The sequence below is a fragment of the Mangifera indica genome, chromosome 5 (assembly GCF_011075055.1).
Source record: "Mangifera indica cultivar Alphonso chromosome 5, CATAS_Mindica_2.1, whole genome shotgun sequence".
Lineage (NCBI taxonomy): Eukaryota > Viridiplantae > Streptophyta > Magnoliopsida > Sapindales > Anacardiaceae > Mangifera > Mangifera indica.
The window spans coordinates 5,401,482-5,473,570 of NC_058141.1; the positions used below are offsets into that span (position 1 = coordinate 5,401,482).

General features: G+C 33.0%; 3 protein-coding genes across 3 annotated transcripts in view; 2 read left to right on the forward strand and 1 right to left on the reverse strand.

The window, feature by feature from the left end:
• The window catches only part of LOC123217765 (protein BASIC PENTACYSTEINE2-like), a 2,088-nt gene extending 1,709 nt beyond the window's left edge, over window positions 1-379 (forward strand). The window contains exon 2 of the mRNA XM_044638891.1: window positions 1-379. This exon is cut by the window's left edge and continues 808 nt beyond it. Coding sequence (XP_044494826.1) covers window positions 1-73 — 73 coding nt within the window. The 3' untranslated portion in view covers window positions 74-379.
• Window positions 380-31,417: 31,038 nt separating this feature from the next.
• Window positions 31,418-33,139, forward strand: LOC123217371. The gene is made up of 3 exons (XM_044638372.1): window positions 31,418-31,686; window positions 31,842-32,009; window positions 32,713-33,139. The coding sequence occupies exons 1-3, from the start codon at window positions 31,660-31,662 to the stop codon at window positions 32,947-32,949; spliced, it is 432 nt and encodes a 143-aa protein (XP_044494307.1). The 5' UTR covers window positions 31,418-31,659; the 3' UTR covers window positions 32,950-33,139.
• Window positions 33,140-34,094: 955 nt separating this feature from the next.
• LOC123215534 (IAA-alanine resistance protein 1-like) lies at window positions 34,095-55,172 on the reverse strand. Its single transcript, XM_044635680.1, has 11 exons — window positions 54,519-55,172; window positions 54,242-54,292; window positions 54,055-54,161; window positions 53,083-53,173; window positions 50,705-50,874; window positions 49,676-49,828; window positions 49,390-49,527; window positions 49,142-49,249; window positions 34,817-34,918; window positions 34,682-34,726; window positions 34,095-34,590 (listed from the first exon to the last, which is right to left on the reverse strand). The coding sequence occupies exons 1-11, from the start codon at window positions 54,622-54,624 to the stop codon at window positions 34,435-34,437; spliced, it is 1,227 nt and encodes a 408-aa protein (XP_044491615.1). The 5' UTR covers window positions 54,625-55,172; the 3' UTR covers window positions 34,095-34,434.
• Window positions 55,173-72,089: the final 16,917 nt, after the last annotated feature.

Here is a 72,089-nt window from a genome sequence, read left to right on the forward strand (position 1 = left end):
TTTTGCTAACCCAATTGATTTGAGGACTCACTGGGCTAGACATGGTACAAACAAGTTTGTGACTATCAGATAGATGTACGCAGTTCGTATTGGTAATGGGACTCCCATGGCATTTGGTCTGCCTCACCTGTGTATATATCTTTGGCCTTTTGCAGAGACTTATCGGGTACTTTTATTTCATGAATTTTCCATCATGATACGTGTTTTGAAATTCGAGACATCTGAGATCTTTAGAATTGTTGTCTAGTTTTCTGTATGCTTTGTTATAAGGGCAACAAGTAATTTCTAGTCACCAGGAATTAAGATGTGGATGATCTATCATTTACTGGATTCTGGATAACATCTTTTACCTTTTTATTTAATCTTGTCAAAGCAGTAATCTTTGTTTTCCATCTTTCTATGTACTCACATGCAATGATACTCTATTTACTTATTTAGCAATAGCATTGGACTGATTTAAAGAGGCATAATGAATTGAATACCTTCCTATTCAAGTTGTTGCTTGACTTCCTGTATTGAAAATTAAAAAAGTTTATTATTTGAGTTAAATACTAATATATGCTGTCAACAGTGTACAATCTATTGTCTGTTCTTGATGTAATAAGGTTTGAGGCAGCCTCAACAGAAATGAATACAATTGAAAATGAAACAATAGTTTTGAATATCATAGTATCAGACAGGTAATTGAGGCCATTGGTTCCTCATGATTCCCTTTGTTTCTCCGCTATGTTCTGAGTACTAAATATTACACTGAACATATCTCTTTCGTTTACCAGTTTATATGCCTTCATCTTTGAATTTCTCATAATGCAAATACTATATTAATTTTCTTGATGGCTGCTGAATTTTAAATATCTATGTCTCTGATTACCTACATTCAAAATTTATTATACTTGAGGCTATGTGATTTATATGAAGTGAACTTTAATTAATTTTTCCTTGGATTTTATGAAGTTTAAAAATGAGAATCTAGGAAATTAACATTGTATCAACTTTTTTGTTCTATCTATTTGTACTGGTAATGAAAGTAAATGCTTGTTTCAAATTTCTGATTATGCCGCTGCATGAAGATACTATGAAAGGGAATGGAGTAAGAGTAGGAACCTGGTAATTCATGTAGATTGTTGGCTTACCTAAGTTAGAGTATTGCACTGGTTATGGTTTTGGGTTGGATGATTGAACTCATTGAGAATTTTACATTAGCAAAAGAGCCATTAAATTGTTATGGTAGTCCTCATTGTCATATTATCTTTGCTGTCAAATTTCTTATCGTCATATCATTTATCATTTGAACCTATCTATGTCTGCATCTGATTTTTGAAGCAGACGGTTGTGTTGATAGTGTCTGCATTCATTAAACGTTTGCTCCCATTGCATGTTCTGGAGCACTATTCTACATATTCTCTAGTGTAGCAAATATTTTCTGCATTGGGACCCTAGTTTCCAAAATTCTACTCATCGTTTGGAAGATTGTATTGCCTTTACTATTTGTAGCCAGGAAATTCAAGTACCTTAATGCCAGCCATTGTTTTGTGTTTATTTGTTCTTGGAAACTTGTTATTTATTATGTTGCTTAAAAAAAGATGCAAATGATTTTGATTTAGTATGCAGATTCCTAATTATAAACATAATCGTTATTCGAAACTAGAGTTAGATTTAGTTGAACTTGAAGTTATTGCTTAAGCCTTAGTAACAAAAAATGTTAGCTTATCTAATTTCCAAATTTTCCAATAAAATTTGCCAATTTGGCAATATCCCATTTATTTATATTGTTTCAGAAGCCACACGAAATCAGATAAGTAGATAGAGATTGGTTGGTAGGTAGGTACACACACGAACCAAATATTAAATAAATAAGGAGCAAAAAATAAAAATAATAAAAAAAACGAAAATATTTTATTTTCAAATTTATCATTAATTACACTGTTGAAAAAGCTACTTAGAGGAGTGAAAGCAAACGCCAATCTTCATCAAAAACCGCCCATTTATCTGTTGAAAAAGCTACTTGGAATGGAAGACCATGTGAGTAAGCAGGTACAAGAGGAAGAACATTTGGTGAATCTATATATGGATTTGACCAACATTGTCTTCTTCATTTACCTTCCAATCTTCATAAAAACCTCCCATTTATCTCTGTTATTATTGTCCTTAACTTTTGTTCTTGATTATCAAGACGGCTCTCATCTTCTTTCACAACCATGATATGACATGTCCATCGATAAAACTTGAAATATCAAATGGCAAACGTCCAATCTTTATACAGCCGGGATTTTACAACAGAAAACACCATCTATGAGAATCAAACCTTTAGGGCTACGACCCAACTCTTGGTTTTTTCCATACGTTTAGAGAGTCCATACAAAAGGCTTTAAACTGCGAGGCCACCAAGTATGCAACCATTCAAAAACTCCCTGCGCATTTCAATAATCAACGTGCCATTCGTCATGGGTCGTTGCCTTGATAATCGCCGCTTTCAGCTCTGGATTACGATACGATAATCTTCTGCAAAAACTCGCCGCCAAATGCTATTGCGATCTTTGAGAAGACCCTCCGCTTGAAACATTGACTTTGTGCTTTTAATGCAATTAGGGGTGCGTTCCCTCTCAGGCGTGTCTAATTTGAGTTTATTCCAACTAGTTTTCAGTATTATCAGAAAATTGTTAATAAGGTAAATGGTATCATTGAAAAAACAAACCAAATTCAAATTAAATTATCAAATTAAAACTCTAACTTAAGTTTAATCCATAATCAGAAATTTGCTAAGACCTAAGAGAAAATAAATAAATAAATTATAGTAAGAAATTAAATAAAAGTGTCCAAATTTGAACAAGTTCTGTGGCAAATGTACGGTGATCCAATATGGTTGATAATTTAGTATTGGTCTAACATTGGTTAATGCATGTCAAAACACTAGTTAACGCCAATGAAATAATGGTTAATACTTTTCTCACAGTTAACCAGTTACTACATATTTTATGGAGAAATTAATTAAAACATCCTAATTTTATTAGGACTAAACAAGATTAGTCAATACTCTAAAAATTATATAGATATACTCTATCCAAACGGTTCAGACATTGAAGAAATAACAAACTTCACATATAGCTAACAAAAAATGTGCGACTATATGATCAAGAATGTTGTTGCTTATAACTAATCTTTTACATATGTCGAAGATAAAATTTTAGAATAAATGATACAAAACAACATTCAACCATTATTTAAAAAGAATTTCTAGATTTACACTTAGGTTTGACATCCTTAGAAGTTATGAAGTGATGAAATTAGAAATTATGGCAGAACTATGTGATTTTAATGGTATTATTTCTATTACTTATGATTTTATGGACTACCTGGAATGAGGACATAGGATACCTCTACACAATTACTCATTATATTAAATCTAATTCATAGTTGTGTTTGTGTTATAATTTATTAAATATTAACAAATATTTTTAATGAATATGAAATTAATAACTCTATTTTTACAATTATATTAGATAGTACCAAAAACTAATAATAGAGTAATTGAGAACTTAAGTTTACTATTTGTTAAAAAATTATTTCATATTTGGTATGCATGTCATATTATAAACTTAATGTTTAAGATGGTTTGAGTTTAGTAAAAGATCAAATAGGAATAATTACACATGTCATCACTTAAATCTTATCATCTTTATCACACATACAAGCATACCATAAAATGTGTAAACAAATGGGATTAAGATGTAAAAAATTAAAAATTAATGTTAGAATTAGATGGAATTCAATATATTTCATGTTGAAAGCATGTAAAAGATATAAAATAACTATAGCACAATTTTCAATACACAACTGAGAGATTCCGAGAAGCCAATATTTTTGTATAAGTATGATTGGGACATGACCAATGTTTTAATAAACATGTTATAGTCCCTTAAAACAACCACTGATTAGCGTTCAAGTGTTTATGTTAGTAGAAATTAAATAATTCCATGATCATAAAAACATACACGGATTCGATATTCTTGTACTCTGATGATGATTGGTGATCCATGCATTCAAATTACATTCCACAACATAATTTGCTTAATTATCTTTCTGTATTATGTGATAATTTTGTAGAGAAAAAGTAGCAGAAGAGAGTGCATAATTTTGAGAGTTCTAAACAAAATTGTCCTTAGAAGTTACATAACTTCTTAATTAATATGAGAGGCGGTTGGGAATTCAAACTTTGAAATCCCAACTTTGAAATCCTAACTGCATTCAACCTCTATAACTGCTAAGCGCAGTAAAGTTGTTTTGTCATTAATAATATATTTTTTTCCTAATGGATCGGGTCAACCCACACGGGTGGATCGGATCTAATATCTCTCACTCATACATGATGGATGATCCGAATCAAAAGCTCTTTTACAGAAATCTTACAGAACAAAACAATTTATACTGCAAATGTGTTAGGAATAACATAATCACTTCAATTAGAATGAAATGATAAAGCATTAGTCTCACACATCTCAAACTTACTCGATAAAACTAGCTCTCTTTAATCTCTTATTTATTATTATTTTATATTCCTATGTATCTATGATTAAGTCTAATCTCTCATATGAGTGACATGATCGGCTGATCAATGGATACACATAATATATATAAGTTTCCTTTTCTACTCAAAATTCTCAATTTAAACTTAACTACTTTTTAGTCATGTTCTATAGACCAAATCATGTGTGGCCATAGGTGTCAAGCTAAGATAACAACACTAAGAGTAAATATCAAATAATAACAAAGAGTCAAAGGGTACCAACATGAGGTAATCCTCATAAAGTCTCACATAGTAAAAAAGCAAGGATTCATCCTTCTATTACTTCAAATGGTCATCTTACTTATACACATATGGTATGAATCATGTGCTACAATGTTTATCTATTCAAACTATCATTACCAACATTATACAAATCTTAGTTCAGTCGTTACACTCAACACCTAACCTAAGTTCTTAATCATCTCTCCAATCTTACAAGTGTCAGTATATATTCAAAACTCACTCTAGCATTCACAAGTTATTTGGATATAGGCAATCCAAACCGATCATTGCAAAAATTCATCTATTTATGACCTAATCTTGATTAATTATCAAGGCGACATATCTAATAATAATTTGTTTCTTGAGTAACTCTTATCTTCTAAGTGCGCTCTCTCAGCGTTATCAATCTTAAGAAATATGTTTCATCTTTGCACACTTTTCTTTGTGTCAAAGACAATTGCTCATGTGAGTAAGCCAATCTCAAACTTGTGTGACATTATTACCTTGTTGAGCTTTTAAAAACATTGTGTGTATCAGAAAACACCAAGAATTCAAGCACGTGAATGATAAAATAAAGTCAAATTCTTAGGTTTTCTAACATTGTGTTACAAGTACAATATATAGTCAATAATTCATCTATCATATTTTATACAAACCAAAAGATTTAACTTGTGCAAGATATACATCTCTTGGAATCGGTTTGGTTAAATGATCAACAACCATATTATGTGTAGAAATATATTGTACAACCACTTCCTTCTTCGAAATGAAGTTTTTGACAAAGTTATATTTAGTGTCAATATATTTCGTTCTATTATAGAATTTGGAATCTTTTGTGAAAGCTATTGTAGCTTGATTATCATAATGTATAACTATCTAACCAACTGCTTCGTCTTGTACACCTAAATTATCCAAAATCTTTTTAGGCCAAAGGACTATTTCCCACCCAAATTCTAAATTCCCCCTTGTTAACTTTGAAAATCCAATTTACCCACCCATGGGTTGTTAAAATTAACTGAGTCCATTAGTCATATTATTTCCCCCCAAACCCTAAAAACTATCAATTTCCCCTATCTCGAGTTTTCAAAAACTATATTTTCCCCTTAGGGTTTCCAAACCTTCAAATCCCATTTTCTTGACGACTACCAATGATCTCTAAGCACCTACTCTCCCTCTCCAATGGCCCCTCCTTTTGGTTGTACATCTCTCGACGTCGTGTGGCATCGTCTTCATCAAAGAAAAGTCTTCGTTATCGATGAAGACATCGTCTTCGTCTCTAAATGAAGACGATTCATCTTCGTCTCAATGAAGACTAGACGTCTTCGTCTCGATGAAGACTAGATGTCTTCGTCAACGATGATGCCATATAGTCAAAAAGAGAAGACGCCGGGGAGGAAGAGACATCGCCTGGAGATCGTTAATCGTTGCCGAAAAATTTAATCCGAAAGTTTGGAAACCCTTGAGGGAAATATTATTTTTGAAAACTTGGGTTGGAAAAAAATTGTTAGTTTTTAAGGTTTGAGGGGAAAATAAAATAAAATTTAAGTTTATTTTTAATATTCCAAATAAAATGACGATTTTGTCTTTAAAATCGTTTTTTTTAATAGCTTATGGGTAAGTAAATTGGATTTTCAAAGTTAACCGGGGGGGAGAATGTGGAAAAAAAGCATACCTTGGGTGGGAAATAGTCCTTTAGGCCATCTTTTTAACCAAACAACCTCTTGCACATCTGTAGAACAAACTACAAATTCTGCTTCCATTATGGATAAGGATATGCATGTTTGTTTCTTACTACTTCATGATATGGTACCTTCTTAGAGTAAGAAAGTATAACTAAAAGTTGATTTGTGTTAGTCTAAATCACCACCCTAGTTAGCATTCGAATAGCCAACGATACGCAAATCTTATCTTTAATAGCATAAACAACAATCCATAGTACCTTTCAGATATTTCAATATCATCTTGACAACCTGTCAATATTCCCTTCTTGGATTTGACTGATATTGACTAACCAACCTGACAGCAAAGTAAATATTGAGGCAAGTACATATTCTGTGTACACGAGACTTCTAACCATATTTGAATAAAGTACTAAGGACATTTCATTTATTTCGTTTTGAGTGCTTAGACATAAATCTTGGATCAACAAATCGCCTTTTGACATAGGGTTATCTACGGGTTTGTAGTTTGCTATGTTGAATCATTCTAGAATCTTTTAGATATAATGCTCTTGTGACAGAGCCAAAGTTTCTTAAAATGATCCTTTTTTATTTTAATAGCCAAAATATAATCTACTTCACCCATATTTTTTCTGTCAAAATTTGTGGATAACCAATTTTTAATGATCATCGCATATTCCAAATCACTCTCAACTATCAGTACATCATTCACATAAAAAGATAGAATTGTAAACTTATTATTAGATCTTTTCACATAGACATAGTGGTCTTATTCTAACATCTTAAAATTATAAGACAATATAGCCTTATGGAATTTTAAGTACCATTGCCTTGATGATTGTTTCAAGCCATATATTAATCTTTAGAGCTTGCATACTTTGCGCTCTTGGACTTTTACCACAAAACTTACAGGTTGATCCATGTAGATCTCTTCGTCAAGTTTTTCATTGAGAAAAGTTGTCTTGATGTCTATTTGATACAATTATAGATCTAGATATGCTACTATAGCTAGAATTACATGGATTGAAGTAAATCTCACAACAAGCAAACAAGTTTTTTCATATTCTATACCTTCTTATTGAGTATAGCCTTTCGCTATAAGACAAGCTTTGTATTTGTCTATTGAGCCATCTATCTTGCTTTTAATTTTGAGATTCCATTTATTCTCAATAGGTTTCAACTTGATGGTAAGTCCACCAAACTCCAGACTTGGTTAATTTCTATAAATTTCATTTCTTCCTGTAATGCTACTTGTCATCTTTCCTTATCAAAGGATGATAGAGCTTTTTTGATATTCTTAGGCTCTTTGTCTTTAGGAGAAGTGGTTATGAAAACTTCATTTTCAATTCCAAAATGCCACTTAGGGATTTTAGGACCTTCACTTTTACGCAATTGAGAATCTATGCTCCTACTATCTGAAATAGGTTGAAGCTCAATCTCATTGCTCCCATTATTTGGAACAGATAAAAACCTTGTCTTTTTTGACACAACCGATGGTCATTCAGAAGTACCTTTCTACATTCCTTTTCTGTTTTATACAGATAAAAACTTTTATCAATGTCACCTTTTTTAAGAAAGTCGTCTTCTATGAATATTGTATCTCTAGATTATATTTTAGTTATTCTTCCATCAGAGTCCTCCCCTATAAACATATACTCTTTGGAGTGTTCAGAGTATCTTGTAAAGATATATTTCTTTTCTCTTGGTCTTAAATTTCTAAATTTATGAATATGTCATAGATATATATAGTAGACCACCAGGGTCGCATCATATTCAAGTTAGGTTTTCTACCTATCCATAACTCATAAGGAGTGGATGTTACTAACTTAGTGGGTACTCGGTTAAGTATATAAGTCACAGCCAAAAGTGCATCTCCCCAAAACGAAATTGAAAGATTTGCTTATGTCATCATAGACCTAATATTTTTATCAAAGTTCGATTTTATCTCTCCTCTACACCATTTTGTTATGGAGTTCTTGGAATCGTTAATTGATGCATAATTCCTTTTCTATTACATAATTCCTTAAATTTGGTAAATAAATATTCATGACCTCGATCAGTTCTCAAAGTTTTTATTTTTTTTTTAATTGATTCTAAACTTCATTTATATAATGCCTAAAACAATTTATTATTTTTGACTTTTAGGAGATCAAATAGATATGACCAAAACATAAATAATTATCTATGAAAGTGATGAAATAAAATGCTCCTTTTATAGGTCTGACATTCATAGGATCACAAATATCTGAGTATACAAGTTACAGAGGAATCTCAGCTCTAATAGCTTTGCCAAAAGGTTTTCTAATAGTTTTTCCTGTTAAGCAATACTCACAAACAAACAAATCTAATTTTGTGATAGGTCCTAATAAACCTTTATAGGCCAAACTGTTCATTCCTTCTTAGCTAATATGTCCTAATCTATCATATCATTTATTTGCATCTACATCCAAACTACTAGGACTTGCAAATAGTGAAAAACTAATAGAATTATCATAGTTACATAATAAGATGTCTAGCACCATAAAACCTTCAGATAGAAATCTAGATCCATAAAATATAGTATCATAATAAATTTTAACCAAGTTCCGAGAGAATGTTAAATTGTATCCTAGTTTTAATAGAACAATTATAGAGACCAAATTTCATCAAATTTCTAGAGTATATAAGACATCATGTAAGTATAAAGATTGACCACCACGCAAAGCCAATTTGGATGTGCCCATTCTTTTAACTTTTACTTTAGTATTATTACCTACATAAATCTATTGTGTTTCCTTTGGTATTCAATGAAATTCCACGAAAGCTTCTCTATCACGAGCTATATGGTCTATGGCTTTTGAGTCTATAGTCCACATATGATAAGATTCAGTTAATAAAACGGTACTGAAAACATAAATCTCACAATTTGGGACAAGATAACATAATACGTTATTTGGCTCCATGCATTCACGAGCAAAGTGACCTTTAATCCTATAATTATAAATCTCTTTTTCTAGTACATTTGCCTCTTTTGTGCTTGAACCACTTGTTCTTATACACAGGTCTTTAGGCCATCTCTTTTCCTTTTTTGGATTTTTGCCATTTTTGCTTGTAGCGAGAAAACTTCTTAGAACTGGACTTAACAACATGTGCATGGGCATTTCGTCCAACCACCTCTAGGTACTCAGCTTCAAGTTCAAGATGACAAATAATGTCATCGAAAGTCCTGATGTTGTCATTATGAGTCATACTGACTTTCATATGCTCCCAACTATCAGGTAGAGATTGTATAACAACTTGAACTTGTTGTTTATCAATCAAGTCATGTCTAACCTTTTTTAGAGTAGTTATCATGTTCGACATTTCCCTTAGATGTTGCTTCATCATTTTATTGGGAACTTTCTTATACGTATCAAACTTCATAGTCAACTGCCTCAAATAGAGAAGGTCATTCCTCTGAACTTCTCCATCAGTGCCACCATATAGCATTTGTAGTTTTAAATTGCTCATACTGATAAACAATGTTATTATTCATTGAGCTGATAAATATTTCTTTAACAACCGAATCTTTCCTTTTGCAGGCATTATAAGTTTTCATGTCACGCTTATGTTAGGTAGTGTTAGGATTTTGCCCCTCAACCAGCTGGGGTTTTTCCAGAACTTGATTAATAGCCTTCAAGACATCCTGTTCATATCGGTTATAATGCATTCTCATTCTCTGGATCTTATAATTGTCCCTATTCAGTCTTTCTCTTTTATTCAAATCGGTAATAATGTTTTTCGAAGCCATTATTTATATAACTATAGAGATATGCCAACATAACACCAACAGTAAGATATCGACATTTGCATTAAAAAATTAAAATATTTCACATAAGACATAGAGTCGAAAGTTTACTATGTTCCCAATCATCATCTATGACATAAATGTTCAATATTTTAACAATTAATCTAATTGCGTCAATGTCCATTCTGGACGAGAATAGTTAAATTTTACTAATCTCAGAATTCTCACAAATAGTCATAATAATTATTGAATCAACATATGGTTCAGTAAATTCAAAATTCAAAAAAAAGTTATATGCAATAGTATAACTAAAAATAGAAAATAAGCATGAAATCCAAAAATATTTTAATGACTAAGACCATTCTTGACTAGAACTAGAATCTGAACCATCTTTGATTTGTGGCTTAGAATTGTTAAAACATGACATTTTAACAACCAATCGTTCTTCCACTTTATACCAATCCCAAGGACAAAAGACCTCTTTAGTTTTTTTTTATAACAATCCTCAGAGTGACTTTATCTAAGATAAAGTTCTTACATTGTTTGCGATAGCCAACATGCCTCGCACTTCACTGATTTGGGAAAATAGAAAGAGCTATGGATTTTCTTATGTTTCTAACAATGTTTCACTCTTTTGTTAATTTAACTCATACAAACAATCCTAAAAGATCAATACTTTCTTGTCGTCTTGGATAATATTGGCAATTATATGGGTCTAATGATCGGTCATCGACATCAAAAGTCCGTATATCCTTTCATTATGAGTTAAAGATATGTCCTCATTTCTTAATTTTAATATTCTCCTAGTCATGGTCCAAATGTGAGTGAAAAAGTTGTGTTTTAGATTCATCTTATAGTTAAGATAGTAGTCCTTATTTAACATGTTCACCCTATATATGACCAACAAATGGACAATAATAAATTACACATGCATAACTATGTAAACAACATATGTTCACATGTTTAGCAATGTATAATTCAAAGCCATGCTGCGAAAAACACCTATAAATGTTCAATTCATGCAAAAACAAGTCATACAAAATAGGATTGATAGAATTTGAGTCTATACAAGTTGCTAGACAAATCCAAAAGCATGTAAAATTGTGACCCATGACAAATGCAAAGCCTTAGCAATTTCATTGGCAAAATTGGTTAACTTTTGTCCTTCGAACAATGGCAATTTGATAGGGCTTTTGAAGCCCATAACTAGAAGATTCATATTCATCCAATTTCAGGTGGAAATGTTATTAGATTCTGAAGAATTTAATGCATGAACATCACAGTTTTTTGGGTGAAAAATAGCCCTTGAAATTCTAATGAATTGATTTAATTTGTTATGCAATATTTTATCATAAAACATGTATATCATACCCAGAAATCATCATAACAGATTCTAGACTACAATTATACATAATTACATCGAATTAATCAATAATTTGAAAATAGTCCATATGTATTTAAATAAAAATAGTCAGTGTTCAAAGAATTTAATGTCTAAAAACATGCTTCAAAATCATGCTTACATCACCAACATCACAATCAAACATATAACTAGGCTTTAATACCAATGTTAGCAAAAATTAAATAATTCCAAGATCATAAAAGCATACCTGGATTTAATATTCTTGTACTCTGATGATGATTGGTGATCCACGCATTCCAACTATCAGTCCACAACACAATTTGCTTAATTGTCTTCCTCTATTCTATGATATTTTTGCAGAGAAAGAGCAGTAGAAAAGAGAGTGCAATTTTGAGAGTTCTAAAAAAAATTACCCTTAGAAGTTACGTAACTTCTTAATTAATATGAGAGGTAGTTGGGAATTCAAACTTTGAAATTCCAACTGCAATTAACCTCTATAACTGTCAAGGGCAGTAAAGTTATTTTCTCTGCAAAGGTTAATTAATAATACATTTTAACCCTAATGGATCGGGCATCATGGGTGGATTGGATCTAATAGTTTATTATCCCACCATCTATTTAATTTAATATTCTATAGTAGTAACTAGTTTTATTTTTAAAGAATATAGATATCATAAGGCTTTTCAAGATATTGGAAGACAAATGGTAGAACGAATTGACAAATATTAAAAAGACACCTTAACTATTTACTGCACCACTGTTCTAGACCCTGACCAAAATTATTAGGAGTACAAAATTTATTATAAGCTATAAGTGAGAATTTGTTAGAACCTTTATCTTATAGAGTGGAAGATATTCAAGAATTTTTACTTGAAATGTATTATAATTATCAAAATAGATATGTAAAGACATCACTGACTCCCTATAACACTTATAAGTACACCCAAAGGTCATTCTATCTTTTCCTTATTTCTAAATTGGGATTGGGATTGAGATTATGATTATTTAGGTGTATGAAAGACCGTACACCATAGGAGTTTATACTTGTACATGCATAGTTAAGAGTACAATGATCATTTGTGCTTAATGCATGAATTGGTTAAGTGTTGAATAAGGTATGACTGTGCATCTAAGGGATGAATGCTCATACACCTATGAAACCACCAGTATGCTTGTGCACAGGGTTTGAACGGTTGTACATGGTGTTTTTGGTGCAAAATAAACAGAGGTGCTAGATTTTTTATGCCATATATTTTCCAGAGCAAATATAAATAGTTGAAAGAGTTTAAGAAAGTTTGGGAAACAACAAAAGAGAGTTTGAGACGTTGAAATCCATTTATAAGCCACGTGAAGATCATTACTTCGCGAACAACAAGTAATGTGAACCCCCTCTTTTGCTTCTTTATTTGTGTATAAATCATGTCAATGTTTGAATCTGTGACACATATATATAGTTGTTGATGGATGGTATGAGTAAAGAATGGATTTTTGGGAGTTTTGATATGATAATCATGGATTGAAAAGTATGAAATATGATTAAATATACATGTGGAATGTTGTGTTTAAAGTTTAGATTAATAGATGCCATGAAATATGATTACATATACATGATTTATGATCTATCAAATATATATGTGATGGTTAGGGTTTTTGTAACACCCCTCTCTAGATACATACCCCTACTTGAAATATGCATCCAAAGATATATGTTAACTTAAACTTTTTCCAAACACACACAATAATATAATGAATACATGGTTACTAAATAAATTTCCACAATTCCAAAAAGAGTATTTATTAAAACAACATCAATGTAATAATCCAAATCCAAGAATCTATCTATATGAATAAACAAAAACAAAATCCAATGTGCATACACATAAAAACAAACTCAAAAAACATAAGTAGTAGCCATAGTCCCAAAATGCCTCTCGCATCATGTAAAGTTCCAAGCTAGCTCCCTCGCCACCCTACTACTCTATAAATCTACTTGCAAAACCACAAAAGGAATGCATTAAGTGAAATACACTTAGTAAGTAGGCAGCTTATCGACACTAAACATGCAACATAAAAATACTCATAAAATATAACAATATTCCATTTTCGATCTCTTTGTGGTATTTTTTGATGTTTTTTCAACATCCAAAATGCCCATCCAAATATCTTCAACACCCAGTGCCCATATCTCTAATGGTCGCGTTATCTCAAATGATTAATACCGAGTGATGTATATCAATGTCCTAAACATCTAATGAAAGTATGTGACATCCTATATTTCAATCATATAGTGCATATAGTACTTTTGTCGATCGAGTTTTAGGCTAAGGATACTTTATCATACAAGCCTCTCTCAATATTACAAAAGTATCCAAAATGCTAAGACGTCTAGTATTAGTGTGTGCACGAGAAATGCTAAAGCGCCTAATACTAGTGGCTAATAATTGAATGGGTATCAAAGCCATTTAAACTAGCCCTAATGTTTTTATAATCACACTACACATAACACAGTGTCTAAAATAAGATAACATATTGTCTCTTAGTTTTTGACTCCAAAATCGCTCTAATCTGGATCTGTGTCATCATTTACATAGTCAAGCACTCGTAAAAATTACTGTTTTATCTCTTTATGCCTTCATTAGTCCATAATATTCACAACTGTTTTTGTTAGAGCATTGGTATTCCTTTTCCTCACATTAATCACTTATAGGGGTATAGTCAATTCCATAGTCATATATAATCACTACTAATCTCTTGTATCTTCATTCTCAAATTACCCAATTATACACGGTGGTGCATGCTTCATATATGAAGGTGCATTTTGTTCCACCTACATGGGCATGCAAAATATAACAGGACACATGACCGTGTGTCCCATACCACACAAATGTGTGCTTGATCCTAAATATACATAATCGTGGATTTCTTGTACACAATGACTATTGATGCCTAAAGATACATGAGCCTGTTTGTCATCTTACATGATCATGTACTACACTTTGCAAAATTGCAACTTCATTTGAATTTGCCACTATTTGACCAATTGATACAACTTTAGGCTAATAATTGTGCTCTATCACCAGTATTCCATCCCTAACAAGTTTCTAATCAAGAAAAGAAAACCTCACTTGTTCCTTTGATCCTGAATTTACACAAATAAATATACAATCACATCCTAATATCCCAAACACATGAATCACAATACAATTTCAAGTTAGTATTACTTGTACATGCACATGAAATTCATTCCATCCTCATTCTTAATTATTCAAGCAACAAAAGACTATCAGATTGCACTTAGTAGTAGATAATATAATTCATAATGAGTAGTACATCATAAGTAATCCATATTTGATGTGATACTAACAAAATGAGAATTTTTATATCCAAACTTGCAACTAACTTGAAATCAACAAGATTGTTTAGATGATTCATGTACTAGGTATACTCTTAATCATAATCACTTTGTAATCAAATATCTAATGATTCCAAAAATAGGCTTTCCCAAATAACATATATGACGAACTAGGAAAGAATTAGATATACCACCTACTTGTTTAAGTTAAATGCAAGAATGTGGTGGAACTTGACCAAAGAGACAATCAAGATCTTAGAAATGTCTTGGTCAAACTTTAGGAAGAGATTTAACGTTAGTGTATGCCCTAAGAACCATTCATGTTGTTAATTTCAAGGTATTATACATACAAACATACATACATATATATGTATATATGTAATAATGATTTTTTAATAAAAGAAAAAGTTCTTTTGTTCATATACATAAACTGCTTTCTGTATTTGTTTTAATATAAAATATATACGTGAACTATCTAGATAATTCACTTAATATGTAAAATTGAATTATCAAATTGTTTACTATAGATATGGTATAAGTTAGGCAATAATATCACATAATAGGTATACTGAATGTCTCCATTAAATGTCATGAGATGATATTAGTATAAATGATAATGATAGTCATGTCATTAGGGCATTAGTGTGGATTAGTAGTTAGTGAACCATTTTTCGATCATGACCAATAACAATAAGACACATGGTCATTGCAATGTAGTTAATTACTTATTGTATAATTGTACTAGTGTACAGAATAATCTTTTGACCTAAGATATCATGGTCAAATCCAATACGAATATGTATGGTTCATATGGTGTATAAATGTGGGGTTAGTCATGTTTTGTAAGAAAGGTCATGCTAGTCATACATTGTTTATATGTGAAGATGAATGATGATCAAAAGATGATTCGTTGACTCAAATTTATTAGATTTAGATTATCTGTTGACTTGAAAATAATCCAGCTCTAAGTTCCTAAGTGAATGTCGATAAATATTGGAAACTGAAATCTCTGGCTAGAATATTATGTAAGTCATGCAAAAGATGTTTGTGATGTTGTGTTTTGAGCATATCCATCAATGATTCGTAGAGTATCAAAATTAGGATTTTGGTGAGCCATGTACCTAAACTCGATCAAGATGGGATAATAGAAGGATTTTATCTATACGGAACATACAATAAAAAAAAGGTTCGAAAGAGTGTTTCTTCATTGTGGTTTAAGGACTATGACATATTGCTAGATGTTTAACATAGGTATTGAGTTTTCATACATGTTTTTTGAATCATCTTAAAAAAAGCTCATGACTATGCCACGATGAACCTAAGGGATCTCACCAATAAACTAAGTATTTCAAAGAGTAAGGATTAATTATCTAGGATTGGTTAGCACCTTCGGTCCCAAATCATTGATGGCATTAACTTATCTCACTTATTCATTAAGAGAACACCTTTGGTCTTTGAACTTTAATGATATATTCTCAATCATCTAGGATACACCTTTGGATCCTAATACGTGATGAAATTCTATATGCAATGCATGTGATAACTATTGGTGGAATTATTTTTATTTAAAAATATTTTTTGAAAGCCTTTTTTTATGTTGATCAATCTAGGCTAAGACATCGATAAGACACCTTGGCCATGTAAGTTGCACAAGTTTGTAGTCCTTTTTCTCCACATAATTTTATTGGACTCTTATGCCACATATTTGCTTTACTACAAGCTTATGTAGGAAGAATCCCATATATACCCCTTGTAATAACCTTTATAAAAATATAACAAAATAAAAAATGTCATGGCATAACATGTTTTTATAGGTGTTCTAAAAATGGAATCTATAAAACATATCTCACACATGTACTTCGAGTATCCTAGGTCCATATGTGTACTATAGGATTGAGCCTCACACATGTACTATAGATCTCTAGTCCATATGTGTACTACGAGATCAGTTCCAAAAACATGACTTCACACCCTAAGTTTAGAATACATGTATACAAATTGAGACATGCTTTCATAAAATCTAAGTGCATGTACTTGAGCATATAATCACATAACTTAGGCTCTGTAACTGGAGGGGAGAAATCTGATAACTAAGGATTTTTCTTCAATAGCCAAAGTTTTAAAGCAAATAAAAGGAAAACCAACCTATAGCTAACTTTGCTAGAGCAAGTTTCAAGGAGGGATACCTTCTTCTTTTCTTAGTTCGCTTGAATCTTCACTTTTCTTTTTTATTACTTGGGATGTTATTTTTGCATGTTGTGTTCCTTGAATCTGGCATAATTCTTACATGAACCTGATGCTGGATCTTGCATAAGTTCTTAGGCTACCATGAGTACTTCTTACATATAGTATTCTATGGAGGCTGAAACAACTTTTGCAAGAATTTAATTCTTGGATTCATTATTGCATCTTATGGTTTGCATGTGTTAAGGTTATGAGTATTATAATGTGTATGTTGTGATTGAAAGAAACCATTTGTTTGTGCTTAGTTCTAGTAGAGAAAAAAGAAAAAAGAAACTCAGGTTGGGCATGACTACTAAGTAGGGGGAAAAAAGAAGGAGAAAAAAATTCTATGTTGTTCTTGAGAATTTTAGGATAAAAGGTAGGCCATATTTTGTGTGAAAGGTAGGTTATGTTTTGGTAAAAAAATATACCTATTAGGGATGTTGACGAGCTTTTAAAAAGTACCATGTGGGATTATCACATGCACTCTTGAACGTGATATGTTTAGGGTACAAGTCTGGATTGGATTTTTGACTAAAACTAGGTTGCAAACTACCTGAGAATCAGTATGTAAAAGAGAAATCAGTAGACTATACGGTAATTTTGGTTGGATGATAAACCATGTTTTGGTTAGAAAATTTGTGTAGTGTGTATGTCAACAAACTTTTAAAATGTCCTTATAAGACTATTGCATGTGCTCTTGAACGTGATGTATTTGAGTTGCAAGTCTAGATTGGATTTTAAGTTAAAAATTAAGCCACAAGTTACTTAAGAATCAGCTTGTAAAAAAGAAATTAGTATATTAAGTGATGATGTTGGTTAGATGACCCATATTTTGGCTGAAAAATTTGCCTATTGGGGACACTGATGCATTCTCGAAAGGTACCCTATGGGACTACCATATATGCTCTTGAATGTGATGTGTTTGAATTGTGAGCTCGGACCAAATTTCTACTCATAAAAAATAGGCCATAAATTATTTGATAATTAGCCTATAAATTACTTATATGGTCACCAATTTTAATTTTTTAAGAAATTCTTTTTCCACTGCCACTAATATGTTTTGAAATAAAGTTTCATGTACAATAAAAGAAAACACGCCGTAATTTAATCGATTTTGGTGATGTACACCCAGATTCTTACTAAAGAGAATTATACGTTAACTTATCAATTTGTATATCTGAATATATCTAAAGATTTGTGTCTTTCGAAGGAAAATATGGACATAAATTGATTAAGCATAGACTAAATATAATTTAGAATTTAATAAAAATTGTGATTAATCTGATTTAGATTTAAGGTTGAGAGTTGCTAAGAGATACCCCAAAGGTTGATACTCAAGGGAAAGAATAAGATTAATGCGAGAAAAATACCCAAGGGGTTAGATACCCAAGGGAAGAGAGTAGATATAATCAAAAAGAGAGAAAATCCCAATAGAGAATAGATTGGACTCGAGATAAGTCTGAAAGTGTTTCAAGTGGTTGGGTATCAATTGAGACTTGATATTCCATTAAGATATGAGATTATTCGATACATACAAGACATAGAGATTGAGATTATTAAGTTGCTAAAAAAGTACTTATGACTTAGGCATACCTGTAGATAGGGTAAAGTATGACAATTAGTGTCATTAGATTGAGAGATACATTATTGCCAAGACATTGGTAGTTCGTTGATTAGGGATCCATCGATTAATTTAGCCAAGATCATGAATCTGTTGAATAACAATGAGTGATTAGACAACCCAAACTAAAGAGAGATTGCCTAAAGAATGGTCATTAGAATGAGAACATTGATTCCCTGAGATTCAGGTTAGATACCAACAACTTAAGATCAAGATCAAGATAACTTGGGTAGTTAAAGAATAAGATAGATTGAGACTTAAGATTGTAAGGTATATCATCTTTAGTTACCGAGTTTTATGCTCACTCTCTTCCTTTGCATTTTGTAAGTGATAAGATTAAAGGGTGATGATGGTGATGAGGTTGCAACTCAGTGATGGAGTAATATGCGAGAGATGAACTCATAAGTGTAGATAGTCTGATTCATGAATTTTGATAATATTATAATTATAAATTTTATTCTATTTCCTAGTACATGGATTATTTATTAGGTGGAGACATATTATGATGCTTGGATATTGTTCTGGATAATATATATATATATATATAAAATAAAGACTTTGATCCATTATTTAGATATAAGAATTTTGCATGTTGATATAAGGTTTATGGATTAATTTTGATTAACCTATTCATGCATAGTATATTATCATTGCATTTTACCCCAAGGGATAAGACTTTGGGGATAGGGTGTTACAGGCTCGTATTTCAATTTCACCTTTAACTCATGTCTTATTCATGCCTTAACTCATTTTCATGTTCTCAACGTGATTCGGTTGCACTACATACCTTATACATCCCGAAATACTACGAGGCTACTCTATGAATGAATGAACATCTTCCATAAAATGTATTCACTAATACTTTGTTGCATGATTGTGTGTCCTGTATGAATAGGCATGCGCTTATCCTTAACATGAATGACTCCTTGCCTTACGATTGCTTATGTCATGGTCAGCATGCTTGACCATAAGTGTCCCTGAACCGTTATTCATGCTTACATCATTAATGCCCATTAACCTTTTGGCCATGGGTAATTATTCAAAAACCTGATGCTTATATATATTCATGGCAGATTGCCTTAGCTATTCATAGTCAAAAATTATATATTCACAAACCAAGGTCAAACACACTCATGTGGCCAAAATGCAAGAATTCCCATCTGAACAATTTCTTATAGTGAACTTCAAGGCTATCATTAGGGTCTAAATCACATGATACCTTTACCCAATTCACCTCCCCACTAGTATTTACCCTATTTTTTATTCTGTTCGGTCTAATTTTTATTACAATTTGAACCTATTAAAATCATTTAGTTCTAAGTATATATTATTTAATAAAATTAACCGAAATATAGTTTTCTAGAACATAATATAAACATGTAAAATAAATATAAAGGAAACGACAAAATAAATATGAAGAAAACAAGTCGTACACCTAATTACTTATTGAAAAATTCTATGAAATATAGTTATACATATGTATTTTAAAAAAATACGGTTTATAGTTTGGTTCAGTTTGAAAATTCAGTCAAACCATAACCTAAAGTAAAAATTATATTTCAAAAATTTATTAGCCTAGACTAAATCATTTTACAAACCAAACTATAATTTTTAAGCCGTTTGATTCGGTTTTACAGTTTAAATAAAATTATATACACCTCTAGTTTCATATCTCTGTAGGCTCATGCTTGTATTTTACTTTCCTTATCTTTTAATTGATCTAAATGTATGTCATATTGTTGATAAATATTGGTAGACTGAAATTTTGATAATTTGATATTATTTTCTAACACTATTAATAACAAACATTGATTTTAAGTTAAATTTACAAATTTACACTCGCCTAAATTATAAGTTAGGGCTATTGTAAAAGATGGGTTCAAAGGACATTAAAAGTATCAATAATACTTTATGCATTAATAATGGATATAAATACAGACATAAACATTGACATATCATTATGTAATTAAATTATTTTAAATTAAAAATAAAGTTTACTCAATCACATAATAACAAATCAATATTTATTTATATTTGTAGTTATTGTTAACACATGTATTATTAATTATTTTTAAAAGCATTTATCTATATATATGCCCTTATTTATTCCTTTAGTATTACTAATTTTTAGTTAGTTTCATTTGAAGCACTAGAATGTTGGCAGAGCTCAATCAGGCCTGTTGCCTGCCAGTGTACGTATGTTTGATATTTATTTGTGGATAAGGCCTGAAACTTGTCTTTTACCATTTTTATTAGATGTAAGACTCTTTTCTTTTAGTCTTCAGCACCCTCTCTCAAATGTAACTACCATAGACTGTTACGCTTGAGTTTATTTAGACATGTGCATTATCACTTATATCCAAGAACACTTTAGGTTGTTAGACCTACCGTTTGGCTTGTGCTCTGATACCATGTTGAAAATATATTGAGCTTATAAGTGTGATGATTGAAACCCCGTATTACGTAAAACCAATTGGCTTGTGTTAAAGTTCAATTTATCACATTTATATACCACTCACTTATATTATTCTTATTAGATGTGGGGTTTTAATCTTCAATATCTAATAAAAAAGAGAGAGAAAAAAAAGAAAAAAACATTTAAAAAAAAGAAGAGTGAGAAAACATTGAAAAGGGGGAAGGAAAGAAAGGAAGAAACCTGTCAAGTGAATGAGCAAAATTGATCACTAGAAGAGTGTTCCAAAGATTAATTCAGAGCAACAAAGTCATGGAAGAAGTTTACAAGAGAGTTAAAGCATCCAGAGAGAAGAAATAGATCATTAAAGATTAATTTGGAGTAGCAAAGCCATTAAACCTTTACAAGAAAGTCTAATTATCAAAGACAAGAAGAATCAAAGAATTAAATAATAAAAAAACATGAACTCAAAGCAACAAAATTAGAGGAGGTTCAGTTTAAGGGAGCATGTTAGTGTAAGTGTCAAACAAAGTTTGGGACTAAACTAATTTTTTATAAAATGAACACGACTATGCTACATTTTGTAAAAACTAGAGGGTCTAATGTGTAATTGTGCCAAAGGGATATAAAAACTCACAAAACCTGTAATTGTTAAGGTTTTCCATTATTTTTCAAAAACAAAGGAACCTCTCATCGTTTTATATCCTTTTTTTCTCTATGAAATACATTCACTCAATCTTAGTTTTATTCTAATTTTTTCATGGTGCTTGATTTTTTCCGCTGTATCGAACTGAGCTCAAAGCTCGACTTACCTCAACATTATTGTTGAATTTGAGCTGAACTTGAACTCAACTCCCTTCAAATGAAGTAATTCAAACAATTTTGGAAGGAGCTTGACAACTTCAACCTTAAGCTGGACTCCTCTCAAATTGAACTAAACTCGAATTGTTTCAAACTCAAGCTTGACCTGACTCAAATCCAACCCTACTCTTAATTATTGATATTAGCTTTAACACTTAATAATGATCATTGATGCATCTCCAAAATGTTAAGAATATTGTTTCATGCAAATCGTAAAACTCTCTCCTTCTAATTCAAATATATATATAAATGAACATTTTTTCATGTTGAATATAATCATAACTATTAAAAGCATATTAAATTCAATTATTTAATGTATATGAAAAAAATAATACTAAGTTTGTACAAAGAGGCAAGTGTCTCTAATGGTTTTTCACCATTTTCTTTATAATCTTAAGCCTTAGCTATTGTAGCAACCTCAAGTATGTTTAGGGGTAATTTAGTTATTTGACATGATTTGGGTCTTTCAAAAGGTTTGGCTGCATTGAATTTTCACAGTCAACAAAAAAGTCAAACCTATAAGATACATGTCCCTATAAGCTAACAATTTTAAATCATGCTCACGTGATTTTCATTGTGCGAATCTTGGGAATGCTTATCCCACTCAAAGGGACAAACGTCCCAATAGTGTTTTCTAACAGTTATAAAAACTATTCTTAGTAGGGTTATGCATTCTAACCTTAAACTCATTTTTCACAGAGGGAGCAAAAAGGATTTAGAGCCTTGGAAAGTCGTCAGAGCATAGGAACGTTGTCGAATTATTGTCAAGCAAAGACTAAACATCGTCAGGGGAGAGGTAGGTGAATCTTCCTTACTTTCATTTATTTGATGTCATATTTTATTCATGCTATGCGTTAATCTATATTTAGGGGAGTTAGGTTTTGATGGTAGACAAGAATATAATTATGATTATGGCTATGATGATGTAGGTTGTCAAGAATGAATACATACATACATATATATATATATATATATATATATATATATATATGCATCATTTGCATTATCTTTTGCTATGGATTGTTGTGATTACGATGTTTATAAATGTCTTTGGAGTGTTCTTAGTGAAAATGAGTATTTAAAAGAGTTTTAGAATGATCCTAGGTAATTAGGTTGTTGAACTATTGTTGAAAATAACATGGTTTTATAGGTTATAGTGGTGGGGGATACCTATTCCAGAAAGAGTGGGATGGTTATCCTATTGCGATAAGGAAAACAATGTACACTAGTATGTGTAAGGTAGTTTAGTAATTGCACAAGGTGGTTGTATTAAGGCACATGTAGCTTAGGTTAAAAGAGGAATGGTCATTCCCCAATTTGGAGCGGTTGTTCCTCATAACAAGTGGAACGGTTATTCCACTATCTAGAATAATTGTCCCCACATCAAGAGGCATGCCAATTCCTATCAAAGAATGGTTGTGCCTTACCAAGGGTTGTCACAAGCATCAAGGCCTAGAAAATGATGTTTTAGCCCTTCATGCATGATTAAATGATGTAAAAGACATCCAAGATGTCTATTCCAATTAGGTTAAGAAAAAGAATCATCCAAGACATTCATTACAATGATATACATACTATAAGAGGTATTCAAGACATTTTTTCATTAGCATGTAGATTTTAAGAGGTGTCTAAGATGTCCTACTTGGAGCATTACGAGTAATGAGTTATTAATGGTAAGAGGCATCTAGGACGTCCACTTACAAGTGTTTGGGACACTAGATAATATAAATGGTAAAAGGCATTTAAGATGTTCACTTGACAAGCGTCTGGGATGCTAGATTATGTAAACACAAAGACAGTTGAGTTGTTAAGGGATATTCCAAAAACATTCGACTAATTGTGTGCTTACTAAGTGTTTTGTCACTCATACATTTCTTCTGTAGTTACAGGTAGATGTGAGGGCGAGGAGGGTAGGAAGGCTAGCGAATCAACTCATTAATGACTTAGCCACCATAATAGGCACTTTATTCATTTATTCAATTAATTTATTTTAGGATTGTTTTACATATTATATTATAGGTTTCAGTTAGGTATTTGGTATTTTGTGGCACATTTGGAGAATCATTATATTTTAATAAAGTTATCGAGGTATTGCATTAAATTGCTTTCTTTAAATGCATACTTAAGAATCTTTATGGCTTATGTGACATATCATCTTGATGAATTACTCTTAGAGGTATGATCTAGAGATGGGTTATTACATTTTTTATATCAAAGCATGATTTTGGGATCCTAAATGTGTAAATGGCTTTAAAAAAAAAAACTTTGGGTGTATGAGTATGGTGGCCTATGCAACACTGATCCCTTTTGTAACCTGACAATTATGAATATTATACATGTTTTTATGATTATTATTATTCTGTTGAGCCTTGGAATGATTTTACAAAAAGAAAAAAGGGAAAAAAATGAGGAGATCCACTTATTTGAATGTTGTTCTAGAGAAAAGCCACTTTGAGACTCTTGCACCTATTTCAGCATTAACACTTGCCCCAACCCTAGCTGCAACACTAGTACCAACTCTAGCACCAATTTTGGCACCTAGAATGGTTGATGTGTTAAAAATCAAGAACATCATATATGAGGTGTTAAAGGATCATTATAAGATGTCTGTTAGTGTGAGGAATGTAGTTGAGGCACTAGGAGCCTCAGTCTAACTAACACTTACCCAACCGTCTATTCTACCTCTAACATAGTGGGCACCAAAGTCAAAGGGTTAGATACATCCTATTTATGGACTAGCAGGCCAATATTAGCCATTAAAGTACATAAGTATCACCAATCCGATCGAGGCCCTCAAGTGGTTGAATATTGTAGAGGAGGCTATGTTTATATTCACCATAAATGTTGCAAAGGTTAAGTATGTTACATTTCTGCTTCAAGGGGATGTTAAATCATGGTAGAGAATGGTATATGCTTCCCACCTTGGGGAGGATCTAACATGGATAGATTTCATATGAGCTTTCAATGAAGAATATAGCTCAACAGACGCTATAAGATCCCACACTTAGGAGTTTTTCAGTCTGAAGCAAGAAATATGTCAATCTAAGAATTTTTGACCCGCTTCAATACCCTTATTGTGTATGCCTCTAAAGTGATTGGTATAGTTCAAGGAAGGATAGAGATGTTTGTGTAGGGACTCCGAGTTAACTTAACTAATAAGGTGATAGTGGGAGATTATGCTCTCGCTACTTATTTTGAGGCCCTACAAGCAAAGATCATGCTAGAGAAGATGGTGAAAGAACGAGGTTCAGGTTCATAGAGTGTATACCAAGGAGCTAACCATGGATCAATTTAAGAGATGTTATTGGTCAAAAACCTAATCAAGACTGGAGAGGTAAGAGGACCTTTAAGTTAAAGGCACCGAGGAGAGGAAATAAAGATAAGAGATCTTATTAGAAGAACTTTTTAGTGTGCCAAAGGTATGGTCATCGACATCCTAGAGAGTATTAAGTGAGATTTGAAAATTTGTTTTAAATGTAATCAACCAGGACACTTTGCTAGAGAACACCTTGATAATGTTAATCTAGCACTGACATTTTTACCTACACTAGATGAGTGGCAGAAAGATGGTTGATAGGCCTGAGTCTATACAGTGGCCTAAGTATAAGTGAAGGCTAATCTCACAGTAGTGACGAGTTAGTTGCTCTTTCATACTATTTCTATTTATGCTCTAATTGATTCAGGTTCTACTCATAGTTTCATACTCAGGGATTAGTGTAGAACTTGGGGTGGAGCTCATAGTAATTAATCATATTAGCACTGAAATGTCAGATGGTAATAAGATACTGAGTGACACTATGCTTCTAGGACAAATAGTGACATTGAGAGGCTGAAAGCGGCTAGTAAACTTGATCATAATTGAAATGCCTAAGTTTGATATGATCTTAGGAATGGACTTCCTCAGAAGTATGGAGCTGAAATTGATTGCAAGAAGAAAAAGGTCAAATTCAACTTGGACAATGGAGATGAGTTCACATTTAGTGAAAGTTAGGTACTTAGCTTGATGATCAGTAATGTTAAGGCCTTGAAGATGTTAAGTAAAGGTTATGTGGGATATTTGGTATATGTGAGCAATAAAGCTGAGGCAAAAATAACTTCGAGTATGGATAGTGTGCCAGTGATCTATGAGTTCCTAAATGTGTTCCTAAATAACTTATCGAGGTTAGCACTAGAGAGAGAAGTAGAATTCAGTATCAAGTTGGCTTTAGGGATAGCCTTGATATCCAAAATACCCTACCAAATGGCTTTAACAGAATTATATGAATTGAAGAAATAATTACAGGAACTATTCGATAGTGGGTTTATTTGGCCAAGCCATTCATTGTGGGGCACCTTGATCCTCTTTGTTGAAAAGAAAAATGAATCAATGTGCATGTGTATTAACTACATAAAGTTAAACAAGGTGACAGTAAAGAACAGATACCCACTATCAAGGATTAACGATCTGTTTGATTAGTTAAAAAGTGTTTCGATGTTCTCAAAAATAGATCTATGGTTAGGATATCATTAGGTACGAGTAGCCAAGAAAGATATACCAAAGACTACATTCAAAACTCGATATGGGCATTTTAAGTTTGTGATATTGCTTTTCCACTTGACTAATTCTCCAATAATGTTCATAGATCTTATGAATAGGATATTTCAAGAATAGTTGGTACGTGCTATCGTTGACACCCAAATTAAATCCTAAATTCCTATAACAAAAATGTAGTAAAGGAAAGTAGAGATCGTTCCCTCGAAGAGCTTTGATTAGTATGTCGTCACAATTAAATCGAAACACAGAAATAAAAGATGGGTTTTGAATTGAATGCAAAGTATAATTAAAAACAATAAATAAAAATTCAACGAAATAAATTAAAACGATTAATCAATTAAACAAACCTTGGTCGTCGGTCACATCCACCATTGGAACTACGATTGATCATCGAAACCAAAAATATCAAGTTAATTATTTAAATATTCGTTGTGGTATTAAATCAACCTGTCATTCCTTACGATTAGTTAACCAAAAACATGTATTCCAATTAACCCTTATTGATTAATAATTCGGATACAATCTCGAATTTAATTAAACAATAGCATTACGAATTAGAAAGACCAACGAAGCAAGACAACACAAACGTACGACGTTGCATGTAATCCAGTTGATTATTTTCCTAGGATTTACAGTTTCTGACGCAGCAAACGATAAACCTGGTTGCCACTTCGATTAGATGGATTGAACAATTACGGATTTAGCACCTAAACTAGCCGTAGATTATATTAATTGATAAACTAATTGCGCACCTTAGAAATCAATCAATACAATCATGAAAAATAATTCAGAAAGATAATCAATACTCAAATAATTAAAAAGATGCATTAAGAACAAAAATAAATCTCACAATCATTGTAGTTCCATGGTTTCAGATCCCTTCAACCAAGAGAAACTATTCAGCCACTGTAGACCATGTTTTTCTCTCTAATTCTCTAATTACAATGGTTAATCTTAGCAAAATAAAAATAAAAATATATATATTATCTCCTTACTAAAAATCTGGAAATTGAAATCTTAATCTCCTAATCCAATCAAGCAAAGTGATGCATATCTTCCCAAAAAGAAAGGAAAAGATATGTATCTTTAATGTATATCCTTCCTCCAAAAATATCCTTCCTTATCTAGCTCAATTAATCCTCTTTTCCAACCGGTAATTATCCATTTCCTAGGAAGAAAATCTTAATATTTTGTGGACTTTTGTAGCTGATCTGGGCATTCAGATTTGTTTTCTGAATTATGCTCTCATCTTTCACATGCCTACGCCTAGTCTGCATTACGAAAATTCCAGATTAATAGATCTGCTCTAGTTTTTTCATCTTTTTGGCCCAACTTATTCCAAAATTGCTCAAAGCTTCCTAAATGCAAAAAGATAAGTAATTCCATTAGATTGAATTAAATTTTCACACAACATAAGGGAATTATAAATCAAAATAATAACAATTAATGGCGTTATCAATAATCATCGATACAGGCATTATGAGTTTTCCAAGTGTGAACTCTGATTGGATCGAGTAACCTTGTTGAGACATGTAGTGTCAACTGAAGGCGTATTAGTATATCCAAGTAAGATTGAGGTTGTGATGGCATGATAGAGAACAAGGTCGACAAAGGAGATTTGGAGTTTTATTGGATTGGCTAGTTACTACTGACTGTTCATGGAAGGTTTTCCTAAATTGGCCTAGCCATTGACGAGTTGACCCATTAAGATGTGTTATTTTAGTGGTCCCAAGAGTGTGAGAATAACTTTTAGATGCTAAAACAAAGTTGACCACAACTCCAATTTTGACTTTACATAGTGATGGCAAGGAGTATGATTTGTATACAGATACATTACATTAAGGACTTAGGGCTATTTTGATGTAACAAGGTAAAATAATTGCATATGCCTTCCATCAGTTAAAGGAATATGAGATCAGGTATTCAACCCATGATTTGGAATTAGTTGTAGTGGTTTTTGCTTTTAAGATCTAACACCACTACTTGTATGAGATGTAAACCAATGTGTACACCGACCATAAAAGTTTAAAGTATTTCTTTATTTAACAAGAATTAAATATAAGACAGCGTCGGTAGTGGAATTGGTTAAGGATTATGATGTGGACATCATGTATTATTCGAGAAGAGCTAATGTTATGGCCAATGCATGGAGTCAAAAAGCAGTATTGTCCTAGGTGACTACATCCCCTGAGTTACAGCAAGACATCTTACATGAGTATATCAAGGTGGTTACAAGATCGTTAGCTAGGTATCAGGTCGACCCTACTTGAGAAGATTCGAGCTAAACATGCTACCAATGAGTGGTGTACACAGATGATACAATGAGTTGTTGATTGATTGGAGCTAGATTTTAGAGTGTTAAATAGGGTTTTAAAATTTTGAGACAAGGTATATGTTCCTATGGATGATGATTTGAGGACTTGGCTTTTGATCGAGGTATACAATGCACTTTACCTAGCCCACCTTAAGAGTGTAAAAATGTATTAAGACTTGAGGAAATCTTTTTGGTAGTCCAACATGAAAAAAGTAGTAGTGGATTTCATATCAAGATGTATGGTCTATCAACAAGTCAAGGCAGAGCATCAATGACCGTATGAGTTATTACAACCTTTGACTAATCTCGAATATAAATAAGAGGAGATCTTGATGGATCTTGTAATAGGACTACTGATGGTTAGAAATGGATACAATGTCTTATGGGTCATAGTAGATCGATTAACTAAGCTAGCACACTTCACTTTAGTAAAAGACAATATGGATCCTTATCGATTAAGGCAGGTTTATGTATGAAAAGTGGTGACACTTCATGGGGTACTGAGGAAGATTGTGTCAGACAAAGTCAAACTTATGGGACATCCGTCCCTGTCTATGGGACACTTGTCCTTATAAGCTGACAATTTCAAATCATGCTTATGCGACTTTTGCAGTGCAAATCTTAGGAACAACAAGCCTATCCTACTCGAAGGGGCAGTCGTCCTAGGCGTGTTTTCCAAAGATTATAAAACTCATCTTAGTGTTATGTTTAGGATTATGCATTCTAACCCTAAACTCACTTTTCATAGAAGGAGCAGTGAGGATTGAGAGCCTTAGAGAGCAAACGGTGCTAGATTCTTGCCATGCAAAGACTAAGCTTCATTGAAAGAGGGGTAGGCAAATCTTCGTTATTTTCACGTATTTGATGCCCTGTTTTATTCCTGTTATGCGTTAATTTGTATTTAAACTAGTTAGATTTGGATGGTTTCCAATAATATAATTATGATGATGATTATGGTAATGTATGTATGTATGACATATATATACATACATACATACATATATATATATATATATATATATGTATGTGTGTATGTATATATATATATATATATATATATGCATTATTTGCCTTATGTTTTGCTACAAGATATGGTGATCAAGGTGTTTATGGGCGTCTTTGGAGTGGTCTTGGTGAAAATGAGTATTTAGGGGAGTCTTAGAATGATTCTAGGTATTTAGGTTATTGAACTATCATCGAAAATAGCGTGATTTTATAGGTTGTAGTGGCGGGGGATGCCTGTTCCTGTAAAAGTGGGAGAACCATCCTTTTGCAATAAGGAAGACGACGTACACCAACGTGTGCAAGGTAGTTTAGTAATTGCACAGGGTGGTTGTATTAAGGCACATGTAGATTAGGTCAGAGGAGGAATGGTCGTTCCCTAATCTGGATAGTCGTCCTTCACAAGTGAAATAGTCATTCCACTATCTGGAATGACCATCCCCACCAAAGGTTGTCATGGGTACCAAAACCTTGGGAAATGATGTTTTTGCCCTCCATGCATGATTAAAAGATGTAAGAGATGTTTGGGACATCCATTTCGATTGGGTTAAGAAAAAGAGGCATCTAGGACATCTGTTACAAAGATATACAGACTATAAGAGGCGTTTGAATTAATTGGTACATTCATTTCATTGGTATGCGAGTCATAAGAGGAATCTGGAACATCCTACCTAGGAGCATTATGAGTAACGAGTTATTAATAGTAAGAGGTGTCAAAGAAGTGCAATTAACAAGTGTCCAAGACACTAGATGATATAAATGGTAAGAGGCATCTAAGACGCCCACTTGACAAGCATCTGAGACACTAGATTATGTAAATATAGACACAGTCAGGTTGTCAATGGATATTCCAAGTACGCTCGATTAATTGTGTGCTTACTAGGTGTATTGTCACTCATGCGTTTTTTTGTGTGGTTGCAGATAGGCGTGAGGGCGAGGTAGGTGTAGAGGCTAGCAGATCAACTCATTGATGGCTCGCCTACCATAACAAGCACTTCATTCATTTATTTAGTTAATTTAGTTTGGAATTGTTTTGCACATTATATTATGGGTTTCATATGGGTATTTAGTATTTTATGGCATATTTGAAGAATCATTTATTTTAATAACGTTGTCAATGTATTTCATGAAATCCTTTTCTTTAAATGCATGTTTGAGAATCTTTATAGCGTACATGACATGTCATCCCAATAAATTACTCTTAGGGGTATTTTCTAGAGATGGGGTGTTACGACCACCTCTCAATTTCTATTCTCTCTTTTATTCTAAAGAACCAAACAAACACCTCATGCATTTCTCATCTGCAATTTCTATACTTTGCGAAATCACATAAGCAAGAAAAGAGGAGGATTGTTTAGATTTTAAACGAAATAAACAAAGTTGAGCCATAGCTACTGTTTTAAAAAGCAAGAAAATGAACGAAAGGCAAAGCTCTCGCTATCTCACGGATATTCATTCACTGAGATAGCATAGAGAGACAGACAAAAACCACACCTAATAAAGAAAGGAAAAGGATAAAATTAAAGTTGTAAGAAAAAAATGAAAATGGTGGGAATCTTTATTCGTCTTTCACTGTGCAAGTGATCCCATATTGCCACCTCTCTATCCCTCCTACTCCCCCTTTTCATGCTTTCTTTCTCTCCTTTTCCCATCTTCTTTTCCCTCTCTCTCATGCTTTTTCTCAGACTCACAATCAAAGAAAGATTTTCTGTTCTTCTGGCATGACCTAACGTTTCTCTATTATGGGTTTTTCATGTGGAGATGATTTTGTAAGTATTTTTTTTTTTCCGCAATTTGGGTAATTGAGTAACTGCAATATAGTTTCGTATCCCAACTATTTATATAATTATTATATTATCTTGCCTTTGAGCCTGTTAATTAATATTTTCCATCATTCTTGTTTCTTTTTCGTTCTTTCTGATAGGGAACTAAACAAAAACGAGTTTTATTAGTGGATGATCAAAGAGGCAGGAGTTTTATGGATGATAGGGTGGAATTTGAACTCGAATTTGGGCCAGTTGAACACCCAATGGAGCCTCGGGATGAAGATCGCCCCGTAAAGTGTCCGATGCCAACTTCTTCTGTTATCAATGTAAGTTTTCCATTTTATTTATTTGCATCCATTACTGAAGCAATGGTGTTATCAAACTTAAAATCTTTCGAAAAAAATTGTAATGTGGACTTTGATTGTTTGATAATTTTTGGATCTTTTCAGCAACTTTCATTAAAATAGCTTTTCAAGTGAAATGTGAAAGAACTCCCTTCAATATGTTTCATTCAGAAAAAACATCTTCTTTGTTAATATTATAATGTCATTCAACTATCCATCCAATCTTCCCTGTACTATATATCCGATTTTAAAAAAGATTTCATGCAGGAGTTGGAAAAGTATCAGTTAGTATTTCAAGATCAGTAATACTTTGTGTACAAGCCGTTGGGTATTATCGGATAAAAAAGGATTGATTTGTCATCTTATTTTATGATTTATTGATTTTGAATTAGAAATAAATTATCAAATCGCATGATTACACTTTAGTTTGTACTTGATAATATTCATCATTTGTAACTAGAGTTTTTATGGTTTATATGTTCATCTAACAAATTGGTAATTCATAAATTAAACTAAATACAAGGTTTTTATGATCTCCTATACCATCATAACGATAAGATTCCAGGTGCAGAAACTAGGCTTCTTTTTAAGTCAAGAAGTTATTTTATAGGGGAATGAGATGGCAAAGTGGAAAACAGTTGCAGATAACATATGCATGTATTCTGACATATTATCTTTATAAAAGGAATCAAGAATGCAAGCGGAGAGACTAGGTGAAGGGTTGGGAAAGAGGGGTGAAGTAGCAGCAGAAATGAACAAAGAAAGAAATGAAGGTGGTGCTGTTAGAGCAGTACGAAAGAGGCATCACACTTTGACACACGAGGAACAAGTGATAAAGCCCCTCATGAGAATGCCTCCTCTTCCTCCCCAGAAAATCACCATCTTCGAAATGCTTCATGAGTTTCACAAGTTTGAGTCTTAGTCTTGAAACGGGTGATACTTGCAATCAACAGAGTGCCAATGCAATACATGGGTGGACGTTCAAAAACGTTCATATTTGGGAAATTTTACACAACCAAAATGTAGCCAGGACATATTTATAGTTGTAATATCGCTTTGAAACACTTGTTGTGTATAATATTTGTCCAATTCAATCGTAGCTTACCCATAAATATTACTTGACCATCATAAGGAAGTTAAGAGATCCTGAATCCGCAGTGTTTGACTGTCATGGCTCGAAATTCTGTTTGGTTAAAATGCGAAATTGAGACAAACTCGTGTTGTCTCTTAAAGTCATTACATCTGAGGGCAGAAATAAATGAGCTTGAGCTGGCTGGATAGCTGAGAAGGTTATTGGTAACACTGAAAAGAAAGAGTTGTTAAAAAAAAAAACAATCACCTCAAGAAAATTAATTGTCATATGAGACAAGCTTTGATGTAATGATACTAACAAGGTGTCAATCTCGAGAGTTTCAGCTCAATGAGTTAATTCTTCTTTAATTTGAACTCAACAAATTTATCCTTCTTCAACTCAAATTGGATGAGTTGATCCTTCTTCAAAGCTTGACTCATTTGCAACTAGCTTAGACTTAAATCCACCCCTAACAACATTTTTAGCCAAATGAAATGCAAAATGCTTAAGGTTGGTTTTTCTATCTTACAAAGGATTATGACAAAACGTAGTTCTCATGAAGCTATTCATGGTGACTTGACTTTGTGAAATTATACGACTTTAATTTCATTCCCATATGGATAACAAAATTTACTCAATATAAAATAAACTTTTTTCTACCATAAGTGATGAGTTTCGAATGTCGAGAAGGATGCCAACCACTTATAATATTCTGACTGATCCCCTCTCCAATTTAGACAATCTTGAAGCCACTTGTAATGTTTAATTGAGGGTTGGAGGCTTGTCTTTACCATCAAAACATACGCAAAATTCTTAGTAGAGTCATATCTCCCATGCTCACCTTTTCAATCAAAGCAAATCTTCACTTTCATTTATATTTTGATGTTAGGAGGAGACTGCTAACTTACCTAGCTAACCATCCATGCCTTTGCCTGACACATGTAAAATATTCTCATCCAATGGCTCTTATGATAAAAAAGACCATATAAAAATGATAAGTCATCAATTTTTCAAGTGCTAAATTGAGATTTTTGTGAGATTCCTGTGTTACTTATCTACAAGAAACTGGGAGAAGCTAACAATCACCACAAATTTAGAGAGAACAAGTCTCCCTTATAATGCGCAATGGTAACCAAGGACCCAAACCTCAACATATTTTGTACAACTCTCACTACAGCTATGATTACCTGCCATAAAACCATTTTCCTTCCTGTCACAATTTGTAAACGCAGAACTTAATAATGGCTTATAAATTGACAGAATGAAAACCATTAAAATAAATTATATACCTACATGGTTAATTTGGGACATGTTACAGATTGTCAAATGCTAAATTCATTCAACAAGCGAAATACAAAGGGCAACACTCATGCCAAATATGAGTGAAGTTAATTGGACTGCAGTACTTCTCAATGCTGAGTTTCCATTGTTATCCATTTCTGCAAGCACTCCAGCAACAGCAATGTAGATAAATCCATCTGCTGCAAATCCCTTTAAGAAATAAAAAAGCAAACAAAATGAATTTTAGATGGTGGCATCTAGAATGAAATTAATCCATGCATTGTTTATGCAATTCTTTTACCTCAATCAATGATGACTGCCCAGGATCTTGTCCCCAGAGCAAAGCCTACAGAGGAAGAAATGGCTATTATATCACTTTCATCATTCAAGCTAATTATTAAAACAATTGTCCCAGCAACAGAGATACAACACTCACCATTGCAGTTACTGCTAAAGCCACAAGTGCAGAGAGAAAGAAGAAGAAGAGGGCTTTGGATACACTGAAACCTGATCTCACCAGAATGCCAAAATTGCCAACCTACGAGGACCCAAGCGGTTAGTCTATCATTCAACAAAAAGTCAAAAAAAAATGAAAGGGAAAAAGAAACAAGTATCATTTTTAGAGAATTGAAAATTCAGTAGCTTAGAGTGAGAGTATGGTTGTATCTTACATTATGAACCAAATATTATATATTTGTTTTCTTCCTCGTCTTTTCTTTCTTCATGAAGATATACCATTGAGTACTCTAAAAAGGGGAGTAACCTTCCAACAGCGAGTATAGTGAGGCCAGGGAAAAAAGACAAATACAAATTGTTTAAATTATTAGAAAAAATAAATAAGAGAACTGGAAAAATTAAATTAGTAGAAATCATCATATATCAATACAATTTACTGCTATAAGTTTGTACTGGGATACCCAAAAACTTCTTGTTTTGAGAACAGAGACGTCATTTGTGACTAGAGAGCTAGTAGTTTTTTTGCAGTAAACGATGTCAAAATTTCCAACACCACCACCATTGCAATGTTGAAAAGTTTGACAAAGAAATGTAATAAATTTCAGATGTTCCACCCACAAATTCTTTTAAAGTGAGCAAAACTGAAAAGGTATGGACTTGGGAAAAAAAAAGAAGAAGAAGAAGAAAGAAATCTGAAATGACTAAAATCCTAAATTCTGGATTTTATCACATGAAAAAATGAAACGATGGTTCAGCTGGTCAATTTCAATAATTGAAGGACTGCAAAATGATTCCTGTAACTTCATCCTTCATGTTCATTATATGACTATAACAGAAAAACCTAGATGCACTTCCTAGCAGCCACCCACTAAGCAATTAAAGTGGTAATCACCCGAGAAATAATATCAAGAACAAAGCAAGCTTGCACCAGTAAGCTGGTACCTAGAATGAAGTCTTTCATATGCAGGCAAACCTAGTGTAAACTAAACTCGCCAGCCCACAAAAGGTCATGGCAATTCACTACCTACCAATATCGGTTCAATTGAATTTTATTAAATGTCTTAAGTGGCTAATAAGTCACTTTCGCTTGAACTAGAATCACCTGTAGCCTAAAATTTTGTTAATGAAACAGACTGCAAAGTGATTCCAATAATTTCTGCATCCTCCATGTGTAAATGCCTATATCGTTGAACTCTAGATGCAGTATCTAAAAATAACACAAAAAATTATGGATTTAACAAAATGTGGAAAAACTTGAGGCCTTTGCTAAATGCATTATATAATACCCCTAGGTAATGTAAAGGGCAATTCGGTCACTTCCCTATTATTAGGTACTAAATTTTTATTGCTCAAATTTTTTGGTTTTAAATTATGTGTATGCTCCCGTATCTAGAGATTATGTATGTTGTGCATTTATTGGGATATTTATATATTTATAAATATCTTTCTGCATTTATATGCATATATATTTAGATAATACTAGATTCGGAAAATTATCTATATACTACCTATTTGATTTGAGAATTAAAGATTATGACCCCATAACAATCATGATTGCCAAAACATGCATGAAAGATGAGCGTGGATAGGGGAGAGTTGCCATGAAGGGTACCATCTCCAGCCTATATGCAAAAGTCATAGCATTGGGGAAAAAAAAAAGAAAGGAGATTAACAAATTTCTTTGGATTTACTCAACACCCATACAGAGAGAAAAAGAGAGAGGAGAACTTGCTCTGCGTCGATCAAGGAAGGAAATCGCTAGGGAAACCTTTGCCACAGAAAGACCATCGTGATCACCAGAGGAAAGGTAGGCCTTCAATTTTTATTCCTTCTTAAGCCAAACTCTGTAGCTTGGAGTCCCGTATGCATGTGTATAATTGTCGTCATATGATGTTTATATATATATATATATATATTGTGTGTATACTTTTTACATGAAAACCTCTTGTGTATGGCTTCTATATACGAGAATATTTGATATCAACTGATTATGTATGCGGTGATGATTTCTAATTCACATGCTTGGATGGATTTTTAGTTTCCATGAGGACTGAAGATAATAGTTGTGTTAAAAATATGTATAAAGAAATGGCTAATTCTGTAAACATGGCTTTCCCAAATCTAAAAATGGCATGAGGTCATGGTGGTTACTGCCAAGTATATTCAAGCACCGAAGTCACGCGATGGAGCCATTGCTGGGGCATCATCCAATGCCGCCAAGAACCAAACCTGTAGCAAGGAGCATGATCGACATTCATTTGAGCATCGTCAGGCTAGATTTGAGTCGAGTCGAGCCAAGTTCGAGCTCGTGAAAGTTAAGCTCAAACTCGGCTCATTTTAAACTTGAGCTTTTAACTAGCTCGTTATTAAAATGATGTCATTTTAATACATATTGGTTAAAACGACATCGTTTTGTATCAAAATTTTAAATTCACAAATTTGACGAGTAGTTCGGGTTCGAGCGAGCTTGCACAGGGGTGGCTCGTTTTGAGCTCGTTCGAACCGAGCTCTAGCTGGCTCAGTTTGAATTCAACCCTAAGCATCGTTGTGCATCTCTCTCATCTGTTAGATCTCTAACAATTTTCCTTTTTTGTTTAACGGTGAACAACTGCATATTAAATTGTATAATTTTGAGTTGCAGTGGCATATGTGCATCCATACACATTATGGTGCATCTGCTCTTATAAAATAACAATAATACCCCCCATGCCTAGTATGTCGTGAGATGTGGAAAAATTATAATAGCTCTTCACTGGGCTTTGCTTGCAATAAAATGCCTTCTATTATCTCTTTCAATGAATCACCAACATGAGTTTGGTTGCATGATTATGATGAACATAGTTAGCATGTGCTACGATTTGGATTTTTGAATTAATTAAGTAAATAATATGGCTTAATATGTGATGATGCTTTCGTGGGTTGTTCCTTGAATTTAATTGATAAACTTACAAAGATTAAGATAGTCATAATTATGTGTGTAAGCGGTTACGAGTCATAGTAAAAGGCGACTGATGAGACGTCTTGGTCTAAGAATGCTTGAACCAATTAATGAGATGTTTCAATTCTAAACAAGGGGAAAGTGGAATTATCAGTTCAAAGGATTTGAATTTTGCTATTAAATTAGATATTGACTATGTTGTTGGAATTTTGAAAAATTTGTCCCACTTCGGATTTCTCTCTCATAAGAAATAGTCATATGATTCGAGTATGATCTTCAATAAACAGAACAAACCACCTAGAACCCGTGATGTGTTTTATTTTAGATGGACCCCACACATCGTTAAGAATAAGAGCAAAAGGATGAGATGATTTGTATGGAACATTTTGATATGAATTTCAAACATGTTTTGACAATTGACAAATCTCACAATGGAAAAAAATGAGATTTTTATTCAAAAATAAAGATGAGAACAATTTTGCAAGATATTGAAAACTTAGATGACCTAATTAATAGTGTCATAACATAATTACACTATCATTATTTTGAGAAGACATTGAAGATGATACGAGACTTTGAGGTACACACTTGGTAGATTGATGTTACCCCTTTAAATGCCATTCACCTTTCAAGAGGTAAAGACTTGCAGACACCTTAGCACTGTTAACTGTCTTCCCCGAATCTCGGTCCTGAAACACACAATTTTGAGAAGTAAATTTAGTGATGTAATTCAAGTCATTGATAAATTTGCTAATAAACAACAAATTACAATATAGATTTGGGAACAATAACATTGATTTCAGTGTCATGTCCTTTGAGAGAGAGACTGAATCAGCTCTTGTCACTTTTGAAAGGGAACCATCAGCAATTTGTACGAACTAATAAAGTGTATGGAATAAAATCTTTCAACAATCTTGCATTTCTAGTCATATGATCTAATGCACCTGAGTCAACAATCCAAGATTATGATCTAGTTTTATAAACTTTTACGGCAGTTGTAACGTTACCTTTCTGAGCAATTGAACTTGTTCCAATAATAGTGTCTGACAGTTTTTAGGAATGAGATTGGATGGTTTGAGTTAGCAACTTTTGAAGAACATCAAGTTATTCCTTACTAAAAGGGCTAGGCTCAGCAAAGGAAGAATGTTCATCAGTAGGGACAAAGGCAGTGCTTCCACTGCTTTGATAATCCCTCTGTCCACGTGGCTTATGATATGGCAGCTTCCCATGCAATCCCTAACATTTGTCTTTTGTGTGCTTGAACTTTCGACAGTGTTCACACCTGAGTCTCCTTTTCTTAGACTGGTTTTCATTGGAATTTGTTGCATTTACTTTGGTTGCCATGGTTGAATACTCACTTGTTTGCCCTCCAAGCATTAGCTTCCTCCTACTCTCTTCATGACGAACATCAGAAAAGGCTTCTCAGAGTGATGGCAAAAGCTTTGTCCCCAATATAGGACTGCGAACTTCATCAAGGCTTGGATTTAACCCTATCAGAAACTTAAATACACATTTCTTCTTGATGATACTCTTGTACTTTAGGTCGTCACTAGGACTTTCCTAATCATAAACATCAAATCGATCTGGTTGTTGCCATTGACAATAAAGCATGTTGAAGTATTTGGGTGACATTGAGGTCTCCTTGACGAAGATCAATGATGTTGCTTTCTATTCCAAATAATTTCGATGTGTTTTCTTTGTCAATTAAAGTTTCCTTGACTGCATCCCAAATCTTTTTAGTAATGTCGTAGAACATAAAAATTTTTCCAATTTCCATGGTCAAAGAATTGATTAATCATGATATCACCATATTTTTCTTAGCAATTCAGGCTTTGAATTTGGGGTCCTCATTTGGCGGTGCGACTATAACTCTAATGATATAGTCTTATTTCCTTTTACCTCAAATGTACATCAAAACTGATTGAGACCACTGTACATAGTTTGGGCCCAAGAGTTTGTGAACAGTGATGGGGGAAATAGAGACATCAGAACTGTCAAAGTTTGAGAGAGTGGCAATTTCGAGAACAAGAGTGATATCAGAGGAAGAAGGCTAGGTGATGGTAGCCATAGGATCAGTTTTTCAGAGATTTGTCCCTGATAACGAGAAAATGAATAAAATTGTATTTCTCACTAATTTTCAATTATCTCAATGGTACACAATTTATACATGTTCTAAATCTTAAATAAAGTAACAAAAATTAAAATAATTAATATACAATATTACACAATAAGAAAACAAATATTAAGAATATATTCTAACGTAAAAAATAATATATTTGAAATATATTCTAACATATTTAGAATATATGCTAACTAAAATAAATCACCTAAAGAAAAGGAAACAAAATAAGCGAGATCACAAAATTTTAGAATTCTTCCACAGTCATCTAATCCCCTCATCACAGTTCTACTATTCTAAGCGTATGTTATTCTCACAATTATATAAATAGACAATATATAAATTGAATAATAATAAATTCTTTATTAATTATTAATATAAAATTACATCCATAAATGTTAAATTCAATTGGTTCTAAGGCACTTACCCTAACAGAAAGAAAATTAAACAGGCTCAAGATCAACAAAAGAATTATGTCAATCAAAGAAGGCGTGACTTAGAGTTTGAAGTCAGTGATCATGTGTTTGTAAAGATTGCTCCATATCGACATATAATGAGATTTGACAAAAAAAGGAAATTAACACTGCGATATATAGGGTTGTACAAAATCACTAAGAGAATTGGTAAGGTGGCATATCAGTTTGCATTGCCAGCAAGCATGGAACGTATTCATAATGTGTTCCATGTGTCGCTATTACACAAGTGTCTTGACGATCCGTCCCAAACAGTTAAACTCAAGGATGTTGAGTTGAAAGACAATTTGATATATGAGGAGCATCTTGCATAGATAGTGGATCGATAGATTAAGATACTTAGGCGTCGATGAATTCCCCTAGTCAAAATTCAATGGCAAAATCATCGAATTGAGAAAGCTACTTAGGAGATAAAGAAGGATATAAGACAGATTTTCCCAATTATTCGAGTAAATTTCAAGGCCGAAATTCTTTTAAAGAGGGAGAAATGTAATACCCCTAGGTAATGTAAAGGGCAATTCAATTACTTCTCTATTATTCAGTATTGCATCTTTATTACTCGAATTTTTTGGTCTTAAATTATGTATGCTCTCATATCCAGAGATTGTGTATGTCATGCATTTATTGGGTTTTATATATATGTCTTTCTGCATTTATATGTATATATATATTTAGATAATATTGGATTTGGAAAATTATCCATATATTACCTATTTGACTTGAGAATTAAAGATCAGGATCCCATGCCGATCATGATTGCCAAAACATGCATGAAAATGAATGTGGATAAGGGAGAGTTGCCACGAAGGGTACCATCTCTAGCTTATATGCAAAAGCCACAACATTAGAAAAAAAAAAAGAGAGAGAGATTAACGAATTTCTTTGGATTTACTTAGTGCCCATAAACAGAGAGAGGGAGAGAGGAGAACCTGTTGTGCGCCAATCAAGGAAGGAAATCGCTAGGGAATCCTTTGCCACAGGAAGACCATCATGATCACTAGAGGAGAGGTAGGCATTCAATTCTTATTCCTTCTTGTGCCAAACTCCATAATTTGGAGTCCCGTATGCATGTGTGTATGATTGTCGCCGTATGACGTGTACGTGTGTGTGTGTGTGTGTGTGTTTATATATTATGTGTATGTTTTTTATATGAAAACCTCTTGCATATGGCTTATGTATATGAGAATATTTGATATTAAATGATTATGTATACAGTGATGATTTCTAATTCACATGCTTCGATGGATTCTTGGGTTCCACAACGATTGAAGATAATAATTTTGTGTTAAAGGTTTGTAGAAAGAAATGGTTAATTCTGTAAACACAACTTTCCCAAATTTGAAAGTGGTGTGAGTTCGTGGCGGTGGCCACCAAGCATATTCACACATCGAAGTTGCGCGGCCAAGCCATCTCTGGGTTGTCATCCAACGCCACCAGGAACTAGACTTGTTGGAAATAACAAACCAAAACTGTTATGACTTGGTCTTCCGTCGAAAATCGATTTGACTTCTTATCCTCTGTTTCTATTTCGTTTTGCTAGCTGATTTTTTGGATTAGTTTGTTGATAATCTTATCCAATAAAGTTGCTTGTAACTCCCTTATAAAAGGGTGATGTAGTGAAATAAAAACTTAGAGAGTATTCAGCTTGTTTCAGATTTAGAGTTCTTTTCTGTCTAAACCAAAAGGAACCAACAGTGGTATCAGAGCTTCACTACGATCTAGAAAAATCATGGCTTCCAACTTGGTGCAACTCCATGTACCTATGTTGACCAAAGACAATTATGAAAAATGGTGCATTCAATTCAAGGCATTACTCGGCTCACAAGACTTGTGGGATATTGTTAGCACCTACTCCAGAAGAAGAAAAGGCGTACACTCCAAAATAGAAGAATACTCTCAAAGACCAATGCAAAAAAGACAAGAAAGCTCTTTTCTTCCTTTATCAAGGACTGGATGATGACACTTTTGAGAAAATCTCAGAGGCCACCACTAGCAAGGCAGTGTGGGACAAACTGGCCATTATTCACAAAGGAGTGGAACGAGTTAAGAAGGTACATCTGCAGACATTACGAGGAGAATTTGAGGCAGCCCATATGAAGGAAGGAGAAACCGTATCTGACTATCATTCAAGATTAATCGTATTGTCAATCAAATGCGCAGGAATGATGAACAGCTTGAGGATGTACGTGTGATTGAAAAGATGTTACGCTCCCTTACTCCAAGTTTTGAGCATGTACTCACGGCTATTAAAGAGTCGAAAAATTTAGAGATCGTGACAATTGAAGAGTTACTAGGGTCACTTCGAGTCCATGAATTTCGCATTCGAAAGCATGCTAATAATGCAGATTGTGAACAAGCTTTGGAATTGAAAATGACTTATGAAAATAATGGTGGCAGACGGGGAAAAGGTCGTGGAAGCCCCGCTCATCGAGGTGGTGGACGCGGACGCGGACGCGGACGTGGAAATCCAATTAAGACAAGAAGCTTACAATTTGGTGAAGGAAAATCAACTGTGCAGTGTTGGAATTGCAAACAGCTCGGCCATTATGCCTCTGAATGTCCAAGTAATGATGACAACCTTGCAAATATTGTCGAAGGATCTAAAAATAACGAAGAGGAACCGACGCTTTTGTTTGTTCATGATGCAACACTTGAAGGCAGCAATATGTGGTACCTAGACTCAGGTGCGAGCAACCACGTGTGGAAGAAAGGAAGTTTTTGCTGAGCTACAAGAACATACATGCGGACCTGTTAGTTTAGGAGATAATTCAAAGTTAACGGTTGTTGGAAAAGGAAAGGTGGCCATTTATCAAAAAAATGGAACCATGACATTCATATCTGATGTTTACTACGTCCCAAATATGAAAAGCAACATCTTAAGTCTCGAACAATTGCTATAGAAGGGTCATGTGATTCACTTGGAAAATAATTTCTTAGAATTAAGAGATCCACAAGGAAGAATTATCGATCGAGTAAGAATGACAAAAAATCGAATGTTTCCGTTGTATTTGAATAGCAAGTCAGAATGTTGTCTCGTCGGTCCGATTAATAGTGAAACTGAGAAGTGGCATCTACGTTTTGGACATCTCCATTTCCATGGTCTAAAGTTATTATCCATGAAAGGCATGGTACAAGGTCTACCAAATTTAAAAATGACAGAATATGTGTGTGCCACCTGTGTGCTTAGCAAACAAGCACGGTTAGCCTTTCCTGTTGGAGTCTCGCGGAGAGCACAACACCTCGACAACTCGTACACACTGACATTTGTGGGCCACTTGAACCTGTATCTTTAGGAGGTAACAAATACTTCATAACATTTATCGACGATTTTAGCATAAAAGTGTGGGTCTACTTTCTTAAGGAGAAATCTGCTGCATTGGAACTGTTCAAAAAATTCAAAGCTTACACTGAAACAGAATGTGGAAGCAAGCTTGTAACGCTCCGTTCAGACCGAGGTGGAGAATACACCTCCATTGCATTCCAAAATTTTTGCAAAGAGCAGAGGATACGACATCAACTTACAACAGCTTACACTCCACAACAGAACGGAATTGCAAAAACAAAAAAACCGAACAATTTTAGATATGACCAAGACACTTCTCAAAGAAAAAGCATTGCCAAAAGTTTTTTAGGCTGAAGTAGTGGCATGTTCGGTATACTTGTTGAATAGGTGTCTAACAAAGAGTCTTGTCAATAAGACTCCACACGAAGCATGGAGTGGATTTCAACCAAGTATAACACACCTAAGAATCTTTGGTTGCATTGCCTATGTACAAATCCCTACTGCAAGAAGACTGAAGCTTGATGACCATGGAGAAAAATGCATATTCGTGGGATATAGTGAGGAATCCAAAGCCTACAAATTGTATAATCCTCAAACAGGAAAATTGGTGGTGAGTCGAGATGTTATTTTCGACGAAGCAATAATGTGGAAATGGGACAGCACTGAAACACAAACACATGCAAGAAACACAAAGGCAACGTCTAAAGCCATTACTCCTGCATCAACAACTCTTTCACCTTTTGAATCACCTTTTCCAAATGGTGAGCACATTCTGGAAGTTGTCACATCTGCATCACCAACTCCTTCACCTCACATTTTGAGTAGTCCCTCCTTAAGTGAACCACCACCTCTCAAAACAAGGAGATTACGTGAAATATATGATACTACCAATGAGGTAAGAGATGATGATGATGATGAGACAAATTTATTTTGTCTTTATGCAGACCATAAGCCTTAAGTTTCCAGGAGGCAAGCGAACAAGAATGCTAGAATATTGCTATGGAAGAAGAAATGCAAGCCTTTAGAAAAAATGATACTTGGCAGCTGACTGAACTCCCACCACATCAAAAGGCAATTGACGTCAAGTGGGTATATAAAATTAAAAAAAATTTTGATGGTAGCATTAATCGTTACAAAGCAAGGCTCGTGGCGAAAGGGTATAAACAAAAATATGGAATTGATTATGAAGAGGTATTTGCTCTTGTTGTCCGACTTGATATAGTGAGACTAATAATCTCATTGGCTGCAGCCCACAAGTGAAAAATTTATCAACTTGACGTCAAGTCAACCTTCCTTAATGGGATACTTGAGGAAGAAGTATACGTTCGACAACCCGAAGGGTTCATCGTTTCTGGTGAAGAGCACAAAGTGTATCGCTTGAAGAAAGCATTGTATGGGCTCAAGCAAGCTCCTAGAGCCTGGAACGCACGGATTGATGGGTATTTACTAACACATGGATTTGTGAAATGTCCATATGAGCAGTCGTTATACACTAGAAAAGGTGAGGATGGAGAATTTATGGTGTTATCCATTTATGTTGATGACTTGCTTTTTATAGGAAACAGTGAAAATCTATTTGCTCAGTTTAAGCAAGACATGTTCAGAGAGTTTGAAATGACTGATAATGGACTCATGTCCTATTGTCTTGGCCTACAAGTGCATCAAATGGTTGTAGGAATTTTTATATCAAAGAAAAGGTATATGGGTGAGATACTTGATAAATTTGGAATGAGCAATTGCAGTGTTGTCAATACTCCTGTTATAGTGAATCACAGAATATCAAAAGATGATGAAGGAAATGTTGTGGACTCAACTAAATACAAGAGTCTTATTGGGAGTTTAAGGTACCTCACAGTTACAAAGCCTGATTTAGTATACGGAGTAAGCTTATTAAGTCGATATATGGAAACTCCAAAAGAATCACATTGGCAGGCAGCAAAACGAATTTTACGGTATGTCAAAGGAACAATGAATTTTGGGTTGTTATATGCATATGGGGAAAAGCTGGAATTGATTGGTTATTCTGATAGTGACTGGGGTCGAGATCCTGAAGAAAATAAAAACACTATAGGTTATGTATTTTTTTGTTCTTCAACTGCATTCTCTTGGTCTTCGAAAAAACAAAGCATTGTTGCACTATCCTCATGTGAAGTAGAGTACGTTGCAGCTGCCTCCACAGTTTGTGAAGCAATTTGGTTGAGAAATTTACTCTCTGCTTTTGACCATCCACAGCAAGATGCAATCTTAATTTATGTAGACAACAAATCTGCAATTAAGCTAGCAAAGAATCCAGTACAACATGGGAGGAGCAAACACATTGACACCAGATTCCATTTCCTTAGAGATCATGTTAAACAGAAAACTGTGGAGCTAGCTTACTGTCACACACTTGAACAAGTAGCTGACATCTTTACCAAACCACTACCTTTTAAGAGTTTTTCATTGTTAAGGAGCATGCTTGGGATGAAAGAAGTTCAATGTGAAGGAGAGTGCAAACAGTTCTAGTTTGAAGGAGAGTGTTGGAAATAACAAACCAGAACTGTTATGACCTAGTCTTCCGTCGAAAATCAATTTGACTTCTTATCTTCTGTTTTTATTTCGTTTTGCTAGCTGATTTTTTGCTGATTTTTTGGATTAGTTTGTTGATAATCTTATCCAATAAAGTTGCTTGTAACTCCCTTATAAAAGGGTGATGTAGTGAAATAAAAACTTAGAGAGTATTCAGCTTGTTTCAAATTTAGAGTTCTTTTCTGTCTAAACCAAAAGGAACCAACAAGACTTGTAGCGAGGAGCACAATCGACGTTCACTTGAGTGTCATCGTGCATCTCTCTATCTATTTAGTTCTCCGCCCAGCAATACAAGATGCACACCAGACTTGCAACACACTTATAAAACTGGCAGCATGTATGCCAGACATGAGACGTACACACCCGACAAAGTTAGATCTATAGCAGTTTTCCTTTTTTGTTTAGCTATGAACAGTTGCATATTAAGTTGTATAATTTTGAGTTACGGTGGCATGTGTGCATCCATACACGTTATGGTACGTTTGCACCATATAAAATTATAGTAATACCCCCCATAGCAAGGAGCACAATCGGTGTTCATTTGAGTGTTATCATGAATCTCTCTCGTTTAGTTGGTTCTCTGCCCAGCCATACAGTGTGCACGTCGGACTTGCAGTGCACTTATCAAACTCGCGACATATATGCCGAACGTGAGATGTACACACCTGACAGAGTCAGATCTCCAACAGTTTTCCTTTTTTGTTTAGCAGTGAACAACTGCATATTAAGTTGTATAATTTTGAGTTGCGGTGGCATGTGTGCATCCATACGTTATGGTGCGTCTACGCCATATAAAATTATAGTAATACCCCCATGCCTAGTATGTCGTGAAAATGTGGAAAAATTAGAGTAGCCTTTCGCTGGACTTTGCTTGCAATAAAATGCCTTGTGTTATCTCTTTCAATGAATCATCAACATGAGTTTGGTTGCATGATTATGATGAACACAATTAGCATGTGCTAAGATTTGGATTTTTGAATTTATTAACTAAATAATATGGCTTAATATGTGTGCTTTTTGATGGTTGCATGCATGAGTTGAAATTCATTACCTTGAATTATGCTTCCATGGGCTGTTTCTCAAATTTAATTGATAAACTTAGAAAGATTAAGATAGTCATCATTATATGAATTGTGATAAAGGTCAGTTGATAAGACATCTTGGTCTTGAGAATACCCAAACCGATTGATGAGATGTCCCGATTCCAAAAAAGGGGAAAGTAGAATTAATTCGATATGTGTTGATAATGTGAGCGATACTTGAGATAGGTGTTCAAATTTGATGAATATGGACGTAAGAGGTATTTGAGATGGATGCCCTAACCAATACGAAGGTATAGAAGGCACCTGAGATAGGTGTCCAGTCGAATGCATCAAGGACACATGAGATGGTGAGACTCTGTCAAGGATATTCGTAAGAGGATTGTAAGGGGTCAAGTCCGGAAATGTGGGTATAATTGTATATAATTATGGGTGAGTCACATCGAAGGCCAATTAATGAGATGTCATGGTATTGAGAATGAGATGTCTCGGTCCTTTGAGATGAAATAAGAATAATTCATTATTTAAGAGGCAAGCGACGCTTGAGGTAGGTGTCCATCCTAGTTATGGTTATAAGAGATACTTGAAATGGGTGTTCAATTTGATGTGCTTTTGAGACAGATATCCATAAGAGACACTTGAAACGAGTGTCCAGCTAAGGCTAGATTCGAACCGAATTCATTTAAGCTCGAGCTCAGTTCGAACAAGCCCGAAACAAGCTAACCCCAAACGAGCTCGAGCCTACAACTTTGAGCTCAAGCTGCGAATCAAACTCGCAACTAAAACTTTTGATACAAAACGACGTCGTTTTGATCAATATGTATTAAAATGATGTCGTTTAATAACGAATTAGTTAAAGCTCGAACTCAATTACTGTAAATCGAACTGAGCTCAAGCTTGATTCGGCTTGAATCCAGCCTATGTCCAACCATTGAGCCCAGGGCGTATTCGACAGTGAGACGTTGTTGGGGAAAGGTTGATAGGGAATACTATTGAAATCATGAGTACCTACTAAGTATCTATACTTACTGTGTTCTTTGTCCTATATCTATAGGTAAGACAGACGACGAGGCACGCGGGAAGGCAAGTGGATCGGCACGCTAAGTTGCATAATTGGCTACCCTTATTCTATTGACTTAGTTAATATTTTTATGAAATTATGCACGTTAGGATTAATAATACTATTTGTAGTTACTAAACTTATTTTTGGGACACCTTTTGGCACGCTTATTTAATATTAATAACTATATGGTGTTATTTATTCTTATATTTTAAACGGGTGTTTTAATTTAAACACTTATTCACACCTCACTTCGGGATAATTACCATTAAGGATATGATTCCGAAGAAGGGTGTTACACATTATTAGCAAACGAATAATAACTCATAAGTCTTTAGTGTAAAAAGCAAACAAAAATATGCTATATCATACATATTTAACCTCAAAATTGTGACTCTGTCAATGTCTAATACATCCCATTCATGTTACAATAATTTAAACCACCTATTCCCTCTGTCCTTTTTCGTGTTTCCTTTCTTTCATTTTGGCTTACTACAAATCTAAGGGATTAATACTTGAAAGATGGTAAATTGTACACTCATCATAAAGAGAATCAAAGTCATTACAACTTAAAAAAATGAAATCATATTTCTGCATTCCTGGAGCAAAATTTAAAATCAGGATTCATTCTAAAAGCATGGGGAAAAAGTACATAATATGACTGAAGAAATATAACATTTGGTACATAGAAATGTAGAGGTTTATGAAATTCAATTAAAAATTATGGTACCAATTTCAATATCATAATTCTAAGTTATAAGATAAAGGTTTTTAAAAAGCAAAATATCTTTCGCTATCAAGTAAAAAAGAGAGGGAACTCAAACCTCTTGAGGAAGCTCATGGGCAAACAAAAATAGAGTTCTAGACCACCCACCAACAGATCCATAAAGCAGGAAAGCACTTACTAATGCCATCCCATCAGTAAAATTGTGCTGCAACACAATAAATTTGAACCACTTCAGTGCACTCATTATATTAAGAAAAATGAATCATTCAAATCAAGCAGGAAATATCTTCATACATATGTTTATGAAAGCTCAGGTGCAGAAAGTCAGGAACACATACTTAAAACACCATCAGAAAAGAGATTGAGATAACCAAACACAAGATTTGATGATCGATTCTGTTCCAAAGATTTAACATCATCAGACAAGCCATCAATGGCATCTACATCTGCTTTATCATCCCCAGCATTAGAGGAAGTCTTTCTCTGCACATTACATGCACCTTATAATGATCAATGTTTATTCAAACAATTTGACTTAAATTAAAATTCCCCACAAATGCCATCCTCCAATTTCAAGCATCCACATTAAAACAAACAAGGCACACATCCAAAAACATGCACCCCTGAATACATTTTGTCCAAAATGTTTGTGCTGATGGCTAGGCCAGATAATTTCCCTTTTTTTTTGTCTCTTTGCCAACACACTCTTACATGGTATGTGCTCCTTGTGAAGCCAAATTCTTTTCCTGACATAAATCATCCCAAGCATTAGAGGAATCTTTCTCTGCACAACACAAGCACCTTATAATGTTCAACGTTTATTCCAACAATTCCACTTGTAAAATTTCCTACATATGCCGTCCTCCAATTTCTGGCATCTACATATTACAAACAAAGCACACACCCAAAAACATGCACCCCTATATATTTTTTTGCAAGATGTTTGTGCTGATAGCTAGTCCGGATCCTTTTCCATAAAATTTCCTTTACCCAACACACTCAAACATGGTATGTGATCCTTGTCAAGCCAAATATTTTTCCTGACAGAAATCTACCTCTAACGCTGCTACCTAGCTCTAGACTTAAAACATAGCACTTCTAATTGAGCATCCCTATGGTACTCATTCTTTTTCAGAAGCATATCTGCTCCTAATCTAGCCTAAACCTTATGCTGGGTTCAAATACTAATGCTGAAATGTCCAGCAGCCAGAGAATCTGAATTTATTTACTAAATTTATTTAAAGTAGGGTTTTTAGTATAAAGGCATTTACAAGTTGAGCTGTCATCAAAAAAACCGCTAGTTGCCTGGCTGTAGGTAAGAAAAGTCTTGTCAAAGGGAGTTTTTGACATTTGAAAATCATTACAAGAAACTGAGATACTCTTCATAAAAGTAAATGAGTCTTTCAAGTCAAAAACAAACTAATAAATTCAAAAGAATGAAATTGGGGGAACAAAAAAAAAGGGAAGCTTTTTGCTCTAAGAAAAGCTCTTTTAACCAACTCCAGAACCATACCAAATAGAGGTGGGAAATTGGCCGTGGGGCCTGGGGCCCATATACAGCCCAGAGGCCCAAGCCTGCTTAGCATCCTGATCAGCCCGTTGACGTTGCACTTCAGTCTGGCCCTGATTTTAAGGGCCCAGTCCTAAGTTCAGTTCAATGATGGTGGAAAGCTTGTGATTGCTTCTTTTCACGAACATCATCATCATCCCTTAATTTCTTACTATTATGATAGCGGTGGTGGTGACCATCACCCCATGAATCAGCATCTCCAGAGTTCTCATCAACATATCTAACCAATTCCCCCACAAGAAGAAAAAGTACAATTCCCGCTGCAACAATCAATATACGAGAATACAAATTCAGGGTGCTACAACACAATCTGCAAAGCTAATATTAAGTAGATGGTTAATGAAATCTATATTAAAAAATATGGATGCTATTGAAGAGAATAATGGGCAAATTAATATAACAAAAGCAATACAAATTTATAATAAGCTAGAAAGCCACAGGTAAAAGTGGCGATAGGCCCAGTTGTCTCCAACTCAACCTATCGGGCTCATGAGTTAGGCCAGACCTTCAAACTGGGTCAACCCATTAACTTTAATTGAAAAAAAATTTATCGAATAATTTTTTTTAATTATGTTTTCTTTAATTAGAAAACATGTTAAAAAATTAAAAAAAACATGAGTTTAATTGAACCTTCTACTTTGTTTAATCTGTATTTATAGTGCATGAAGAGAATAAGTGATTGTATTTTTTTATATGTAAAACTTTTACATTTACACTTTCGCATTTTGCAAGGGGTCCAACATCTAAAAGAATAAAATTTTTCACTTCCTTCACCCACTATAAATTAAGGTTAAACAACATGTTCCAACTAAACTAAAATTTTGGTTATCTCATACATTTGAGATAAATCCAAAGAACTCAAACTCATTATTTTAAGTCTAAAATTTTTATTTTTTAAAATATTTATAATTTTTATATTATAATTATTAATTAATTAATTATAATTTTTAAAAAATTGTGAATAGTAACGGGCCAGCCCATGGGCAAAACCTAGGCCCATAGCCTGGCCTGGCCTGGCCTGACATGCTATACAATTTCGGTCCGAGCCTCATTCCGGTGTTTTGGGTCAGATCTCCATTCAACCTAACCCAATTGATACCTCTAGTCACAGTCATGGTAGTCAAATCATATATTATATCATGTATAAAAAATCTAATTTTTCGTATCATATCATAGAATACACATTTTCAAAAAGAGCAATACTATGTATACCCATTTTGGGTACACAAATGTATACACACTCATATGTGTCATCATATGATTAGTTATTATTTTATTCTTAATTTAAAATCATTCAATCATATGATGACACATATAAATGTGTACACATTTGTGTACCCAAAGTGGGTACACAGTTTTATTGTTTAAAAAAATATTAATAAAATAATAAAAATTTCTAATCGTCACATCATTATCTTAAAAAAATCACAAACAACCTTAAAATTTTAAAATTTCTTATATACTCGCCTACTATATCATTTTTCAAGGAAAGTGAATCGATCTTTATCGATAATATGTATCATATCGTAAGTTATATATTACGCATCGCATCGTACAATACGCTCACCATATCATATTAATTCGATACACATTAAGATATGTATCATTTTTTACATATATCGTATCGTATCGTGTAGCGTTTGATACTAATAACCATGGCCATGGCTACAAAATAAAGTATTTCCACAATAGCTCACTACTAGCACAAGGCATCGAAATCATGTTTTAGCAGCAAAGCAATAAGAGATAGAGGGCAGAAGACAAGACAGAAATAGCAATGAAATCAGAAAAAAAAAATTAATTTTTAAATGCAAGTTAGACTAAGGAGTTTAATTAGCTACTCCTGTCAAAAAATCAAGCCCTTCCTCAAAGCAGCTTCTCATTAGAAAGAAAATCATTGAGCATAACAGTAATCAGCAAGGTCAGCAAAACTCTTTTAATACTGAAAAATAAGCTTGATTGAGGAGTTGAACTAGCTAGCCCTATTGAGTATTGCATATATCTATCTCTATATGACTTCAAGGTGCAGTATCCGCTTACAACTATGACGTCAAGCATATATAAAACTTGTTACCACATGCAGTTCAAGCACACGTTATTGTTCAATGGCAATTAATTCACTGATCAAGGTTGAATAAGGCGCATATATGCAGAGGCATGTGCACAGATTAGCATCCTCAAAACCCATATACAACATGACTACAACATCCTCAATCACATTCAGCAAACTGATTTTGGGGACTTATTTGATGATAAAACATTGTACAGTCTTATATAGGTACCTTAACATTGGATTCAAACCAATGCCCACTCCCAAAGACATAATGTTTTCATATATACATATTTATTGATAAGTGTTCATGAGAGTATGAATGACACATGTGATAATGTTTGTGTGATTCTGCAAACAATAAGGCATATAGTAGATACAGGTTAATGAGAAATGCATTAAGTGCTTTACAACTCACCTAGAACAGATATTCCAACAAAAAGATCTTTCAAAGAATGCGAAGATGAATGATGATGTGCATGATCCTCATGGTCAGGGGTGGATTCAGGCTAGGCCGAGCCCGAACACCCCTTGACTAAAGTTTGGCTCGAATAGAAAATGGTCCGGCTCGAATTCATGAAGCCAAAATTAAGTCCAGCTCGAGTTTGGCTTATATGAAAAATGGTTTAGCTCAGCCCGGTCCGAATTTGGCTCGATTTCGTAGCTAAAATCAATAGTTCAAATTTGTAACTCGATTCAGTTTGAATCAACGGTTCGAATGGATAGTTCAAATGTATGACTTAAATTCATGGCTCGGATTCATGGCTCAAATTCTTAGTTTATTGACAAAACGATATCGTTTTACCCAAATAATATTCAAAAATTTTTGTTCGAGCCACAGATTCGAGCCGAACAGAATCACGAATTCGAAATACCAATTTGAACTACTGAAGTTGAGCTAATTTGAACTATGAATTCGAGCCGAATCAAGCCACAAATTCTAATTACTGAATCAAACCTTGAGTTCAAGTCGAACCGAGCCGAACACCCCTTAGCTCAAGTTCAGTCCGAATTTAAATCAAACGAATTTGAGTCAAGCTAAATTGACTTTCAAGACCAAGTTAGTTTGAATCATATCCAGGCCTACTTATGGTGATCATGTGAATGGGAATGCTCACCACCTACAAAACATAATCTCTTTTTATGGCACAACTGATAGCATGAATTGACCACAAACGTCTGAATAAGTGATACAAAAATGCAAATGGTGGCTCCCCTACAAGGTTCAGAACATAAGGGGTTCTAAACACAAAGTAACCTTCCCTAATCGCAGTAAGGATTTGCAGGAAATAATTGGACATATATTAATATATACCAAAATAACAGAAAAAACAGAACAGAAACCTGTATAAAATAAGGACACACATGAAATCTTCAAATCACCTCGTTACCACAACTGACATATAAACAAGTACTGGAAAAAACAGCTTCCGTGTGGCGCTGGACAAGATGCCTCCTTAATGTGGCAATGATAGCTTATTTTAACGAATGGAAATTCTATAAATTGTCTCACAAGTTAAAACCATGACCAAGGAATGCTATAAGAGTAGTTAAAGATACTCTGTTCAATACCATACCAAAAGCGTGAGGCAATTGGTGACAAAAAGCATCCCCTACATAGCTCCAGCCTGTAAACATGCAAGTAAATCAAACTGAATAAAACCATTTGGAACAGAAAAACAAGAAATAGTGCAGATCCATGAACAACGACGCCAAGCTCACCAAAAGTGAACAACCCAACTCATTAAACCACAGCCCTATTAATAAAAAACATATTAACAAGGCCATAAAAAAAATAAATCTACAATTTTAACTCGACAAATTTACACTCAAGATGAATTTAACTCAGTTCACCTAAATTCCCTTGCGGCGAATCACCAACATGATGATCATGATAGTGAGGCCCAAATTCGTACAATCTCAAATCTTCCTCCTCAGCGAGCTCCTCCGGCAGCAACATTTTCTTCTCCGTATGCCGATGCCCATTATTATCGTGGTGGTGGTGGTCATGCGACGGCGTTGTTTCGATGGCGAAACCCAGAGAGTAAGATTACAGCTGAAATAGAGAGAATGAAGATCTGGGTCCCGAAAGACGACATTGTTAGTTTAATTTTAAGTGTAAAAGAAACTGAAATAACGGAGAATGTAAAAATGGGTTTATAGGGAGATATTCGGAATGAAATTACTAAGAAGGGCGTTTACAAGTGCCTTCAATCGTGATGAAACAAACAATGCATAAGCAGAGAACGATTATGCCGATTATGATACCAAATGTTATGACATTGACATCCATCTTTTAGAACAAAGTAAGAAATTCTATTTATTTTTTCTTGTATCGGAATCTTTGAATTGAGAATCTGATAAGCTGATTACAATTTAATAAATTGGGCAAATGATAGGAAAGTGAAGCAAGATCTTTTCCATATTACTATGACTAGTAAATATATGAATAATTAATGTGGACCACCGTTGTCTAGTTTTGAGAAATTGTGTGGAAGATTTTCAGGGAGAAGATGAAATTCACATGGAATGGAATTACATTAAAAAAACCTTTTTATTCTATGATAATAATATCGACCAGAGTTAATTTCTTCTATCCGAAAATTAGAGCTAAATGATAAATCATAGTTTATCATTGCTTCCAATATTATAATTTCAGGAAATTAAATTAATTGTTTAAAACAAAAAGAGTTTTAAGCGAAATTATCTAAAAATCTAAAGATGAAGTAAAAATATTTTTTAGCAATGACCAAAATGTCCTACTATATAAAATAAGAATTTTACATATTCATTTCCACATTTCCCCCTGTATACTATTGAAAATAAAAAAAAATCACAAGTCTCCCATAGGTCTTCTACAGGCACAATAAACTTTTCGTATTTTTTGATAACCAAAAATAAAAAAGAAAGTTAATACATCATCCTTAATTTTGTTTGAATCAATTTATTGTTAGAATTATTATAATTTGATAGAGATTTTGAAAAATAGATTGTTTAGTGTTCCTATTTTGAACAATGCATAAAATGTCTTGATCCTTAATTGTTTTAGTTAAAATTTTTTAAGGCTATTGTGTTATAGGATGTATAGATTTGACTTGTATTGAAATTGGAGATTGAAATGACGATTTTTTATCGGAAAATGCATTAGATTGGCTAGAGATTTGTCTTGGGGGACCCCTAAATCTCCCGGGTTGAATTAAATCTCCCACGGGCTGAAACGATAGCCCATGAGATGGGGGAAATTTTTCACTTTTTCAAAATATTAGGGCCTTGAAGAGAAGGGAGAAATCCACAGGGGCAAGTGGAAAATTTTACATTATCTTAGGGGTTGATCCATGAAACTCGGGGAATCCAAAGGGTTAGGGGAAATTGACTTTTTTGAAACTATATGGTTGCAGGAGATTAGATAATTGATAAGGGAGCAAGGAAAAACTATTGGACTTGTGTAAGCGTAGAAAATTTATATAAGGGGTAAATTGATATCTTTCACACCTAGGGTTTTTTGACATGTAGTTTTCAAATGTCATATCCGTTTTTCCTGTTTTAGGGTTTTTCGATATGTAGTTTTCGAATTTGATGTCCATTTCTTTATTTTTGTGTTTTTTAAGCCTGTTTTACGATATAATTATTAAATTTCAGATCGATTTTTCGGTTTTTGTCATACTAAGATAATTCAACGTTTAGTTTTCAAATTTCATATCCATTTTTCTGATTTAGGGTTCTTGGATATATCATTTTCGAATTTTATGTCTGTTTCATTATTTTGTGTTTTCTAGGGTCGTTTTCTTATGTAATTTCCTAAATTTAGCTTGATATTTCGGTTTTTTTGTTTCTAAACTATTTCAACATTTAGTTTTCAAAATTTAAATTCGTTTTTTTTATTTTTAGTCATTTTAGGATATTTTGACTCGCACTTTTCAGATTTCTGAGTGATTTTTTAATTTTTGATATTTTAGGTTATTTCAATATGCAAAATTCGAATTTCAGTTCTGATTTTTTCCATATCTGTCATTTTAAGTTTTCTGGACGTGTAGTTTTCAAAATTTTGTCCAATTTTTTTATTGTTGTTATTCGAGTGTATTTTCATATGTACTTTTTGAATTTCAGATGGATTTTTCAATTTTTGTCATTCTTGGGTATTTCAATGTTTAGTTTTCAAAATTCATGACTTTTTTTTTTTGTCAATCCAGGGTATTTTTACTTGTAAATTTTAAATTTTCGAGTGATTTTTCGGTTTTCTATATTTTAGGGTATTTTAATAAATAGTTTTCAAATTTATGTTCTGTTTTTTTATATTTGTCGTTTTTAGGTTTTTGGACGGTAGTTTTGAAATTTTAGTTCAATTTTTCGATTGTTGTATTTTAGAATATTTTGACTCATATTTTTCAAATTTCTAAGTGATTTTTTAGATTTTCACATTCTATGGTATTTCAAAGTATAGACTTCAAATTTTAGTTTTGTTTTTTCAATATTTGTCATTTCTAGGTTTTTGTACATGTAGTTTTCAAATTTTATTTGAGTTTTTCAATTGTTGTTATTTTTTGATATTTCGATATGTACTTTTCGAATTTCAGTTTGATTTTTCAATTTTTATCATTTTAGGATATTTCAATGGTTACTTTTAGCAATTCAGGGTCATTTTTTTATTTTCATCATTTTAGGCTATTTCGACTCCTACATTTCAGATTTTCAAGCTATTTTTTAGTTTTTGACATTTGAAGGTATTTTAACATGCAGATTTCAAATTTTAGTTCCGTTCTTTTCATTTTTTCAATTTTCATCTTTCTAGGGTATTCTAACATGTAGTTTTCATATTTTAAGTTTGTTTTTTTTCTATATTTGTCATTTTCAGATCTGTTTTTTCATGAAATTCTTATAAACTTTTAATTTTTTTTTTATAGGATACTTCTCATAAAAGAAAATGTGACAATGGCAAGTTACGAATCTAAAATGAGTCACGACACTTCCAAGCAAAGGTTATATGTCGTGTCTAGCATACCGCCATGTTGAAGATTAGGTCAACACTGACACCAAAGCAACTGCAATTGTTCAAAAGGATGTGTTTCTGGCATCTTCTTTGATTACCAAATATCAAGTTCTCTAGACTATTGATACACTCATTTCTACTACAACAACTATATCGAGGCTTAGGCAGAGATGAGTTTTGGTTTAGGGTTAATAAGGTTGACGTGAGATTGAGCCTATTCAAGTTTGAAGTGATGACGATGCTTCCATTCAGCTAGATCATTGCACTTTCATCATACATTCCATGCACATCTGGATATAAGATTAGAAATACATACTTTCAGGGATGTTAGAAGGTATAGTATCACGATATTGAGCGTGTTTTCTTAGTTAGGCCATAAGGGGATGGCGATATCGATGCTATCAAAATGGCCTTGTTGTATTGTTTGCATATGGTGTTGCTAGGGAATGATCAATGAAATAAGGTATCTACAAAGTACCTCCAGTTGGTTGATTGTTTAGATGGGTTTAATTCTTATCCCAAGGATGTTCCAATGTGGTAGATGACGTACAAGTCGATGTCCCTGGTGAGTGACAAAGTCTGCTCTAGCCAGATGTCTGACATGCGTAAATATGATATATACAGATTTCTCGTCGCATTCTAGGTAAGTGTAAATTTCTTGATTATCTATATTAATAGGCAAGAACACAAATTAATTTAATTTAACCATTAATGTTTATATTGTAGTATTGGATATATGAGACGATAGACACCCTGTATAATTGAGTGGATTTGGTTGATGTTCATACATCTCCATGCATTTTCAGGTGGCATACACGAGATGTACCTAGTTGGAGTCATATGGCCACTATTTTCATCGATGATAAGGTATATAATTGTTAATTGATGAGTTAATAGATACCTTGATTATTGTAAATATGTTTGAATTATATATTTGAATGAATAGGATAATGTCATTTTCCCACTCCATTCATCATTGATTGAAAATACTAGACTATGGTATGCGAAGATTATTCTGTACACGGGGTATTTTAGATTCATATTCCTCCTCATCCTCTTCGGTGCCTCCCCAATAAGAGATGGAGTATCTCCGATGATACCACCTGTTGATATACCAGTTGGTAGTTTTGAGACACCTAAAAAGCCTATTTTGCCTTTATTATGGAACATCCTATATGTCCTTCTATTGTTAAGGCCCCACCCACCGAGATCATATATCTTCTTGGGGTTCAAGATTGTACTACCGATCTCCTTGTTGTGGAGACATCAACCACTAAGACCATACACCTTTCTAGGGTTTATGATAGTGCTACCCATCTCACCACATAGAAATGTCCCCCGACTACATCACCCATTCTATCCCTACTAGATGTTACTTTGGCCTACTGGGCCACTATGATATTATGTGAGATTTCTTGTTTATGGGACAAGGTGTCTTCTTAGATAACTCGATTAGATGATCATTTGACTTGTTTGGAGGAAATCATCACGCATACACACCTAACTCTAGTCGATCAGGTTATAAAGCCACATCTCATTTATTCCTTATAAAAATTATATTTACTTGTTTATCAAACATCTATATTTACTTCATACAAGGTATGTATAACGGTGTCAGGATAACCTTACCCATTAACCCTTCGATTCCATCTTGTCAGCCATATGAGGTCTATATTTAATTTTTTAGAGATATTTAATATGAAATGTTGTTATTATATTTTATATGAAATATCACTGACCAAGTTGTTATTATTATTCACATAAGATAATGGCTATGAAAGGGTCTCGGTTGGCCCATTCGTTACATCATCTCTCCCATCCGAGGTTTGTCATTTATTATTATTACTATATCTTTTTTAATTGTCATTGATTAATTTGTTTTATATATTCGTACAGGGTCTTGGTCATGAGGGTGTTTCGGTTGGTCCTCCAGTTACTTCACCTCCCCTACATGAGATATGAAAATTATTGTTGTTATTATATTTTATATGAAATATTATTTATCAATTTGTTTTTTTATTCGTATAGGGAACTAGTCGTGAGGCATTATCGATCGAGAGTTCTCCTCATACACCTTCCCCGACCATAAAGGTACCGTATTTTTTTTTTGAAATATCATTGATCAATTTTTTATTAATATTATTATGTATATTTAAAATGTTTTTTTTTTTCCATTTCAGGATAAGGAGTTGTGGTTACTTGCTAATATCCTTATCTCTAGTAAAAAGGTAATGAAGATTAGCTCACAGGGGGACGACCTACTGGAGGATGTTTCACATGGAAACCAGGATGAGTTATATCAATTATAATTTGTATATGTTCATATATATTGATCACTGATAATATAAAATTAATTTTGGAGTCAATCGAGGGGGCATAAATGGTTGACTTGATAACAATAAAGGATTCTCTTGCCAAACCTCCTCTTGCATACATCGATAAGGTAATATTAATCAATTAAATCGTAATTGTTACTTAAGATTAAATATTAAATTAATAGTTTTATGTTATTTTTCAGATGGTGCGTACTGTGCATGGTCTGGTCATCTAGAAATGTTCGTTTGTTCGCACCCCATATATAAATCCAATCAAACTGAGAGCAAAACGACAAATTTGGACCATTCCATCCTCTGCTACAGAGCGTGAGGAATCTTTCCTCACGTGGTACACTGAAGCTACAGCATCTGATGAGTATGAGGTTTATTTAATTAGAGCTAAGCCCAGAGACACTTTTTGGAGGATTATTGTCGAGCTCCGTAAGTGGCTAACCAACGATGTAAGTTGCTATATCTATTGAATTAGGTTAAATGTTTTATATATTTGTCAAAAACTAACACAATTCTAGTTTTTTATATCCATTTTAGCATGTAAATTCTTTTTTGGCAATATTACGTCGGCATTAGGACGAGTAGCAAGGTGTCTTCCACAAAGTTGGACAATGACCTACACCTTCTTCATAGGACATACGGGATGACATTCAACAGTTGGACTACCACACTGATAGAGGAGTATGAGTTTTTCAAGCTCTTCATAAGGATGGTCGAGGCAGATTATACTCCCGATTTGTTTTACAAACCATGGGGGGAGGTTGATAGGGTATAGTATAATAATGTTTTCATTATAATTTACTTTAAATTAACTTATTACAACATATGTATCCATTATAATTTTTTAATGTTTATAGGTTTTTATCCCTATAAACTTCAACTGTGCACATTGGATAATAAGAGTTATAGGTTTTTGTGATTGGTCGATTACAATATACAACTCTGAGGTACTGTAGTCAAGGAGTTATGATGGGCTCGCACAATGGATACTTCCATATATGACATTCATATCGACATTGTTAAAGGCGACTAGTTTTTAGATGACTTTTGGGCATACACCACGAGGTGATCACCTGATATTATGTCAAGCGAAGGGTGTCCCCAAGCAGGGCGAAGGTTCAAGTGATTGCGATATTTTTATATTATGTTTCATATAATGTATGGCGTTGTCACGAAGCGTAAATTTTCCCCAAGAGTTATCCACCTTTATGCATTGACGTTTAGCCTCACAGTTGTATTTTCACTATATTGAATAGATTACGGATGTATATTTGTTTTTATCATTGTTTATTTTACCAATTTCGGAGTTGTTATATATATATACATTGTTTATCATTATATATGGTTATGTATTTGATTTTATTTTTTAAATAATTTTGTCATAAAAATGTTATAGTAGAATATTGTGAGATTATTAACTTTACATTACGGTATTAATTATAAATTTCTTAACATTAATATTTTGATAAAAAAATGTTAATAGTGAAATACTAAAAATTTTTCCACATTAATATCATTAGTACATATGAAAATTATTTATATAGCATTGTTCCATTTGATGCATCAAGCGGACTGATAAAGTATATAAAATAAAAAATCAAGATATAACTTTGGAAAGATACTTCTAATTATTTGTATGGACTTAATTATATTATTAGTTTATAAATATTATTGAATCAATAAATTGTATGATTTTTAAAAGTTAATGTATTATGCTACAAGTCATCTTTCATATATAGTTGATGTTCAATAACATAATTAACTATTCACTAGAAATTTCAGTACTTCATAATTTCTACAAATTAGACCTCAAATGCAATTCCAATACATCCAAGCTTCATACACAAGTATTTATAACACCATAAACTATCATATCATCAACCTTGGAACTCCACCACCACTCCCTAATCACAAGTAAAATATAAATAAATCATACATTAATCAAACCACAAAATGTTCATTCTAATAATTACATAAATAATGCTCATTATAACAACTATGTAATTAAAAAATTATTCACACTACATTTATTACATCACATATGAATACAATTACTCAACAGAAACATTAAACAAAATACATCAATTACATATCATTTGAGCAAAGACATAAATCATATAATTAATAAAACTAAATAGAAGATTGTCAAGATTTTGTTCCTTTACCTCTTATGAATGAACCCTATAGAACGGAGCTCAAACCAGTGTTGGGCTTTTACATTATGTTTGGACATGCCCTAGTTGCTTACACCGACTACATATCTTGGGTGTAATAATCTCCCTCTATGAAAGACATCGATTTCTGTTCAAAGGGTAACCCAATCGACGATGATCGAGAATAGGGGGCAGGATAACTCTTTCTTCTGAGGCATGCAACCATTCTAATTGGTTTCTGGGTGGATTGATAGGTTTCACATATATTACATGGTAGAACTCGATGGTGAAGAATTGATGAACCCATGCATTGACATTTGTGAGTCTCATATGTCTTGCAACAACAACAGTATGTTTACATGGAATACGTGAAAGCTGAAATTTTCTACACATGCAAGACATTTCATTAAAGTCCACAATACCCATATATCCACTAATACTAACAACCTGAAACCAAAGAGTTGTAATTGGCCAAACTTTCAAGTGCACAGACTTCAACAAATGACAACCAAGCTTCTCCTCCGTTTATGGGGGAACATAGTTGGGGTATTCATCTGCAATTTAGAAAAAATAAGAACACATCTATTAATAACAAGCATAAGGGAAGAAAGACATGCTTTAATAGATAATTATTAATAACTGGATACGTACTTACATAGTTTCTCCTCTTGAAAAACCATCACTGTAATGTGCCCTGAATGAACTCGATGAGCATCGTGATAGACAGACCCCGTGTTTGTCTAACAAGGGTATTAAATGACTCCGTAATATTAATTGTTATTATATTATACCGATGCCCCAAGAAATGTGCCTTGCTCCATCACTGAAATCTCACCTCACATAGGTAAGCCCCAGTTTGAGGATTTATTGCATCAAAAGATTTCATCATAGCCTCAAAATCTACTTCTGTATATGATTTTGTGTTTTCCAATATGAACACGCAACCTGCAAGTTTATAAATAATATAAGAACTTCATTATCAAAATTTATAAAATGTTAAACAGAATAAAAATTTTATACATGTGTAAACACATTATCTTTGAGTCGCGTTTGTACTTTAATCGCATGTTACACAGAAAGTGATGGCAACAACACTCATGGCGGATATCTAGAAAGACTTCATCAATTGCAAAGTATATAGTATGATATCGATCTAAGATTGTTGCCAACTTAGAAATTTCATTTATGTATTCTTTAACCTTCCTCAGAAACCAACATCATATGTCGTGATCTTCTTTTTTACCAACACCATATGTCGTGATCTTCTTTTTTACCAATACCGAAAGTAATTGGATATATCTGGTTATTACTATCGAGGCCTATCGCAAGGAATAAATGATTAAGATATCGACCTTTAAGGAAAGCAACGTTAAGCAAATAACAGGTCGAATATATTGTCTGAATGCACAGACAGAACATCCCAATGCAATGAAAAAAATACTTAAATCAATGTTCATTATCTGTTTCAATAGCGATCATGGTTTCCAGATTAGCACGCTCTAAATTATAGCAATAATCTAGTAAGAACATAAATGATTCTTCCGATAAGCCCCTTAGTGAATTTAAAGCCCATTTTCTTACCGGCCAAACCTGTGAATATGAAATATCAATTGTGTACCGATCGACGATGTCAACAATTATCTTTTTAAACTAATAAATTTGATCAATCAACACAAACTTTGACCTTATTAATTGACCTAAAGTCGGGGCCCTAGCTTGTCAGTGATATGGTATTATTTGATCAATTGAACATGTGTGGGTTAGATTAATTTTACCGATTCGAAAGACTTCACTGGATTTGGATTTAGTTGTTATTAAATACCAGTGGCATTTTTCATCATAACACCTAATCTTCCATTGCCTCGTGTCAGACTTATGTACCCTGTACTGAAATCCTTTCTCCAGGGCAAACTAATCCACGACATCTTTCAAGTGTTGTTTGTTATGAAAAATATCACCAAGCTTTATAACATTCCCTTCTCAGATCAATCTTATACCACTTGATGATGTTGATAATTGTGGAGGAAAATTAGAAAGCCACCTAAATGAATTAATGGCGACATTGTCAAAATATGGTCTTAAATAATTTTTGTCATCCATAATAAGATCTTTAAGCTATAAACTATTTATACCCCTCGTAACAGGTGACATATCCTTGAACTCCACCTCATCAAGAGGAATATCAATCATCTTGTTCCCCTCAAAGTTACCCTAATCGAGAACCTTGTCTTTCTCTCCATGAGCCTATTCATTTGACATATATAATGCTCATTACTGAAATCAATCAGGTCTTCCAAATCATATTCTTTTTTTGCTTCACCAATTTCTTCTTCTTCTTGTCTTTCAATCGAGGTACCTATAATAAAAACAGGAACACATTCCTTGAAGCATTGAGACATGTCAATAAGACCTTAGACATCTTCATCATTTTGGATCTGTACCGGATAGTCGAGCTCAATTTTTCTTTGTTTCATAGATAGTTGAAGATAGTTTCTAATTGGATTAAGACCGCAATGCTTACTCAAAAGTTGAATAAATCCTTTAAATGTTGTTTTGGAGGGAATTTTAATCAATTGTTTACATCCTCCAACATATTTTCCTTAGAAATGAACAGACGCATAACCAGTCATTTTAATTATCAATCCTACAATGGTAAATTTTTAGGAAAAATTAAACATTTATAAGAAAAAATCCACAATAACTATTTATTGATAGATGTGCCACCTCTAATTTTCCAAAATGGCTCTACCTACTCCTAACAAATCATTTAAAACCATCTAAAAATATTTAATATAAAAATGCCACCATATTTTTCTCACATTTCAATTAACTCCCTATAATTATCTAATATTTCATATAACACCCTCATATGTTATCTTGTATGAAAATGCATCTATCTACTGTTAAAATATCATTTAAAACCATCTTATAATATTTAATATCAAAATACCCCATATTTTTCTAACATCTTATTTAACCACCTATAATTATCTAACATTTCATTTAACACCCTTATATGTTGTCTTGTATCAAAATGCATCTATCTATTTATAATATTTCATTAAAAACCTTCTTTCAATGTTTAATATCAAAATACTCCCAAATTTTTCTAACATTTCATTTAACATCCTTAAATGTTATCTTGTCTCGTCTCGAAATATATATGTCTACTCCTAACATATAATTTAAAACTGTCTTACAATGTTTATTATCAAAATGCCCCTCATATTTTTCTAACATTTTATTTAACTTTTATAATTATCTAGCATTTCATTAATACTCTCATATATTGTCTTGTCTCAAAATACATCTAACTACTTCTAATATGTCATTTAAAACCATCTAAAAATGTTTAATATCAATATGACCCTATATTTTTCCAACATTTCAGTTAACCCCTATAATTATCTAACATTTTTTTAACATCTTCTCATGTTGTCTTGTATGAAAATGCATTCATTTGCTCTTAACCTATCATTTAAAACCATCTTACAATGTTTGATATCAAAATACCCCCATATTTTTTTAACATTTTATTTAACCATCTATAATTATCTAACATTTTTTTAACCCCCTATAATTATTTAACATTTCATTTAACATTCTTCTATGTTATCTTGTATCAAAATGCATCTATCTATTCCTGATATTTTGTTAAAAACCTTCTTACAATATTTAATATCAAAATACCCCCATATTTTTCTAACATTTCATTTAACATCATATAATTATCTAACATTTTATTTAACACTTTCATATGTTGTCTTCTATTGAAATACATCTATCTATTCCTAACATTTTATTTAAATCCTTCATATATTGTATAATATCAAAATAATCCCATATTTTTTAATATTTCATTTAACCCCTAAATTATTATCAAATATTCAAATGCCCTCTTTACATAAAATACGAACTAGATTTAACAAATAAAATTAAATTTTAAGTTAAGATTCGTATAAATACCTTTTTCTTAGGAATTAACTTTTTTTCACTCGAATTTAGAAATACAATTTTTTCTTTCAAACGAGACTATAGTAATTGATATTGAATACAAATGAGAGTGAGAGAATGATATAGGAGTGTTTGAATGATATAAGAAATGTATATAATGAGAGTGAGACTGATAAAGTTTATATAGAAATAGTGAAAGGTAGTTTTGGTATTTGAAAAATATTTAGGGCATTTTTGCTTGAAAGTTTGAAAAATGGGCATTTTGCTTAGGAATAAGAAAAATGGGTATTTTTGCTTAATAAGGGGCAAAATGGGTAATTAATTTAATTTCCCTATAATTTCTTTCTAATAAAATATTATATAATATTGTATAGTTGTATCAAAATTGTTTGATTGTACGATGATATATAATTTATTTATAAAATCCATCTTTTACATTATTATATGGAAAATTAAATTAATTATTCAAATACAATGGGTTTAAAGAAAAATGCCCAAGTTTGAAAAACTAAAGTGAAAATGTCTAAAAATTAAACTACTTAAATGAAAATGTTCAACTATTTTTAAAAAATACAAAAAATACTCTTTATGCATTCTATGTAAACCCCCACCCTTCGTGCATTCCTCACACCATTCAGATTTTTAGTTTCACTCAATATTCGATATTATGGGTTCATTCAAAAAGAAAAAAGTTCATATTTATAAGTTAGATTCGAAGAAAATCAGTTCATGATAACAAGGTATTTGCACAAATTTTAACTCAAAACTTAATTTATTTGTTAATTCAAGTTCGTATGTTTTAAATAATAACATAGAATTGTGTTTTAAAATAAACATTAGAAAAATATGGAGGATATTTTATATTAGACCAACTATGAAAGTGTTAAATGAAATTTACTAAAATATAAGGGACATTTTGATATTACACAGTGTATAAAGGTGTCAAATTAAACTTTTCATAATATAGGGCCATTTTGATAATTGACATATATGAGGGTGTACAATGAAATTTGTCAAAAAAACAGAGGTTAAATTAAATTTGCCAATATATATGATCTGCAAGAACTTCTTTTGAACTTGGGGGGCTGAATTGATATTTGTCTATGTTAGGTGTGAATTGATATTGATATTTTATGATGTGGGGCTATTGTGATATTTTTATGCTTTAGCGGTAAATAAATAATAAAATTCGTGTCAAAATAATCATGTAGAACTTATACTCATGAAATAAAGTTGATTGTATTGGTACCCCCTCCATTCTTTATTAATGTGATTTTTCTGATAAATGTTTTTTTTACAAAATATTAGTCGTTATAGGATTGATTATTGAAATAGTGGTTTATGTTGTTATTCATTATGAAGAAAAATGGATTAAAAATTATCAGAATATAATGAAATATGTTAGAGGACAAAGAACAGTGGTGAAAATTCCAGAGAAAACGACACTTAAGGGATTTATCCAATTATTGAGTGAAAAATGTCTTATTCATCCAACCTTGAATAACATTCAGATATACATGAAACCAAAACAAGTAGCCGTATGAGGTGAAAATCTTTCAAGGAATGTATTCAGTTTTTATTACATGTACCTTAATCGAAGCATATGGAAAAGAAGAATGCAGTGGCAATGATGATGGTGAACTCAAACAGGAATCTGGTTGGGAAGATGTAAAACCTTAAATGGGTAATAATCCTAGAAGGGAGTAAACAAGATTATCTAAAACTTTTTACCAAATAAAAAATCCTTAAGCTAATTTATAAACAATCACAACTAAACAAATAAATTCAACAAAATTTCCAAACAATTAAGCACAAACTATATTCAATAATCTATCAAAGCATACAACACATATATAAGCATAAACTTAGCAACTTATCACAAACACAATACAAATATAAAACATAAAGTAAATAGAGTAGGGAAAGAAAATGTTCAAGATTTATAGTGGTTCGGAGCTTTCTCTTCCAAGCCTCCTATATCCACTTATTCAACAAACCACTTGAAGTTCCAGTAAAGATTTATAATAATTCTCTGGGATTTCACCCATGCACACTAGTTGATTCGGGATTGCACCCACAACAATAGTTTATCGAGATTTCACCCAAAAGAGTTTGAATACAGAAAATAATGTTTGTAAATGTCTCTGCAAGGCTGATACATGAAAATGAGCACAAATGTATCTTTTAAGAATTTGAGTTATATGCTTTGGAGAGAAATTAGAGAAGAAAATAAGTATTGGATTTTACATGTGTGATCTTTAACCTATTCCTCATCAAAGAAACTTCAATTTATAGTCTTGGATAACTAAAATGGTTCATATGACTATTGGTTGGGAGAATAAATATGTTAAGCATTAAAACCAACAATTTTTGAAAGACACACAAACGTGTATCTAAGGCACACAGGCGTGTATCCTTCAATATTTTAGTTTTTCATGCTCAACCAATCTTCGATCAAAGCTCCCAACAATCGAATTTTCAAATGCACCATTTAAAAAACGAGCATCTTACCTTACATCTTCGAAATTTTAGAATATTTTAGACATGAAAGGATGGCCAAGGGATAGACAAAAAGACAGGCATCCTTAATACACAGGCATATATCTGGTTTGACCATGTTGACTTAGCCTAAAACTACACAATAAGGATACACGACCACTTTTATTTGTGTTTTGACTTGATACACATGCATGTAACCATGATGCACGGTCATGTATATCCTGTTTCTGTATTTTTCAATTTGTGTCCACTTGGTAATGTTTTTCACACATTCGTTAGACAATGTTAGATATTCAAACTTGTGTTTTAGTATCATCAAAACACTTAAGGGTTCAACAAACGACTTTATAGATTGTCATAATGATGCATTGTATACTACTGAAGAATGGGTTCATGGAGATAAAAAAAAAAGGTTCCAAATTAGGGTGACTTTGATAGAAAAGAGATGGTTGATGTTCCTTTTGATAAGCCAAACTTCGAGGAGACATCACCTATTAACTATGATATAAGAACTCTCTAGCTTGCAGATCCTCTATAAGGTGCAGGAATTATGTTTGACTATTTTGATAATATCCACATTGATCCATTTAAGTGGCTCCCAATTTTCCTTTACAACCTTCAACATCAACAACAATATCAAATGGTGTAGGACCAGTGCAAGAGAGGAATTCCATAAAAATTTGTGACATATTTAATAATAAAAAACACTTGATTGATGTAATGGCTCAATTTGCATTAGAGAAAGGATTCTAGTACAGAGTGTCCAAGTTACACACAAGGAGATGGGAGATTATATGCATTAATCTGCAATGCCAATAGTATGCAAAGAGAAAAAGATTAACACCCAATGAGTTATTCCAAATCCATTCTATGAATCTCACGCACATATGTTTAAAAGATCAGATAAAGCTACATCATGGGCAAACCAGGGCTCGAGCTCTAGGCCAATTAATAAAGTTAAAGTTTGTGTTGGTTAATCATATTTATCAAACTAAAGAGATCATTATTAACATCATTGACAGGTATAAAATTGATATACCATATTCACAGGCTTAGAGGTCAATAAATTAGGTATTACAGTCATTGAGGGGCTCACTAAAAAAGTTATTTATGTTGTTACTAGATTATTGCTATAATTTAAAGCAGACGAATTCAGGTATTATAACACATATACAAACTAACAAGAATCATCACTTTTAGTAGTTTTTTATGGCATTAGGTTGTTACATTCGTGCATTTCAACCAAACTTTTTAGAAACAAATTAGACTGGTCAATCAAGCTAATCAAACAGCGAACTGGACTCAAGAATGGGTTTTACTATAGAAATAAATGTTTTATGCATATTTTTGGACTGGACTGCAACTGGATCAATGATCCATTTCTGGTTTGCACCTCATTTTGATTGAAGCCAGATCTAGTTTTTTGAAAATAAAAGTTACAAAAACAATTCTTCTAGCCTTTTCTTATTGCGTGCATTGTCACAGTTTTGTTTATCAATAACGTTTGATTGCTCTCCCCTACCACGCAAAAAGGTGAGTCGACCATAGTAGACATCTTCTCCAATTTAGTTGACGACAATGAACTTATTCTTGTGTGAGTCGACAACAATGTTGCAAGTTTGCTTGATTGTGAACTCCCTTTCTTCTTGCACAGTTGCGTGAGTTTATCAGAAGTTTCAAAATATATTTTATAAAAAAAGAGTTTATTTTCACCTAGGGGAATGGAAAAGGCAAGTAGGCAACAATTATCTAACTGCATGAGAACTATCAATGTACAAAAATACTCATGTCTTCTCATTTATTAACATTGAGATTATCTGAATTTGTTTATAGAATAGAATAGTATGCTCCATCATTAACTCAATCTCAGTCGTCCAAAACTTGAAATTTTAGATTTAGGAGAGATTTAACATGTCTTAGAATATTGTTTGGTTGATTCTAAGGACAATTTGGTTTAGGTTTGTCTTTGACAATCCCATAAATTTTTCTTTTATTATCTTATTGTTAACTTGTTTGATTTGTCAAGCGAAAAAAAATCTTTTCGATAAAAACATTATTTTTTTGGGCACTTACAGAAACATTTACATATTGAATTGAAAATTAATTAATTTTTGTTACATAAACACTATTTTTGTTACATAAACTTTTCTGAAATTAATGATGTTACATAAACATCATTAATTTTTATTTAATGTAATCGATTTTATTTTTGTGTTGTAATAATTATGTTAATTAATTTTTAATAGTATTTTAACACATGTTTTGTAGGTTATAATTGAAAATTATACGTAAATTTAAATTTAGTGTATAAAGAATATGTAGTTAGACTAAATTTTTTTAAGTTCTTTAACAAAACTGAAAATCTAGTTGAACCAATTGATTAAAACGGCCAGACTGATTAGACTAGAACCAAACCTCAAACGGTTCATAGTTTGATCCGATTCTTAAAACTTTGATTTCAGCATCACATTTGTCCTGTTACTTGCATTGATGCTACTTTATTAAAGGGTTGATATCTGTGGTATTTATTTCTCACCATGGCAATGGATGGTAATAATCAGATCTATCTAATAGCTTTCTGTGTAGGAAGAAAGGAAGATCATCCAACATGGTTTTGTTTTTTGACAAAGCTTAAAGATTGCATCAGTAAAGTATCACAGTTGACAATAATCTCATATAAACATCACATCATCTACTCAGTAATGGTTGAGGTCTTTCTAGAGATACAACATTAATGTTGTTGTCATCACCTTTTTTGTAATATGCGATCGAAGTACAAGTGTAACTTAAAAGTCACGTGTTTGTACAAGAAAGTAGCTAAAACCTATATAGAGGCAGATTTTGAGGTCATGATGAGAGCAATTGATGAGATACACCTTGAAGTAGGGGATTACCTATGTGAGATGAGGTATCACTAATAGAGCAAAGCATATTTTCTAGGTCACATATATAATATAATGACAACCAACATTGTAGAGTCATTCAATGCACTTGTCAGACATGCGTGGGGTTTGCCCATCATAATACTAGCCAAGTTCATTCGGGTACCTTACAACTATGGGTTTTTGAAAAACCATGCAAGTATGTATAGTTTTAATACTAATTATTTAATTGACTATGCTTTTTGCACTTACTTTTATTTATTAATAGATGTACTGATGCTTTCTAATATTACAAATGAATGCATCTACCAGGTTATGCCATGATAGAAGAGAAGTTTACCCACTATGTGTTGCAGTCTTCGAACCTAGAGGTGTGTCTGATTACAAATGTTTGGTATCAAGTTGTAGGTTATGGTAGTTACATCGACATTATGGACTTTCATTAGCGTACATATACGAGCATAAAGTTTCAGCTTTCATAAATTCCATGTAAGCATGTCGTAGCTGCTATAAGACATATAAAGTTCACCAATGTCTATCCATGGGTTCATCCTTATTGATAGCATCGAATTCTACCATGTTGTCTATGTGGAAACTATCAATCCATTTGGAGATCAATCAAA

Bases quoted from the DNA above. Each gene is read 5' to 3' on its own strand.
- LOC123217371 (XM_044638372.1), top strand. From the start codon at position 31,660: ATGGGTTTTTCATGTGGAGATGATTTT. The intron at 31,687-31,841 runs GTAAGTATTTTT...TCTTTCTGATAG, and splicing joins TTTCATGTGGAGATGATTTT to GGAACTAAACAAAAACGAGT. The intron at 32,010-32,712 runs GTAAGTTTTCCA...TCTTTATAAAAG, and splicing joins CAACTTCTTCTGTTATCAAT to GAATCAAGAATGCAAGCGGA.
- LOC123215534 (XM_044635680.1), bottom strand. From the start codon at position 54,624: ATGTTGCTGCCGGAGGAGCTCGCTGAGGAGGAAGATTTGAGATTGTAC. The intron at 54,162-54,241 runs GTATGGTATTGA...GACAATTTATAG, and splicing joins CCAATTGCCTCACGCTTTTG to AATTTCCATTCGTTAAAATA. The intron at 49,528-49,675 runs GTATTCAGGGGT...TGTAATGTGCAG, and splicing joins ACAAACATTTTGGACAAAAT to AGAAAGACTTCCTCTAATGC.